Source organism: Conger conger, chromosome 1, assembly GCF_963514075.1.
Source record: "Conger conger chromosome 1, fConCon1.1, whole genome shotgun sequence".
NCBI lineage: Eukaryota > Metazoa > Chordata > Actinopteri > Anguilliformes > Congridae > Conger > Conger conger.
In genome coordinates this window covers 59,652,876-59,724,964 of record NC_083760.1, presented here as the reverse complement: position 1 = coordinate 59,724,964, position 72,089 = coordinate 59,652,876, and the positions used below count along the sequence as shown (strand labels likewise).

At 42.4% G+C, this 72,089-nt stretch overlaps 3 protein-coding genes across 10 annotated transcripts; 2 read left to right on the top strand and 1 right to left on the bottom strand.

The window, feature by feature from the left end:
• The first annotated feature begins 32,941 nt into the window (after positions 1–32,941).
• rspo3 (R-spondin 3) lies at positions 32,942–49,747 on the top strand. Its single transcript, XM_061261891.1, has 6 exons — positions 32,942–33,728; positions 40,666–40,857; positions 41,120–41,263; positions 42,813–42,959; positions 43,105–43,290; positions 48,878–49,747. The coding sequence occupies exons 1-6, from the start codon at positions 33,635–33,637 to the stop codon at positions 49,060–49,062; spliced, it is 948 nt and encodes a 315-aa protein (XP_061117875.1). The 5' UTR covers positions 32,942–33,634; the 3' UTR covers positions 49,063–49,747.
• A 2,883-nt stretch (positions 49,748–52,630) lies between these two features.
• Positions 52,631–55,561, top strand: rnf146 (ring finger protein 146). Of its 5 annotated transcripts, none has more exons than XM_061244848.1 (3): positions 52,631–52,750; positions 53,762–53,821; positions 54,323–55,561. In XM_061244848.1, the coding sequence occupies exon 3, from the start codon at positions 54,324–54,326 to the stop codon at positions 55,527–55,529; it is 1,206 nt and encodes a 401-aa protein (XP_061100832.1). In that variant the 5' UTR covers positions 52,631–52,750; positions 53,762–53,821; position 54,323; the 3' UTR covers positions 55,530–55,561. The 5 variants fall into 5 exon arrangements, with proteins under 5 accessions (XP_061100832.1, XP_061100822.1, XP_061100841.1 ...); XM_061244857.1 differs by lacking the exon at positions 52,631–52,750 and adding an exon at positions 52,761–52,999; XM_061244864.1 differs by lacking the exon at positions 52,631–52,750 and adding an exon at positions 53,024–53,234.
• A 5,641-nt stretch (positions 55,562–61,202) lies between these two features.
• On the bottom strand, positions 61,203–69,099 carry echdc1 (enoyl CoA hydratase domain containing 1). 4 transcript variants are annotated; one of them, XM_061259609.1, is made up of 7 exons: positions 69,027–69,099; positions 68,845–68,887; positions 67,643–67,872; positions 67,360–67,502; positions 66,199–66,251; positions 65,635–65,715; positions 61,203–62,460 (listed from the first exon to the last, which is right to left on the bottom strand). In XM_061259609.1, exons 3-7 carry the CDS (start codon positions 67,869–67,871, stop codon positions 62,040–62,042), a joined length of 927 nt encoding a protein of 308 aa, XP_061115593.1. In that variant the 5' UTR covers position 67,872; positions 68,845–68,887; positions 69,027–69,099; the 3' UTR covers positions 61,203–62,039. The 4 variants fall into 4 exon arrangements, with proteins under 4 accessions (XP_061115593.1, XP_061115601.1, XP_061115585.1 ...); XM_061259617.1 differs by lacking the exon at positions 68,845–68,887 and having other exon boundaries at positions 69,027–69,086; XM_061259601.1 differs by having other exon boundaries at positions 68,845–69,077.
• Between the last annotated feature and the right edge of the window lie 2,990 nt (positions 69,100–72,089).

Below are 72,089 nucleotides of genomic sequence, written 5' to 3'. Positions count from 1 at the left end.
GATAGTCAGCTGATAAGATAGCTGCAGCCGAGGCTATGAAGTTCGACTGTACGGCCCTGCCTGCACTCCTGGTCAATGTCTATGCCAACTGAGCCCTTCTGGAATCCTAAAAGCCCTTTACATAAGATGAACCAGTGTAAAAAGTCTGAATTCCAGCAACCATCTTCTGAATGCCTTCAGAGCAGAAGCTCAGACTCCTGTATTTCATGCAGGCTCATCATTTCACCTTACCTCAGCACGTCTACTGTTCTAGCTTACTTAGGCCACTCAAAAAAAGCCCTGTGAAAATACAGACTGCCAAGTTCAATTTATTTAATATAGTGCAATACATTAATACTTAAGAAAACAAACTGGAAAAATTTTGACCGCGTCCAAAAACCAGTCAGTGTGCGGGTTATGGAAAACAGGGGGTGCGGCAGAAATTCCTGGTTTAGCCAGTGAAGGGGGGAGAAGCGGTTTCCATAATTGTTTCTTCTGCTGCCATTGCTGATGTATAAAATGCTCCGGTTTGACAATCACCAGTTAAGCGTTACTGAGCTGTTTCTCACCTCTTCACCTCTATCTCTCTGGAATGTGAAAACACTTTTTTTTTCCATTCTTGCACGGTTCCGTTTGAGAACCTTTTTTGGGTATGTGTCACCATAAGTGTAATGTGCATCACAAAGGGTTCGTAACATATTCCTTCACGTGGTGTTACGACTTCATAAAGCAGTTATGGGCAAACATTATGTTCTATGACGGCTGGTAAAGAGTGATGTGCCGCATGTTTTTGCATGAATCGTTTGATTTCTTTTTATTATTAAGCATTTCATTGGTCTCTGTTCGCCACCTGTACTAGAGTTGTTCATGACTGCTCTATAAAATAGTAATACTACACTCATGAAGCTGTCATATATGCTTTATTAGGGTTAAGAAACACATATCTACTGTTGTAAACAATGAAAAACTCAAGGTGAGAAGTTTGCTGTTTCCACTTTCAGGTGCTATCTTTATTTGATACTAAATAAGCCCTGTGTTATACCTGGGCTACTAAAAACATTTTAGCTGCAGGCCTCAACTCAGCCGAGAATTTGACTTTGTCTGCATTCCAGTAACTGCCACTGTGAGGTTATAGAGCTCTCACTCTCACTCTCTCACCTTTTCTGAACTTGTCCTGCCCTGCAGGCACAGTGTGTTTGGGGAAGTGGTTTTGCCTCTGCACATTGAGGTTAATGTATTTACTGTAAAGCAGTACATGTGCCAATGATTGTGGCTCGACTGTAGGCGCTCTCCGTAAAAAGCGTGTGGACTAATAATATAATTTATAATCCATAACATTTTCATAGGTCATTCAGAAATATGGAATAACCTGAAAAGTATTTTTCAAGTATACATAATGTAAGGACATACATGAGTACTTACCTTATGTATTATATACCATGTATACAATTATCTATGATTACTATCTTCATTTCACTGAAATGAATGTGATCCTAAACCAAATTATGTGCTGTGAAAGCCTGTTGAAGATGTACAGTGAAGCAGACCTGGGTCAAATAAGTACGTAACTGTTTTGGATTCAAATACTTTTCTGTGCTCGATTGATCTTGCCTGGTGTAATCGAGACAACCAATTGGTCCAGAGGATGGATTTTGACCTTTTCCAACACACCAGAGAAGCCCTAAAGTGTAGAAAAGTATTTGAATCTAAAACAATTACATATTTGACCCAGGACTGCTCTGAAGGTGTACTGTGCAAGCCTGTAGGATATGTGGGCCTACTGTGAAAGCACACTGTAGATGTCTGTAGGACATGTACTGTGAATGTACACTGTGGACGTCTGTAGGACATGTACTGTGAATGTACTCTGTGGATGTCTGTAGGATATGTACTGTGAAAGCACACTGTGGATGTCTGTAGGATATGTGCTGTGAAAACACACTGTGGATGTTTGTAGGATATGTGCTGTGAAGTGCACTGTGGATGTCTGTAGGATATGTGCTGTGAAAACACACTGTGGATGTCTGTAGGATATGCGCTGTGAAGTGCACTGTGGATGTCTGTAGGATATGTGCTGTGAAAACACACTGTGGAAGTCTGTAGAGGGTATACTGTGAAAGTGTGCTGTGAAAGCCTACTGAAACGTCTCACGCTCTCCACTTATAAACACCTGTCAGCCCCGTGATCACACTCTGTCAGAGACCCTATACTCACATTCCTCTTGTGAGAGACAACAGAGCTCTCTTGGAACCTACTCAACACACACCTCTCTCACACTCTCTCTCTCTATCCATCACTCTCTTGTTCTCTCTTTCCCCGTGAGAGACACATGAAGCATATCACAGTAAAGTAATATGCAATGCAGTAATATACGACGCCATTGGGGAATCCAGAACTTCCAGAAGAGAGTGTAGCCCTCTACGTCGCAGAAGAGCGGAGAGCATGAAGCTCAATCATCAGCATGGTCTGAACACCAAATCGTGACAGAAAGAATCTGAGAGAGCGAGAGAGCCCAGAGGGAGCCCAATAGAAACAGCTAAACATGTGGTTACTAAAAAAATACAAATGTGGTTTATTCTGGAAGTATGAGAAGCAGACATCCCCGCTGGCAGTGGTTAGAGGGGATCTGTCCCAGCAAATTTCCTGTGCAGAGCTGAAAGGAGGTAGATATCATTATCAAATGTGCTGCTCAGGGCCCGAGTTTCAATTAGACTGTGTGTCACTGGTGAGGGAGTCTCCTTGCTGAGAAGCAGAAGGAATTGATATACATGCACATTCCTGTATGTGATTCTGCATGTTTTCTATGTGCGTATGTGTGTGTGTGTGTGTGTGTGTGTGTGTGCATGTACATATGTGTGCATGTAATCACGATAAAAGATAGGATAGAGCCTTCATTTCCATTTAGTGTTAAAGGCCGGCATCCTAAGAAATAAAAATATATAATTTAGTTTTTCTTGGAGGAATTAATGGAATACAGCAAGACACTGAGCACAGTGGTCAACATCAAGAACAAAACAAAACCACAGAGTGGGGAAATTATGAAAATGCAGAGCCTGCCATATGTAACTGCAAGAGCCATGACTAATCATTGAATCTGGGCAGAGACTCACCCACTGCATTACTCCCCCTAATGAGCTATATTCCTAAAGCAGTACTTCCATCTTATGTTTAAAATGTTTACTTTTGTTAAGTCCTGTTTAAAATTAAATTGACCAGGTCTGAAAAAAATTCAATGAACATCATAATTTTCATCATAAGAAACCTCAATAAAGTGTGCTTAAATGTGTCTTTTCTTTATGGATCCTCCCAGAAAACCAATGTATATAACCAGCAGGGGGTTGAAATTTGAGTAAGCACCACTGAGTAAAGTATTTATGATCCAAATTAATTACAAATAAAACAAATAATCAATCGCCTCAAATTAACTTTATTCATTTCCACACATAATTAAATGCAGGAATCAGATCTTGAATAGACGTCCATTAATGCTACTTTTGAGACTAACCTCTTAACCATGCTTCATCACAAAGAGCAGCAGTAAGCACTTAAGACCCTGTTTTGTTATCACCAATGAGGAATTAAGCATTTGTGATAAAAGTATTTAATAACCAGAGGTGACCAGGGAACTGCATGATTTATCTGCCAAACGGCTGGGGAAAGTTTCCAAATAAGGTTTGTTCAGGAATCGGCCAAATGTTAAGAAGTATTTTGAGATATCTCTAAACAACCCCAGTGATATTTTAAAGACATCTGAAGCTGTCCTTGATGGGGCCAAAGCTAAATCAGAAGCAGGGGTCTCTTGAGTCCTCCTCTGGGCAGAGAATTCTCACTCAGGGGCAGCAGGGAAGGACCGAGAGTCCTGAGAATCAGGGGGTTTTCACTGATCTCTGTTTCCACTCAGATCTGGGCAGAATGAGGAAGAAGAGATAAATCAAAGATTCTTTTGATTCAGGACTTTTTAAGTCTGCATGTGAAATTGATTTGTTATTTGGTGGTGCCTACTGCCAGTCCGAATTTGGCTGTGTTGACCCATTTGCACATGATATATTGATGTATTACTTTGATATAGAGGGATTGGGGTGGGGGCAGAAAACTAATGGAGACAAACTTTGCCAGATCAGTTTGGGGCAAAATGTTTTGTTCCAGCATGCTTTTAAATATCATGTTTGGTTGTTTTTCTTGTCCATTTCTTATAGCATCTTATACAAGTTTGGACAAGACAAAAGTATGCTCTGCCAAAAAAGCAAACTGAAATGGAAAAGAATGGGAGTGGGTCGAATAGGAAAAATAGGAAAAATAGCACTAGGATGAAATGTTATACACTGAGCTTTTATAATGCCATTTTAAATAAAGAAAAATTGTACATTTTGATCATTTTAAAATGAAAAATTTAAATAATTAATTAAATAATTAGAATGTTCTTAAATTATCATTCTAATGCCAATGTAATAATCACTACTGGTGATTTAAAGTAATGGAGTTCTTGATCAGAATAAAAAATAAAAGCTTGCTCATCAAAGGGTTAATTGGTCCTGCTCTCCAAGCTGCCCTCCCACCCAATTTACTCTCCCTCAAACCTCCCCCCACAGTTCTGCATGTATGTGCAATTGTTCATCTGTGCAAACACTGCAGTTTTTCTGAAAATTAATATTGAGAAATCGGCCATTTGTATAGAATCTCACCACCATCCTTCCCCCTCAGGGGGAAACCCTCAAGTGGGTGAAATGTGGGTTTCACTTGTACTGCTGATAACCATTTATTTTACCTGCACTTGTCCATATGTACTTCTCAGCCACCCTCCAAACAGCCTGCATCCCATACCACCATGCCACCACCCTGCCTCCCACCTCACCAGCCAAACCTCCCACCCTCCCACACACAGAGACGCTCCCTCTCTCTCTCTCCCTCTTCACATGATGTTATAGCCATCCTTATAGCCACTAGCCAAGACAGTAAAAACTGTGGAATGCACTGCTTGTACCCGCTCTGGGCATAAATCACTCCTGTCCCTGTCAGAACTATTAAATGCCACATTCCACCTCCACCTTTCTTTTTTTGTATTTCTCTTTTTCACTTTTAAAGGAACATTTTTGAAACATGAAATCTAGAGGGATTTCTTTCTTTTCTTTACTACCCCCAGTTAGAGTCCAGGTTTCGTTTTCATTTTTTAAGTGGTGTTTTGAGCATGGAGAGCTTATGTTCCACAATTATGGGAGAGTGCTGAGAAGTTGGGGTAGAATGAGAAGGAGGAACACCTGCTTGTAATTTTGGAAACAAACCTCCCAAAGCCTGGCGTGACTGGCAAGCTCTCTCTCTCCCTCTCACTCTCTCTTTCTCCCTCCCTCTCTCTCCCCCTCTCTCTCTCTTTCTCCCTCCCTCCCTCTCTCTCTCCCCCCCCCTCTCTCTCTGTGATCAATCAATCTGTGTTTCTGTACATGGGTCTGTTCTGCTGATCCCCCTTGGCCTTGAAATCAGCACAGGGGTTCAAAGACCAGAACATTGATAGTTATTTAAAGTTCCAGAAATGGATCATAAGTCTGCTGGGTTGGCATTCTCTGCAGAAAATCTCTCCATTAGTCTTCCGTTCCTTGTTCATCATTTCTTTTTAAATTATCTTCCAGCATTTAAATGTAATGGACGTATTTAGCAACAGAGGCAAAGCATGGATTTGTGCAGGGGGACAGCAGAAACAGTGGAAGCGTTGGGTATTCTGCTAAATGCTAAATGCTAAATGCTAAAATGCTCCCATACTCAATGGGTTTGTTGGGACTTGCTGTATAGAGACATGTCATACAGAACTATATGTTGCTCATACCTAAACAATAGCAGTATAAAGGATGCATGAAATTCTTAAGTGTGGGTCTAGCTAGAAGGCAAATTAGTGAGAAGAAAAACAGAATTAGGCGGCACGGATGGTGCAGTGTGTGCCGCCTCACAGCAAGGAGGTCCTGGGTTCGAATCCCTGTCGGCCGGGGGCCTCTCTGTGTGGAGTTTGCATGTTCTCCCCGTGTCTGCGTGGGTTTCCTCCGGGTACTCCGGTTTCCTCCCACAGTCCAAAGACATGCAGGATAGGCTGATTGGAGAGCCTAAATTGCCCGTAGGTATGAGTGTATGAGTGTGTGAGTGAATGGTGTGTGTGCCCTGCGATGGACTGGCGACCTGTCCAGGGTGTATTCCTGCCTTTCGCCCAATGTATACTGGGATGGGCTCCAGCCTCCCTGCGACTCTGTTCAGGATAAGCGGGTTAGGATAAAGAATGAATGAATGAAAAACAGAATTACATTAAAACATGAACTTGATGCAAGATTGAAATGATCATTAGCACAAATGTTGGTGGTAGCAGATTGAACAATCTATGGCTTGGATGGTTGGAATCTAATGATTTTGCTAGTCATCCTGGCCCTATGTGGTATAGATGTTTTGGCGTGAAGCTCGCCTCCAATGTCACCTTAGGATTTCAACACTACTGTCAGCTCTCCAGTTATCAACACTGCTCTGCAGTTAAGGGCAGTGCAGTTACCAAACCGGGCTCTACAGTTAAGGGCAGTGCAGTTATCAAACCGGGTGATACAGTCCATCAGACTGCTCTCCATGGTGCAGCTGCAGTTCATCTTGAGGATCTGGAGGCTCATGCCAAACTTCTCAGTTGCCGGAGGTTGAGGAGGCGATGTTGCATATGAAAGGAGGGTGAAGCAGTACACCATGGGAACGATCCCCTTCCCCCCCACCCACCCACAACCGTTTCTAAATGAATGCTGCTTGATTTCTGGCAGAATAACATGCTGCTTTGTCTTCCAGAATATAGGAATCGCACGTATTGTTTTACACCTCCGGGCCAGAGTTTCCTTTCCTGTTTCTTAATTTGAATATTTTACATTTCAGAGTTTGTTTTTCATTTCCTGAATGCAGTCCTATCACCACACACATGGAACCATGGATTATTTGTTTGGTATGTATGAATGTTTCTAGATCTCCGCTCTCGGTACCTGCTTTGGATTTGATTTACTAAAACCTCAAGGAAATCCGTGCTTTCTGTCTTGAGCTCAGAGTTAATCTCTCATCCCATTCCAGCCAATATCAAAGGACAGCCATAAAAGCTGTGTTTTCCATAGCGATTTTGGTTAATAGAGAACTAACAACAGGGAAAAGTATTCATTTTATTTATTTTCTTTTGGAGAATACATATTTCATCCCTTTGTTTATAACCATCGCTTGAAACGAGCCCTTGGAAAGGTGTGTGCCTTCCTGCGGAACCTGGGCATGTGGGGTGGGTACGGTTTTGTGGTGCACCAGTTGGATGCCGCTGAAGCTTGCGTCCTGATAAGGTGCTGGAACAGTGAGAACGATTGTGTGCTTACACAGCGGGTGAAGTGAAGAGCCATTCAGGAATGCGTGCTGCTATCAGACTGCAAAAACAAACAGGTTCTGGACATGCTTTCAGCAGTTCCTCACACTCTTGAGTGTATCATAAACACTGGGGTATTACTTTAACCCCAGAGACCCCTGTGCTGTGGGCGACACACTGAGGGCGCTATGGTTTTGCCTCTCATTGTGCAAAGGTCCTTTCGGAGAGTGGTCCCCTGAATTTGCGGGAACTGATCTGGGATCAGCTTCTCCCTGTTCCCCTGTTGCAGAGGCTGTGATCACAGAGGAAGTCCAGCATTCTTCTGGAAAAGTCCTTTTGATTCCCTGATGGATAATGAATGATAATGAATTTGGGTCATTATCACTGCAAACGTTTTAGTGTTTTAGTGTTGCCCTACCTACCCGGCCTCACTGCAAGGCCCATTATTGCGCATTGTGTTTTAATGACTTCACGTCTGGTTTCTTGTTGTGGTTCCAGCCAGGTTGGGTTGGTTAATTGGATGTAATAGCCGCACTCGCCTCAAAGAATCGGTTATTTCTGAGTTTGTATGAGCCAGACCAGAGAACAAATCTTCCGGGCAGCATACCGGATGATGTCTCCATACTGAGACATTTACCAGAGGTCAGTTACTAGGAGACAGTTACAGGGTGGCAGATACTTAGAGGCAGTCACTTGGAGACAGTTACTGGGAGACAGTGAGCGGCGGGAAGTTTGTGCAGAGGAAATGACTGTGTCCAGGCTGAGCTTCAGGGGCAGAGGCCCTGTGTAGGCAGGCATCAGCAGATCAGCAGGAGGAAATGCTTCTGACACATCTCAGAGAAAGACAGTGATCTCTGTAGTCTTACCACTGTTTTATCAGAAGGACAGAGCTCCTAAATGTCTCTGTGTAAATGTATCACAGATTTCCCCAGATGTGAGGAGCAGCTTGCAGGGCCCATCTCAGCACCGCGTCACCATAAATTCGCTTTCAACGCAGGATGGAAAACAAACAAAGATCTCGATTTTCCAAACTCCGCTATCGTGCGTGCACTCTTGGGTTGTTGTGAATAGCTCCTCTGAAAGTTCAGTCAACCATACAGAGGGTAGATTGAGCGCTTGATAGACCTGGTATACTCTCAGACTCGCAGTCCGTTTGTGCGTGTATGCATGTTTGCGTGTGTGTGTGTGTCAGTGTGTTGTGTGTGCGTGTGTACATGCATGTGTGTGTGTGTATGAACGTGCATAAATGCGTGCATATGCATGTGTATGTGTGTGTGCTAGTGTGTGTGTGTGTGTGTGTGGGTGTGTGTGAGTGAGTGTGTGCATACGTGCATGTGTGTAGGTATATGTCTCACATGTACGTAAATTTACATACACACAGACAAGATCTAAAAAAAATATTCCAGAGCAATATAAAATAAAATTCAAAAAGAATACAATTACAATTTAGGACCAAAACATACAGGTAGAATAAGAGACCATAAGGCTAAGCATAAAAAAAGCAAAAAAAAAACACTTACATCACTTATACATACATCACATTAAAACATGCATCACTTAATTTGATAGAAGCTTTTGTTTAAAGTAACCAATGAGATATAATGCAGAGTGAAAATGATAAGTGTACCTGTAACTACAGCACTAGAACAGAGTAGCAGCACACAGTGTGATGCTAATCACTTGTATAGCTCTAGAGCTCTAACCCCCAAACCAATGCATGTCCTAGACTGCAGCTCCACAACTTCACAGCCCAGAGTGGTACAGCCCAGAATCAATAGAGCTCAATACAGTCTCTCAAACTCACTGCACAACAGTCCTAAAGCGGCAGCATTTTACAATAAGGTTCCTTTCCAATAAGGCATGTACTAATGTAGTTGCGAACAAAGTACTACTGAAAAGTTAATCTGTGCAGCTCTGTTGATGTATTTGTTAACTAATTCATGTTAACAACTATATTAGTTATTACCAAATAATTTTGGAATGAAAAAGTTAATTAATTGCTAATTTCTTGCTTAATTAATGTATTTGTCCATCATTAATTCATGTAAACAACTACATTAGTTAATGCCAATTCATGAACCTTGTAAAGTGTGACTCGTAATGCTTTACCCCGCAACCGCACTACATCAGTTCAGGTCCACAACCCATAGTATTTTGGCTATTGATTGCACTTTCACTAATGACTGCTTTGGTCATTAGCGCTAGCAGCTCTCAACAGCACCCACACCTCACGCTGCAGATAGCAGATAAAGCCAGGAGTTGAGCGGAAGCGTGGCCTCAGATTATCAGGCCAGACATCGAGGGCCTGTGTCTTTCCGGGAGGACAATGAGGGCAGATCTGGGAGCTTTGGCTGGGATTAGAGCACCTCCAGCCAATACATCCATTCTGTAAACTTCACACTGCACTTCATGCTTTGCTGAATATACAACTCATCCTGATCTCCCGTAAGAGTGATATGCCCATCCACATGTCTGTCTTTTGTATCTCACATATCACAACAGTGATATCAGACTTAAAATATATTGATGGAGTGTAAGTATCACACCCAGTCATGGTACCTATGTGTCTTATAATAATAATAATAATATTTTTTTAAAATAACAATAATGATAATATTAATAAACATGATATTATTTAAATACATAGTGCCATTCAAAGTGCTTTACAGTAAAAAAAATCTTTCATGACCTCATGCTGTGCTGCTTCCCTAGAGGAATCATAAATGCACCTTTCCCCCAGTGGTTCCTCTTGTTATCAGGTGGTGCTTGACTAAGATATGGGCTGGGGAAAAAACACGAACCCACTGCTGATTACGCCGATATGGGGGCTCTGAGTTTCAACGGGTTTGGATAGCGTGAAATAACCACTTGGGTTCAAGGCAACCCATAGCGGATCCACAGAAAGAAAGGCTGTGATCAAAGTGACCCATCATTTATCAAATATTTTTTACTTTCTTGCAAAAGTTGATGGCTGAGGTTTCACCTGCTGTGACACGACAGTCAGAGGAGTCCAAGGTAAACCAGGGTTCGAGGCATGCGCAGAATGAATTTGGATCAGTTGCAAAGTCCAATGTTTAGAAGAGGGAGCGCAACAGAGCATGTCAGAGAAAAGCTAGTGTGTACATTGGTTTGGAGGTAGGGGACCGGGTGGGGCTTTAATCTGCTTTATCCCCATACGGGTAGAGGGAAGGAGCGTACCCATTTCTTTCTCCCTACCCGTCTGATGGCACAATGGCACCTTGTTACCTGCACAGGTAACAACCTGACCCCAAAGCGCCCTACAGAGGAGTCCTATAAACCTGGGATGTTGAATTTAGACTTCTGAATTTGTATTTGTCTCATTACAGTAGTTCCTTGAGTTTTAGTTGTCTTGGTATGATATTTACAGACTTGGCCGCTCTACCTTGGGTACTGGACATATGTTCATGGCCTTACAATCAATCATACATGAATTGTACCTTATCTGACGTGTTCGATTGTTTGTTGTGTGACCTTGATATGTTTTGTACATCACTTTGGATAAAAGCGTCCGCTAAATGAAATGTAATGTTATGTAATGAGCAGTGCTGATAATTGGGTGCCGTTCCTTTTCAGCCGCTGCACCTCTCACATGTCCTGGATCTGCAGTCGGGGGAGAGAGGAGAGATGGACCGGGCCTCATCAGTCCTTTTCCCACCTCCGTGGGGTCATGCCACGAGTCATCCTCCCTCCTGGTCCTCCTCTGGTCAGCTCAAACTGAAAGGATTGTTTTCACGACCCCCCATCCACCCCAAGCATAGGTCTGTGGACTTGATAGTTCTGTGGACTTGATAGTCTTGGTTGGCATTCCGTTCCTGGAATCTGCAGATAGTTTCCGCAGCGACTCACCTCAAAGGCATTTTGTCTGTTTGTGCGGGGGGGTGGGGGGGGGTGGGTTTGCTTGGGGTCCATGAGTTACCGTCAGACCTTGCGGTGGAGAACACACAAGAAGGAACCACAGGATGGAAGGGCAGAGCTGAGTGCCTCCGGCGAAGATCGAGTTACACCAACGCCAATCATCACCAGATACTGTTTGTCTCTCTGCTTCAACTCCACACTCACAGTCTCACCAGAATTCCATTGATGGGCCCTTACTGACCTCTGCAAAAAACATGGCCGTTTCAGTACTCTATGAAGCTCAGTTTCTCCTATGAAGCTGCAAGTTTTCAAACAGCTCTGCTACCCTTTCAAATTTTATTTAAGTATTTATTACATTTATTGTTTAGACTTATTAAGTCTTCTGCTGCTGTAACCTAACCACTTCAAGTTATGATGCATTGTGTGTTCAGAGATGCTCTTCTGCATACCACTGTTGTAATGTGTGGTTATTGGCGTTAGTGTCACCTTCCACAGTGGTATGCAGAAGAGCATCTCTGAACACATAATGCATCATAACTCTAAGTGGATAGGCTACAGCAGGAGAAGTAAAAAAAATAAGTATAATAAATACCTCAAAAAGTGCTCACTGTGTGTATGTAGATCCTATATGTGTTTATATCCGCTCTCTCTCCTGCAAATTATGATGACAGACATTTCCACTTCTATTTGGGTATCTGCAGATCTCTTGATTGATGCTTTTCCATTGGCCGAGAGAAGACAACGTTTCACCAAAGTACAATCCCTGTGCATCTGAGGTAAAACTTGGAACCGATTCCGGAAATCAATTATCAAGATGCTGGTGGCTTCTCGTACATTTGCTGGTTCGTGTGACAGCCTGCTGCCATCCCATTAATGGCCATATTTATGGGGTTAAGACTTTAACTGCTCCCTCTTTAACCAAAAGAGTCTCAGCCCCCTGAACTGATCAGGAGGGCCTGACCACGCCCCAGCTTTAGCCGTGTCAGTGAGAGCTCTCGAGTAGACCTGTGAGGTCACCCCTGGCATGTCTCAGTAAAACAAAATGCCCTTTTCACAAGCCCTGAAACAGTGCCGCTAATTTTTATGTTTTGTTTTTTCCCCTCCCGACCCCCCTTTAAAACATGCCCTAATGGCTGACGTTGATGAATGCATGTAAGGGATACGCTGCAGGTAGGATACAGTTTCGGGGGAAGAGTGGAGAGAGGGGCAGATTAAACGCCTCAGAGACAGGGCAGGATGTTTGTGTTCCAATGAGGTGTGACCCACAAGGGCGGGACACAGTATCCCCCCCCCCCCCCCCAAAAAAAAAAAGCTGGAGATCCCAGAGCAGCACATAGTCTTTCATCCAGGGAGAGAATCTTGTCCTCTCTACCCTGGAGATTTGGTAGAGCAGGGCCTAGGAAATGGACTGTACCAATAGAATGTGCAGAACATTAGTATCAGTCCCTCTGGGGAAAGTGACTTCAGTTTTTTCCAAATAATTTTGTCTTCTTTTTCATTGTTACCACAGTGTGCTGTTCATTTTGTTCCTTTTAATGACCAAATAAAACATTTTGTCAATTTGCTAACCCAAAACTCCCCCCTCTTTCTGTTTGTCATTAATTCTGTTCTTTCCATCATTCCTGCTCCCCTTGTCTGCCTTGATGCAGCAAGGTCCAGGACGATGATGGACAATTTCATGTCCTGTACGATGTCTGGGATGTCCATTGTTTGTATACTTCAAATTAGACTAGTTGGCCCTGGGTGTGTGAATACATAGTAGCTTTAAAAAAAAGAAAAAGAATGGTAGGCACTCCCTGGACTGGTGGTGCTTGTTTATTTGTTTTTGCGTAGTCTCTTAAACTGTGTGTGAAAGCCCAGTGGCCAGGGGGCACAGGGGGAGGGTGGCGACGGCAGCGGTGGGGAACAAGGGTTCTCATGTCTCCGCTGTTTTGTAAACAGGGCCTCTCACCCCATACTCCTCTCACATGTTGAAATGTTTACTGGGCCCATGTAAACTGCTGCTGCTGCCCAACCAACCCCCAACACTACCGCCTCCACAGGCGGAATCTCTTCCCAGCATTCTGATCTCAGTGACCCCCAGGACTGCAGGCCTCCTCTTGTGATAGACTGCACCACCCACAGAAACAGGTTTCATTCCTCTAAATCTACGGTCCACACGCACGAGCTGCTGCCGCCACCCCTGTGTGAACGATGTTACTTTGGCTGAGATGAGGAGACACAGGACCAAGCTCTGAATTTCTGTGTAAACTAGCAGGAAATTTGCATCTCCATTACCGCTTTATTCTGCCAGTGAAATTACTCTCAAGAAAACAAAAGACACAACGGCATATTTGTAAGCATCTTCAATGTCAGAGGACAGGACAGGAATGTTGTTCTGTAAGAATGTGAGAATGATTATATAGCAGGTTAGAAGATCAGCTTAACCAACATGGTAATGCTGTGAACTAATGTAAGTTATCTAATGGTGTGAAGGTAAGTTCTGTGAATGAGAACCTGGATAATTACATGAATAAACCTAAGGTTAATACCTACAGTAGCTACATATGTGCTGTAAATATACTCCATGTCTTTGGGGCCTTGGCAGGACAAAAACATTGTATTTGAAGATAAATGATGATATCCCATTTATTTACGTCATATTATATTTGCTAAGATAAATAGATGTGTCCTCTCATGATGGAATGATCACTCAAAATATTAGCAATTGTAGTTTCCATTTTTTCTTGTTTGCGTAAGTGGGTATAAATGAATATGTGGGACAGTCTGTGTTTCTATAGGGTTCGCCTGAAAAAGGGGGTACCAGAGGGGTTAATTATTTTCTTTTCGTGACTGTCTATACTGTTGCAGGGTGCAGGGAAGGACCTCGATGCCAAATACAGGGAGAAATATAACACATGGTTTAGCTGAAGCTATGTTTTCTGTTCTCACACAACACCTAACTTAATGTTATAAATCTATCCCGCTTAACAACCCACATTAAACCATTTTGGGATTTAAATAGTTTCAGGATGACTCCATTATTGATGTTAAAAGTGAAAATAATTCTTTATGGCGAGGCAGGCTTTTATTCCAGAGTGTCTGTGTGATCTCTGAAGCACTCTCAGCAAGATATAAAGGTGGTCTTTGTCCAATAAGGAATGCCTTTGATTATGTACACCCATGTTCAATATTACTCACAAATGGTAGGGAAAATAATATTCGATTTAATATTGTAATAAAATTCCCTTAAAATGCACAGAGAACATTTAGTCTAAAGGAAGAATTAATATAACCGTACTGTAGCTGTATTACCTGCATATTAAAGATGGAAAATCAAAAGATCCTACAATAAAGCCAATGGCAAGTTCTTCATAATTATTAGGACAAGTCTGTGGGAGAGTGAGTCTTCCAGAAATGCAAAATGAGATTTGCCATGATATGTTCTTTGACTGAACTGGTCATTGTACGTTGTTGCTGAAAGCAAATTATCTTGATTGGTTCAAGTAAGTCAGTAATTGAAAGCTCATTGTAGCCTCACTCCCATCATAGATTAATGTTTTTTCATTTTCATTACAGCTACTGTGGTTTGAGGTTGTGATTGCATCTGTCCTCAAGTTTGATTACACTACAGCGATGTGGATCACGGTTCAGAAAATATGCTGGATGCAAAAATATCTGGGTGCAGAGTATACTTTTTGTTCAGTTTATTTTGTTTAAAACTGGTTTCTTGGAAAGATTGTGGCTGTTGTTTATGTTTGAGTTTATGTCTGATTTTGATTCTTTAACAGGACTCATGCCAGCATTGTGCTTCTGTGTGCGGTTTTGTTTCCTAGAATAAAAATGTATCCTGGCTGGATGACTACTTATATTCCCAATGTGGGGATCTCCTCTTCTGATTTGTGTAATCTTACCATAATCTTCAGAAAAATGCAATGTCAAGTATTGAATAAGCCTCCAATACCACCCCCAGGTCCCTCCTCTGTTCTACATTACTTAACCTAGAAACTCCAGGACCATATATCTCTTCCTTGTCCATATGGTTGAGGGTATTGTCAATAGCTGTCTATGATTTATGGATAAAGGGTGCTTCAGGACAGTCTGGTTCCAGCTTTTGCTGAACAAACCATGCCAACTCTCTGTAATTCCTAATGTAAGACATTCCCGCAATGTTATAACAATCCTTTGACAATATAGGAACATTGTGAGATCATTCACTACATGGTGAATTTCATCCTTCCGCCATAGCTAATATTAGCTTTTTTTTATAAAAAAAGAAGAGGGAACTTAAGCCATTTCTGGCCTGATTAGTCTGTTTCATGTATTTAATGACCATGGTCTTAAAATATACAGTAAATGTTCTCAAAGCAGAGATGGGGACTCCTGACTTGACTCGGACTCGTCCAAAAATGACTTCAGACTCGACTCGGACTCATCAATAAGGACTCGTGAACAATAAGAGCCTGCCAAATGTTTTCCTGAAAATGACGAAGTGAATAATGTCACAGCCAATTATTATTTTTCAATTATTTATATTAAATATATTCCTTAGTTAAAACACACCCAACGTCGTTCTACACGCCACACCGTGCGCCTTTTAGTTGCAACTATAGCAACACCCTATGCTGTGTTTCTTGCATAGCTCGCTAAGATTACAGTTCCGGATGTTGTTCCGACTTTGAGTTTAAATAATTCAGGCTCGTCGAGGCAAACACAATGATTGCAACGTCAGCAAAATGTGGAGAATTAAAATATAAGATGCGGGAGCAACCACGTCAAATTTCACAGACCTGAAAACTCATACGGAAAGTTAAGTCAGTTTACCAGCACCGGAGCTGATCCCACCGCTGTTTACTGCTGCGTTAACGTAACTTGGTTAAACAGTTGAGTTGGCCAAATGACGCGTTTCACACTGAGTATACGTTCGTGTCACTGTTTAATCAGCATAACAGAAGCGCATATTTTATTATTTTGTTGACGTTCACACAAGCAGCTGTCCATGTAATGGGATTTTGATCTGGAGCCTGATCAAGGGTTGCACTATTTGAAAAAACTTTCAGTATGTCTTTAGGATCGATATGCAAGCAGGACAGCGAGTGATTTTGAATGTCTTGTTTGGTGACTTTATGTACTAGTTGCGTGGACATTGTTTGGTATTCCAGTGTCATACAAATATGAACTGTATTTCCGAGAGAGGTTGTTTTTAATTGATGTTAAGATTAAAAGCTACCATAGAACCCGAGTTTGGCATGTACTGTAGTTGCATGCGGTTTTCAAATGATTTATAATTTTCCTATAGTGCAATTGCATTGCTTAGGATTAGAGGTTTTCCTATAGCATAATGTAGATGTAGTCCCAAAGATCATAGCTTCCGATTTATTGTATAAACAATATCTAGCTTCATTAGATTTTTTGGAATGATTAAAGTAAATGCTTAACAGGTACCTTTCATTTTAAAATGAAAAAGTAAGAGTATATTAATAAATCAGTATCATTGGCTCAGGCGTGGTAGTTCGTTGATATATGAGTAAATAAATGAAATAACCCCTATCTTTTTGTGTGCCCCTGATACCACTGCTTCTTCACTTGTCACACACTTGATGTCATATACAAAATATGTTATTGGCCAAGAACGTGACAGTCCTTGTGCTATGGCACCGCAAGCTGACAGCCAAGAGAGGATGTTGTGAAATTAGCTTGGGAGGCGATAACTGCAGCGAACAAATGTAGCTTGCCTGTTGCTATCCTTTTAACTACAGTCACATAATTAAAATCTAAAGATAGTTCAAATTTATTGACATTCTTCTTATTGCAGAATGGATTACCACACACTATGTACCAGCCAGAAAATAGAGCCCACTTTCGCAATTCACTATTTGGAATCAATTATTTTTTACTGAAGTAAAGTGGCAATTTCAGTTGTCTAAATATTTGCATCCATACACTGATATAGCCTTAAATTATAGCAGAAAGCAAATTACAGATTGAGACAAGTCTATGTTATCTTTGTCATCAAGCAATTCTCGTATTACTAAAATACAATAATACCTGTCTCTGTTGTATGGAGAATCTGCAGGTCTCAGTTCAATTTTCACGGAATCCTAAAATACATTTACATTTTACATTTACATTTTAGTCATTTGGCAGACGCTTTTAATCCAAAGCGATTTACAAGTGCATAGGTTCTACCATAAGTCAATGCATCACATCCAGAAACTAGCAAAATACACATGAAATGCTGTTCTAAACATAGTTGTCATCAGAAGTGTTATTTTTTTATTTTTTTATTTTTTTTTATTTTTTTTATAGGACGGCGTCACGGATGGTGCAGTGGGTAGCACTGCTGCCACACAGCAAGGAGGTCCTGGGTTTGAATGCCCGTCGGCCGGGGCCTCTCTGTGCGGAGTTTGCATGTTCTCCCCGTGTCTGCGTGGGTTTCCTCCGGGTACTCCGGTTTCCTCCCACAGTCCAAAGACATGCAGGTTAGGCTGATTGGAGAGTCTAAATTGCCCGTAGGTATGAGTGTATCAGTGTGTGAGTGAATGGTGTGTGTGCTCTGCGATAGACTGGCGACCTGTCCAGGGTGTATTCCTGCCTTTCGCCCAATGTATGCTGGGATAGGCTCCAGCCCCCTGCGACCCTGATCAGGATAAGCGGGTTCAGATAATGGATGGATGGATGGATGGTCAGACAAGGATAGGGATATCAGAAAGGAGGGGCAGGGTAAATCAGGAGGGAGGACTAAGGTAGAGTTTGAAAAGGTGGGTTTTGAGTCTGCGTCGAAATAGGGGGAGGGATTCTGCTGTTCTGACAGTGGTAGGCAAGTCATTCCACCACTGAGGAACCAGAACGGAAAACAGGCGTGAACGTGCAGCTCGACCGCCAGATGCACGTAGAGAGGGAACCGTAAGGTGACCAGAGCTGGCAGACCGGAGTGGTCTAGCTGGGGAGTAGGGAGTGATCAGGGATTGTATGTAAGGTGGGGCAGTCCCCTTAGCAGCCTGAAATGCCAACACTAGGACCTTGAAACGGATACGTGCGGCAATAGGAAGCCAGTGGAGGCCAATGAGAAGCGGAAATACACATAAATACACATTCTTATAACGGACGGTGATGTGTGATCGTTGTTGTGAATCAGATATTTTATCATTTTAGTGCCACAATTTATATAGACAACACAGTTTCATTATGCATGACCCAAACAGTGCTCTGTGCCACTAATTCACGGGAAGTGTGGAAGCATTTTCCATTCACTGAGGCTTCTCAGTGACTTGTGCATACTTTTACTGGTTCTTGCAACAGTTTAATGGGTGCAAAACCATTGCAGTCTGGATTCCGGCTTTGGGTTGCCTAGAACTTGCTGCTGCCCATGAAAAAAGACATTATGGAAATGCTATGCCAATAAACCCATTTGGCCCCTACATAACATGACTAGAACAAGCAGTTTGTGTTGATTACAATTTTAATTGTAATTATTGGCTTTTTCTTTGAATCCACCACTGCTTGGAGAAAGAAAAATGTAAGCCTTGTTTGATTGAATTGCATATGGGCACCTTTTCCTTCCTCATGATTGCTTCTGTCACCCTGAAGGAGTGGAAGGAAGGGTTTCAGTTTGGGGCAAGTGCTAATTCAGGGCAAAAATGCACATTTGATGTGCTGTTGCTGAGATCTTTATGAGCTCAAGCTAGTTTCAGTGTTTATCGCTCCATCCTGCATTGAGCTGCTAATTCATCCCATACAGAGTTCCTCCATCATATTCGTCCAGGGCCCTGGCAGTATGAGCACGAGTAACCAGCCAGCTTTTACTATAAAAGGATTATAGTGTCATAAAAGGCGCTAATAACAAACACGTGAATAGCACTGAATTTTTTTTTCTTCTTAAGCGATAAACAGTTACTTCCAAAATAACACTCAATCAACTTGGAACAGCCAACAAGCCTAGCCTTTCATTACTTGAATTACTTATTGATTGAACACACCCTTTTAACTTCAGTAACTGTAGCAGTGTGGTAGAGACATAGCTCTGGAATAGAGACAGCAATCATGGGTGGGAGATCCCAGTGGAGAAATCATACCCCTCAAACTAAACTTCAACATATACTATTTGCAGCTTATACTATAACAGAACAAATATATTAATTTTACACTTCAACTTCTGAAGTGTATTAAATGACAATCAGACACACATTCCAAAAAAATGGAAATACAAATAAAATGTACATAAAGATGCACATCTTAGCCCAATTGATACATTCAAATCGAGAAAAGTCAACAGCGCTTGACATATTGTCAGGAAGGATCAGAACAAAATTGAACAGCAAAACAAGCCAATATGGTTTAAACTAAAGTAAAGTAAATTAGGTATAATTTAATTAATTCAGTCATTATCCTAACCCGCTTATCCTGAACAGGGTCGCAGGGGGGCTGGAGCCTATCCCAGCATACATTGGGCGAAAGGCAGGAATACACCCTGGACAGGTCACCAGTCCATCGCAGGGCACACACACCATTCACTCACACACACACACACACTCATACCTTTGGGCAATTTAGACTCTCCAATCAGCCTAACCTGCATGTCTTTGGACTGTGGGAGGAAACCAGAGTACCCGGAGGAAACCCACGCAGACACGGGGAGAACATGCAAACTCCACACAGAGAGGCCCCAGCCGACGGGGATTCAAACCCAGGACCTCCTTGCTGTGAGGCGGCAGTGCTACCCACTGCACCATCCGTGCTGCCCAGGTATAATTTCAAATGCCAAAATATAATACATTTTCATGACTTTTCTGATGACTCTCATAAGACTTATTATGATTTAATCATTTTCTTAAATGATGGTCTACTAAATTTAAGCATGCTATAAGTAATTAATTTCATTCAATGAAGGAATCAAATCGTTAAAATATGTTTTGTTTTCATTGACATTCACAAAACAAAAATGTTAAGTCACAGTAAATGTTACAGTAATTTGATTTGAGAACATCTACTATTTCTCCTCGATCCCCTGACAGGGATCACACCTGTCAGGTTGGGCGACATTGTTTGGAAAAGTCTTGCAGCAGGACATTCCTTTTTTTTTGTCCTGTGGGTAATACGGTAATGTCTCTGTGATGGAAAGCCAGCATATGTTTCCCAATGCTGGAAATTCTGGAAATGTAGTCTTTCTACCGCCCGGAACACCCCCCACTCACCACATTATATAATATTGCATGCTTCGGGGAATTACAACTGCTCTTTTAAAAGCAATGGGTGCCGACGCTAATAGAATTATAATAAATGAATGTTCTGTGCATTATGATAGATGTGAAGGTCAAAAGTCAGGCAGAATTTCAGTCTGTGGTGAGAAGTCAGGGACATCTGCAAGAAACTTTCAGCTGAAGAGCAAGAGATGAGGTCCCCCCGGGACCTAAACAGGCGATTTGGGAATTTTTAAGAACGTTGCCACATTTTATGTTCCTTTTCTTTTTTTCTTTCAAGTCTGTAATATTTGGGTTCACAGGAAAATATGTCTGCTTGCCACCTGTTTATGATTAAATCAGAATTCCAGTAAGTCCAAAAATAATTCCACATCTATTATTGAGACAGTGGACTTCTGTCATCATCTTTTGAGGGTGACAGTGATGGCTAATGTGCTTGGACCTCCTTTCCAGTTGAGGGTGTTTCACTCAGCTGGTGACAGGCTGGCTTGATTATGGATACAGAACATACCATCTCATGTAGTCGGAAAAAACATTCTCTTCCTTTCCATATTACTTGCTGTCCCTCATCTGACTGGTTGGTATGTTGGGAAGGTGAAAACCAAACTCTGCACAGAACAAACCAATCATTGAGGCTCACAGCAGATGGGCAGAAAGGGGGATGCCATAGTCTCCTGCTGCATGTTTGAATCTGTGTCACATTATCAGTGCCATTACAGCATACATTACAGGTCCAAAATAAACTTGGCCATTAATGCGTTCTTGTATTAGAATGCAGGGTGGCCTGCAGCATAGTGGTTAAGGGACTGGGACCTTCAAGGTCGCTGGTTCAATTCCCGGTGTAGCCGCAATAAGATCAGCACAGCCGTTGGGCCCTTGAGCGAGGCCCTTAACCCTGCATTGCTCCAGGGGAAGATTATCTCCTGCTTAGTCTAATCAACTGTACATTGGTTTGGATAAGAGCATCTGCCAAATGCCATTAATGTAATGTAATATTGTATTAGGGGGTTATAAGACTGCATTATTTTACCGGCCACAGAGATGTATGTATAGCTTGCAGCTGGTCAAGTACCCCTCTTAATGAAATCAATGAAGGGAGAGCTGCTGTCTCCATCCTAATGCAGGAATATGTCAGAAATGCTGAGGGACAGTGGCAAAAGTGGCTGGGACACAAAGAAGCACTTCAATAAAACATCCTGGGCTCCTTTGTCACTGTTTGAATTGTGATGAAGTCATGGTTATGTCCAGTATAGGAGTTGGCTACAGTCCAGGCCTGGCAGAGGATCACTCCAGAAGATACTAAGCACCTGGTGATATCATAAGGATCACAGGCTTCAAGCAGTCATTGCATAGAAAGGATATGCCACAAAGTACTGCATGACTACAATAATTTACATAGCATTAATATGTCCAAAACTTTGTGGTGCCCGGAAATCGGGGGATTGTCTAAATGGTGACACCAAAATGTATAAAAATACCATTATTAAAATTGATTATGAATTTCTGATTTCTGAAGAGTACATTAAAATCAATTCTTAAAATGTAAACTCTAGAGAGTGTTGCAAATGAAAATCCCAGGAGATCCCAGTTTCTAAGACTCAAACCAGGCAGCAACAATCATTCCAAGGTCAATGAAGATCACATTTCTTCCTCAGGTCTAAATGCTTTTATACATTGGACTGCTGCCACATGATAGGCTGATTAGATTTTTCCGTTAACGAGTAAGTACAGCAGTGTGCAAATATTGGGGCATAACTGGTCAAAAAATCGACAATTAATATCTACACCCATTTAGCACTTTATTAGGAACACCTGTGCACCTACTTATTAATGCGATTATGTAATCAGTCAATCATCTGGCAGCAGTGCAATGCATAAAATCATGTAGATACGGGTCAGGAGCTTCAGTTAATGTTCACATCAAACATCTGAATGGGGAAAAAATGTGATCTAAATGACTTTGATTGTGGAATGATTGTTGGGGGCAGATGAGCTGGTTTGAGTATCTCAGAAACTGCTGATCTCCTGGAATTTTCACGTACAACAGTCTCTGGAGTTTACTGGTGCAAAATGGTGAAACAAAACAAAAACATTGATTGAGCATCAGTTCTGTGGGCAGAAACGGTTTGTTAATGAGAGAAGTGAGGAGAATGGCCAGACTGGTCGAAGTTGACAGAAAGGTGACAGTAACGCAATTAAGCATGCATTACAACAGTGGTATGAAGAGGCGCATCTCTGAGCACACAATGTGTCAATCCTGTAAGTGAATAGGCTACAGCAGCAGAAGACTTAATAAGTCTAAGAAATAAGTCTAATAAATACCTAATAAAGTGCTCACTGAGTGTAAGTGAACAGAACCGAATCTCACCTCTAAATGTTACAATGTTAAACATGACACATTTCTTCAAATTTCAAAGCAGATTACTTTTTATTTACATTTTTTACAGTTTCAAAATAATAAGAAAAGGAAAAACCTTTGAGAGCCTTTGTACTTTGTAACTCCTCCTCAGGTTTACAGCTTGTAAACACTTCCTGTAGCCAACTAAGAGTCTTTCAATTCTCGCTTTTGGAATTGTTCCCCATTAATCCTGGCAGAGCACCTCTAGCTCAGAAATATTCTTCAGCTCTCACAATATTTCCTGTGCCCCCAGCTGCCAAACCCCAAAGCTTAATGGATCCACCTACATGCTTCACAGTTGGCAAGGTGTTCTTCTCTACAAAGGCTTCACCCTTTTTTATCCAAACATAACTTCTTTGGTGGTGGTCAAAACAGTTTTGGTTTTGTCAGTCCATAGCACATTTTTCCAAAAGGCTTCAGGCTTCTCAATGTTTTCTTTTGCATACTTCAGATGCTAAATTTTGTGTTGAGGTCGTTCTTTCTGGTAACTCTGCTATGTAGGCTTTTGTTGTTTAAAGTATGTTGTATTGTTGTCCTGTGGAGAGCTAGACCTGTGTTTGCAACTCTTTTTTGCAGCTCTTTTGCAGTGATGTGTGGGTTCTTCTAAACATTTCACACCGGGCCATTCTAGCTGAAATCTTTCTTGGTCTTCCAGACCTTGCCTTGACTTCAACTGTTCCATTTATCTTCCATTTTCTAATCATGTTTCTGACTGTGGAAATAGGTAGTTTGAAACATTGAGAGAGTTTTTGTAGCCTTTTCATTCTTGGTGGAAATGGTGGAACCATCTTAATTCTGAAGTCCTTGGACAACTGTTTAGAGGAACCCATGGCTGTTAACACCAGACAGAACAGCCACTGCTGTTGGATACTTTAGAAGACATGGAGTTACTTGAGAATAAAAATTTCAGCCCTAGAATTATACTCACTTGACAAAGAATAATCCTAAAGGTTTCCTAAACCGGACCCTTCTCCTTTTTGGAATTTGCAAACAGGTCTCATGTTTAACTCTGTATCATTTAGAGTTCAGGTTTGCTTTCGATCACATACAGACATTCAAACCAGGGGTGCCCAATTTTTTGCACCCCACTGTACTTGCCTGCATTTGTCCATTTGGCACCTGTGAGACACTCTGCCATTGTCAAATTTCTCCCTCCAGGTCCCCTCAGAGTGAGTTCAGTTTAGGCATGGTGGCAGAGGCTACATGGGGACTATGTCTGTAACCATGCAACCTGTAATTAGAATAAAGTATGGTTTATAGAGAGACCATGTTCCTTCTCAGTAAACAACTGAGTCCCCACTCTGCTCCACCGCAGAAACACACACATTTTACGGGTTGCATATGTCAAACACGTGGTAGACACGTGTTATAGATGTGACAACAGTCATGTTTTTTTTTCAGAGAGGTGCTCTCTGTGGCGAGGGTGATGAGGAGGTGCCCTGCTCATGGTCATTAATGTAAAAGTTTAAATCATTTGGGGGGAAGGAGGGTCACCATTTTGTGAGTCCTAGTATATTTTATGTGACACTTTTTTTATCACGTTGAGTCTAAATAACATCAGGTAATGTTAATGCAGCTCAGTGGCTTGGTCCATGAGTGAATATAAGAGACAACTGTCTGAGTGAAATCATAAGAGAGTGCATCGGAGTAAGATGTGCTGATATTGTTTGTCCATGTAGTGATGCCCGTACAGTAGAATCACTCAGAGAGGCCTTTACCCCATTTTTTGGGGGATAATAGTATGAGAGACTATTGTCAGATTACCAGACATGCTAGATTTGATAATGTTTAATTTGTGTTATCATCATCTCCCTCTGTGTTTCATCACTATTTATGTGTTTTCCCAAAGTGACTCATAGTGTTTTCACTAACAGCTGCATTCATTCTGGAGTGATTGAGCTGAATCAGCTTGTTGGTTGTGCAATTGTAGGGTTTCATTTCAGGCTCAAATCTAGTATCCTTGTCATCAATACTGCACAGTGCTGCCAAAGGTTGGCCCAGATGTATTGTACAATGATAATGATCACATCATTACACACAAGATAATAACAGCTTCATGTAGTTCTTACATTATTTGTTATCCCTGTGTATTTCAGATGCCACTAAAGAAAGGCTAGTGCGTTATTCAATGCATATTTCATGTAATTTTTTTGTTGGCATCATAATCATTTTCAGGTCTTGATAAAACACAGAATGAAGCTCATTGCCTTGATGAGAGCACCATACTCTGAATCAATATCAATGATTTCTTGCGTTCACAAGTTTTAATAATAGATCTAATATACTAGATCTCGTCATTTCCACCACGTCCTGTTGTTACCGTCACAGACAAATCTCTGTTGGAAATGACTGTTGCGGCAATGAGAAAGGTACAGTTTTTAGCTAATAATGGCAGGGGACATTGTACGGTACGGCATTTTGTTGCTAACATTTGGTGAAGACTAAATTAACAAAATTTAAGTAACTTTTGAAAATCATTCGACAATTTATAACTGTATGTTTCCATGGTAGCCAAGTAACTTTTAAATTGAAAATACTTTATTTACAAGCATTATTGCTGTTGTGATGGGGATGATGGCACTGGCATCTCTTTTTCACCCCATAAGATCAATATAGTGAAACACATGTATTTGACTCTTGCATTCTTCCATTTTGATAAAAGAAGCCCTTATAGGACATGTGTAATTTTTGTTTGGTCCTCTGAAGTCGTGGTCAAATGACCAATCCAAGTTCTGCAGTGAACCCTTCTAAGTGAGTGTACCTGCAGTTGTTCAGAGCCAGTGAGGAAAGATCACTACCTCTACAGAAGCACAGAGTTCTGAACCCGCATTTACCATAATGCTAATTCATAGTCTCGGATTTCATCAATATTTGCCCTAAGCTTTGGCCTATCTATAGAACCGTTTTCAGTTTTTTCTTTGCTCGTTAATTATGGTGCTTACTTGGTAAACTGTGTTTGTAAAGAAATAAAAAGGGACGTTAAGATCAAATGTTGATTGAATCCAGGTCACAATGACTGAGGCTAGACATAGAACCAACAACCATGTGGTGTTGCTATGGAGACCAGACCTAAGACCCAGCTCCTTGGGTCTGTTCAGTTAGGGCCCATTCACCTAATAATAATGAAAAAATAAAATAATTACCCTGAAACAGCAAATCTTCCTTTTCTTTGTGTGCTCAACAGTCAATAATTGAACATTATGACAGATACAGTGACCACTTTATTAGATAGCACTGTGCACCAGCTTGTTAATATATACATTTAATCAGCCATTCATCTGGCAGCAACTAAATGCATATGTGATGTGTCCTGTTACAACACTGTTCAAGTGACTGAATGGGCCCCATGGTCCAGGATTGAATCACACTCATGCCAGTGTCAACTATGCCCAGTAGCTTACTAATGCTGCACATCAAGTGTCTTCCTCTGACTCACGTCAGTGCAAGCTTGGCTTGCGGGAAACGGTGTGAAAGGAATTAGATGCAAGCATCACATGCATGAATATTCTTAAATTGTGTATTTGTTACTTGCCATTGTGGTTATTACTTAGTAGGACATCTCAGTGGAAAAGAAGTGTCAGAATGACTTTACTCTGTGTTTTTGCAGCAAGCTTTGTCCTTTCCCCAGGTGATTGCAGGATTTTCCGAACCTAAACTTACTTCTTCACAGTTATTCCTGAGGGAATTCTCGATAATAAAAAGACAGTGTGTTTACAAGGCCAGTGGGAGTACTTACACAGTTTGAGTTTCAGAGCAGAATGCAAAGCAGAAGAGGCATCCACCTCATGAAAAACCCCACTTCTCCACTGCGCCCACCTACCTACCTACCACAGAATAAATCAACCAGAGGCTAATGCAGTAAAAATCATATTATGATGGTGGTACTTAGACTGACTAAGTTATAGCGATACTGGTGAACAAGCTTGAACTGTGAAAATATTTAATCCTGCATTACAAAAGAAAGATGCTTGCCATTAAAAACAAAAAGGCATCTTAAAATCTGTAGCATTGTAATGTAATGTTTTACATATGTTTTCATTTTATTAAAGTGCCTATATTTTAGGCATATCGTTATATTTTTTCACGTCACTTTGAGATGCAATCTTGTGAAAAAATCTGCTATCCAAATATAATAAATGAAGCTTTTTTTATGAGTGATGTGGCCTTGGTGCTAGCGGAGGACAGAGAGGTGGAGTCGGCGGCAGAAGGAATGAGGTGCCCGGGTGGCTGTCTGGCCTCCCGTGTGGGGCTGGCTCTACGTGGGACCAGCCCTGCAGAATGCAGACTAATCTACGTGGGACAAAGGCCTGGTCTGGAGCAGACAGACCACCTGTGGAGAGAGAAAAAGAGGGAAAAAAATCCTTAATCAAAGCTAAAGGAGCCCCAGCTAGGTTTGGCCCCGAAGCCATGTAGATTAATATAAACTGGTGGCCTGTCCTAGACTCACCGCCCAGGAACACCCATAGCTGGCACACAGGTTGCCCGGCAACAACTGCAGAGAGAGAGAGGGAGAGAGAGAGTGCGCGGGACAGATATATAGAGAGATAGGGAGAGAGAGAGTGAGGGAGTATGAGAGAGAGAGTATGAGAGAGAATGAGATGCAGGCAGAGAATTGTGTGGAAGTCCCTTGATTAAATCTTTCACCACAAGAGCACCCAGCTGTTCCACATCATTCAAAAGCAGAACTGAGTATTCAGTTCAGTTATAAAATATTAATATTTATTCCATCTTCATTGTTGCATTATTGGAGTGGATTTATAAATACTTTGACTTGGTTTGTTTTTGGTGAGTTACTCACAGGAAGTGTTTAGTACAGTCAGACTGTATGTTAAACTAACATAAAAATGGAGGAAGTACACAGCTACGTGTCCTTGTTTCCTGACATTTCTGTTCTTTACATCTGCTGTTGTGTTTGTTTTAAAATCTCAGGCTGCTGAGGAGGTCTGCCTCAGAGGAATGCGTAGTTAATGCCGTGATCACACCCAAATTAGTCTGGGCTGCTGAGAGATCTAGTGCGTTGTTTCAAACGTGAAATGGTTGGAGAACTATTCCTGTAAAAATAAAAATAAATAAAGTTTACGTAACACATCCAGAAAATGTGTATGGAGCTCTTTCTGCTGCTGAGGTTATTAGCAGGTGCAGGGGGATTCATCCGCTTCGATCTGTAGGATGCCTCCAGTTACGATGCCCCATCGCCCATGTTTCTGCATCCCTCACGCGGCTGACAACTCTGAACTGTTATCCGCCATTAACAAATTTCACCCCTCTGCCGATGTGTTCATAATCCTGGAAAAGGACATGTCTCTTTCTCTCCCTCTCTCTTTCTCCCACACACACAAACACACATACTGTACACACACACAAACACACACACACAGGGCTTGATTTAAGCATGTGTGACTCATTCATTGAGAGTTTGGCTCACAGTCTCTGGCCTGAGCCCACCTCCCTCTCCACACATTCTCATCTCCCTGGTCCATGCCTCAGGTCTGGTGAATGCGCAGTGACCGAGGTGGCTGAGTGCTAAGTAGACTTCAGGCATGGTGCTAATATGCTAACACTGCGTAGAAAAACTCTTGAAACATACATTGCAGTTCCCAGATTCCACCTGTCATTAAACACTCTGCTGGTTCCGCTCTCAGCATGTGGTCAATTCAGAGGGATCTTTGCCTTCTTACTCTAAGTCCTGCAGTTTAAAAACAATTCTTTATGAGCATACTCAGAAGGTAAATTACCCGCTCACTGACATGTCTACAGCGGGATTCTGGTTTTAGGGTTTTTAGGTCTGACAGTCCTCTGCTGACAGGTGAAAGCTGTGACCGCAGGCAGGCTCTTCTGGGCTGAACAGCAGAATCAGTCTGATCCTTATTTGCCATGCTCAGAGAACAGTAATAGGTAAGAGGTCAGTCAATGTGAGTGGGAAGCTCTCTGTTTGGCTGTTTCTCCTTCACTGCAAAAACCAAAAAATAAGGCAGTCTTAACAAGTACTTCATCTTATATTTAGACTTATATTTAGAAAAATAATTATATTACATTTTTACTAAATGAGACCAAATGATGCCAATGAGATCAGACAGGGTGTTACCACTGGGGTACGACATTACATAACATTAATTACATTAATGGCATTTGGCAGACGCTCTCATCCAGAGCGACGTACAGTTGATGAAACTAAGCAGGAGACAATGCAGGGTTAAGGGTCTTGCTCAAGGGCCGAACAGCTGTACGGATCTTATACCACCAACCTTGCGGGTCCCAGTCATGTACCTTAACCACTACCGGCTGCCCTGTAGACAATATCACAAGCAAAAAGTAACTTAAAACAAGCTAAAATGGTGACCTTGTGGCAACGGTGCTTGACTGGGACCTGAAAGATTGGTGGCCCCAGTGTGGCCACAATAAGATCTGTGCAGTTGTTGGACCCTTGAGCAAGGCCCCTGACCCCACATTGCTCCAAGGGATTGGCAACTGTAAGTCGCTCTGGATAAAAGCATCAGCTATATAACTGTAATGTAATGTCATATTTTTGTACTTGGGAGAGAGAAAATAAATATTTTAGACTAAAACATGAGTTAAGACAGACTTTTTGCAGTGTCCCCTTGCTTCAGTTCCACACTGGGTTCATTTCACACACCCGCTCAGCTTCAGCTCCCAGCTCTGTGTTTGATTTGTTGACCTGCAACCTGCAATGCTTCATGCCCCAGCTCAGTGCTTGATTTGCTGGCCTGGCCAGCTTCAGTTCCTGACTCTGTGTTTGATTTGTGCACCTGCACGGCTTCATTTCAGGGCGATGACGGGACCTCTCAGCGGCGGTAGCGAAGAGTGACCGCGCAGCCCTCCCTGGGACACACAGACAAGGGTGGGGGGACACAAAGAGGGGCTTTATTCTCAAAACACCAAAACCAAAGCCGACCCCCCTCCAAACTTATACTCATGACCAGCTGGGAATCCGTTGTCTATAAATGACCTTTAATGCAACCTTTGTGGGAAACACCCAATGACGGCCGTTGAAATGTTTTATTTTGGGAACTGTCCCACTTCACAGAAAACAATTGGCTGTCTGATTCAACAGAAAAAAAGAAATAACAGGTGGGATATTTCCATACAATATGTTGCTTCATTGCTATGTTTGCTTCATATTCTGGCAGCAGCAGACATCAATAACCCAGTGAAGATAATCAGGCTGTCGCCTTGCTGTCAATTCTGTAAATCACCCTTGTTTGAGAAGACGTTAGAACCACTATCCAGAGCTGTGTATTCATTTTGACCACTCCTTCAACGTACAAGACAAGGACAAAAAAGACATAATTAAAATATAATGCATCTGAAGCAAACTGAGAATGGCATTTTGATTAACTAACAGTTGACAGTGGGAGCTTTTGTAGCATTGACTCCCTCTAGGGGCTATGAGCTGAATGTGTTACCCAATGGCTAAAATCAAAAGGCACTAACTGCGTGCAGCTGTGTTTTACCATGAGCAACAAATGCTTTACCTTGTTAATGAGTCTCTGTCACTGACACTGTTTGTCATTTTTCTGTGTACCTACATAATTCATTTTTCAACTGGATGAGAGCCAAGAATTAGACATTATAGTGTTATTTCACAGGAACATAATTGGATGAGCCCACCTAGTCACCACACCTAACTTCCAGCCCCACCCCATTCAAAGTTGAGTACAGCCTTTTCAAGGTCTTGCCCGCCAGAAGTACATATTACATAAGCTCAACTTTAAAAATGATGGAAACCCTCTTTCTCTCCACCCTGCCAGAGCCTAGTACACAGCTGTTATTCTTTTCTGACCTATTCTGCATTACTTTAAAATGTGTTATTTAGAATTGGTTGGTATGTAGCAGTGAGAAAGCCACAGTCTCACAATCCTGTCCCTGTGTGTCCCAGGTTCATATATTACGGAGGAATGCCCCATGTGTGACCTTGGTGGGTGTGTGCATTAGCCCAGCTAATAAAAGAGGGCTACATAGGTTCTTCACAGGCAGGACAGTCCAAGGTACATGCAGAAGGGTCCTTACTCAGGTTACTTAACATGGTCTAATCCAAAATAAGGTGAGCTGGAGCACTCATAGCTCAAGAGCACATCACCTTTAATAAAACTACTTGGCTAATGTTTGACCACTGTTGATTCTGAAGATGTCTTGACATTGAAACATCAGTCACCCTGTTTCATTAAAGGTGGAGCCAAGTAAGAATCATTCCGTATGAATCTTTGTCGATGTGTATGACAGTGTATATGTGCTTATTGTCCATGCAATAAACAACCATAGATGGACAATGGGAGGAGACAAAGATTTCACTATGAACTGCATTTGGTAGATTGTTTCATGTTTGTGTTCAATAACCTGCCTGGATCCTCTCCTGTTCCATGCAGTTTCTCTTTGGAATGGGAGACATATAAGTACTGTGTCAGGATTATGACTTTAATGTTCCAACTGCAAGCAATATTGTATTCCTCTTTTGGAGAATGGTCTTTGCTATCTTTTCATCATTATTTTCTGATTGTTATCCTCGGGTTCATAATAATAATTATTACAGTGGCTTTTCCCCATCCATCATCTCCATCATCATGGGAGGTTGGAGATAATTATTGTAGGCAACCACATGAGGATTGGTTAATGTTTGGCTGACAGATTGAGAATTAATGAATTCATGGTGTTGCTGGTGTTATAGCAACTGGTGTTGCTTTAATCCAAGCCAATGTAGACTAGTCAACTCAGTACACAATATTTGCTTGTTATAACGTATCTTAGTAGGACCATGATAAGAATTACTCCTTACAATAGCTGATTTGTGCATTAGATCAAGACTTGCACTTTCTGCCGGGGGTTAAAACCTGGAGCCTCTGGAACGGAAACCAGAATGTTTTCCAACTTGCTTTAAATTGCTTACTGGGGGTCTCTGTATTACTGGTTTAGTTGTACTCAATCAATCAAATCAATCAATAGTTTAGTTGTACTCAATCAAATTGATATAAGTACTCTGAGGTTAAACCTTCTGGACAATGTCCTTAAAACACCAGCCCATATAGACCAGCCTTTTAATTTAACCACTGTCTTCATCTGCGTGATAAGCCTTTTATTTGAGCATGTGCTTTGAAGCCACTGCTCCCAACTCAACCTAATTGAAGAATCGCGTTAAAAGAGGTATTTCTGGTCATTCTAATGACCAAACTTTTTCCTTGCTCTGTACCCCCATTAGCGTCGTAATAAACAGTAGGTCTTACGCTGAGTGGCCCAGTGTTTATTTGTTGCTCAGAGTTAATGACAGGGATATGCATTGCCTCGCGAGGGATTCCCCTGCACTGTGAAAGGCCATTGTAGGCTGGAGCTGGTTGACAGTCTGCCCCAGTTTTATCTCCAAATTGCAGCAATTTGTAAACAAAGTCGATAGCTGTAATTGCCCCAAGAGAGTAAAGCCAGAAAAGAAACAGAATAACTTTCGCCTTCAATAGCCGCGTGCCAACCGCCTGATGTTGGATATTGTCTTTTTTGATATTCTCTCTCATGTTCTTTTTCCCTTTTGCTGGTTTTTGAGGAACTCCACGAGGTCTGCAACCACACATATACGAAGGCCTCCGTCGCACGAATGGACCGTGCTCGTCGCCGACCGCTGGGATATGCACAGCCTAATGAGAGAGCAACCATAAAAGTCACACGTCTAAAAGTATTCACGCATCAACGAGCACAGAATAAACACGACATGTCTTATTTATGCTTTCACTCTATAACAATGTGATTTTATTCAATTGTCTTGCTAATTACTGCATCTCACAAACAACTTTTAAACCGCCACAAGACAAACATTTTACACCGGAAATTCTAAGAATGGTTGCTATAAATAAAAATGACTTTAAAAAATGCATGAATATGCTATATAATGAATTATAACAGTCGCCTAATTACGAACTGTGTTTTAAGCACCTGAGACGGAATAACAAAAATAAATGTTTGCAGAGAAAATCATTGCTTCCTTTTTTTAATATGCTTTGCCAAGAGGCCGGCGTTTGAAAGCAAAAAAAAAAAAAAATCGAAAAGCAGTCAGAAGCGTCTGACGTGGGGGGCTCGGCCTCTAAATAAACTTTCTAGAACCGAGAACGGGAGAGAGAGACCACAGTGCGCTCGTGCCACCAGAGAGTTGAGTGAGTGAGAGCAAGGACTGAGACTCAACGCAGGCGGACCCAAAGATCGCGCCACACAGTTAACCACACAGCTGGAGAGGACATCCAAGTGAAAGCACTGCAGTCAAAAAGTGGACAATAAAAACAACTATAATTGCGAGAAACAGATTTACAACTCTCATCACAAAAGGCATTTTAATATATTACTTCTAGCCAGAAGTATCGGTTAGTTCTGAGTGATGCTGCGATGAGGCGAAGATCTCCAAGAAGCTGAACGCAGTAATACAGCCTTCATACCTGGACAAACGTGTTATTCGGGGAGAAGTACGGGAAAGGGGTTCTACGGACTTTGTGACCACGCCAGTCCTTCTTTGGTTTGCTTTTTTATTTCTTGATCACGTTTTTTTCCCCTAGACGTGGATGGTAATTTATAACAACTTGAGTGTTTTCTATGGAATGAGGGTTTCCTCCAAGGATTGTCTCCTGTTTCCGTCTCTTCCAGTGGTATATGTGTGGATTTTCATCAGGATGTTACTGCATAATCGGCCCTGGCGTTATCGGGCCATTTTTCACCCCACTGTTCTCACGCCTGCTCAAGGTTGTGGGTTCATCTTCTTTTAGGAATATTTTTTGAATCACTCAAAGATCCGCGCCAACAGCAAAAACCCAGCCACAGCTTGCTCGTGGACATTGATATCGGTTAGACACGCACATTATCCAGGTTACTATGCAATTGCAAGTGCTCTCCTTTGTTTTGTTCTTGCACTGTATGGAATACACTGACAGTCAGCAGCACGCCTCCAGGCACCGGCAACATACGCGTAAGTACTTGAGAGTGCTCGCGCCGCAGAGATGATGCTCGTGCCTTCCCACCTGCTCCGCGTCTCGCCCCACACGCAGAAGCCGCTGTGATATAATGTGTGTTGTCTTATTGCAGCTTTGTATTTTAGGCTAGATGATGTGAAGTCTCTCGAAAGGATTGCTGTGTGTGTGTGTGTGTGTGTGTGTGTGTGTGTGTGTGTGTGTGTGTGTGTGTAAGAGGGAGTGAGAGAGAGAGAGAGAGAGAGAGAGAGAGAGAGAGAGAGAGAGAGAATAAAGTTGAGCATCAAAATAAATTGAAATACAAGAAAAACAAAAACATCAATAATTATAGGCTTATCATAACAATAAAATTATTATTATTATTATTATTATTATTATTATTATAGTTGGAATTGTAATGTTTTGATATTCTACGTTATTAAACGTTTATATAGGCGTACCTCTGATGCCTACTGGCCGTATTCTCTTAGTTATGATCTTACTATTCAAGTTAAACCCTGTACTGATATGACTTTTAACAATTATATACTTAATCATTTCATTTTCGATTTCCAATTGCAAATACTTATTTTTGCGCAATGAGGGTAAAGATATGATTAATGATAGGATGAGAGAATAAGTCATAAATGAAAACCTTTGAATTGAATGCGTACATTTGTCTATGACTGGAGAGAATCGTGCAGATCACAGAGGTGAACTGAAGTTACGGAGGTCCAGTGGGACGTATTTAGTCGCAGGACAGTAGGTTCTGTTTTAAACGTTTCTCGCGCTGCTTCTCAAAACTTAGCTATGACTCGATTGTGTCACATCGTGATTGATGGAGCGCAACCAATAACTAACTGTACAAGTTCATTATTAAACACTTTATCAAACTCGCCCTCCTCCTACATTTCTCCCGAGTCCATTAATACACCGACTTCGTATTTACAGCGTCCTCTATTGTTGGAAGTCCTTATAAACTCGCCTTGTCCTTCCCCACAAATAGAACCCGGAATCGCCATCCACTCCTCGGTTAAAGTTGAATTAACAATTAATATTACTACGCTTGGACAAATTATTTTTTCAGATTATATAATAGATTATATCATAGATAAAACATTTTTTACCATACCATAATTCATATTTTATTCGTGTTGTTCATTTTCGTGGCAAACAAGAGCAATAATAACCAGTTATGTCACGGTGTGCTTAGTTAAAGAAGCGCATTCTCTGACTGAACATGTTTTAGCCTGAAGTCTGTCAGGAGCACAGAGCTACCAGTCACCCCAGCGGGATATAAGAGGGAGAGAGTTCTGTGGTTTGTTTTTTAAAAAATGTGTTGTTTATAAGCATCCTGCCTGTGCGCCAGTATTTTAAGATGTCCCCAATGGAAAAAAAGTCAAGCGTCCAGAAGCGAACATTCTCCGCTTGAAGGCTCGATCGCGTGAATGTTCATTCCGCCTGAATTTCCTGCGTTTTTTGCAAGCCTTTTGGAGTGCATCCGTGCCAAACACCATGAGAATGTACACACCAAGATGCTAGATTTTCTTTTATTTGTTTACAGTATATGCTCTTAACCCGCGACTGTGATCTTGTGGCCTGAGCTTGAGAGAACAAAGACAGCCGTTTCTTGCGGTGGTAGAGCGCAGAATGAGGTGTTTCGCGAGAGCAGCGGGGTGCGTCCTATGCTCCGTGCTTTGCATGCATTTCACCAACTTGTTCACAGAAGGTCTTATTTCTAAAACCTTATTTCTGAACTAGCCGAATCTCTCTTTGGCAATTAAAGGAATTGCGTGTTCATCCGCAATCCGCCAGTGCAGCCTATTGCAACGCTCACATGTAAAGGTGTTGTTGCACACAGCTGATATATGCTTCGAGACAGAGCATGCTGTAGGGGTTAGGACACTGGACTGAAATTAAAATTAATGTTTATAGGTCCAGGTGGGGGGTCACTGCTGGCATAGCTATGAAAAGCAAGCTTTACCTCATTTGCTCCACTCAAATTACAGCTGTACAAGTGGATTACAGATCTGACCGCATTGAAACTAACCAGTTAGTGACCACATGGATGGCTGACTGCAAAACTCTGTTTGCTTATTGTCTTTACATGTGCACAAGTATTGCTGGAGATGATTATTTCAGTATATATTATTGACTGAAGCTATTTGAAGAATACTAAATATAGGGTGATTGTATTGTGTCACCATGCACAATCTCAGATCAAAGCAGCTTTTAATGTGGTTACCAGTATTCGCCAAAAGATAGACTGTCAAACAGTTCTTTCAGTCTCACTTTATCAATTGGCTCACCAGCCATTTATCAGATCATATTCATTCACAAAGACTGGTGTACACTTGGAATTATTTGTATTTTTTTAAATTGGATGGCATTTGAGCATATTATCTCATTATAGGAAGCTGAGCGACATTGTCTGCGATGCTAAAAGGTCCCCAAAGCTCTTGTTCGCTGACACCAGAGGGCAGCATCACCACCTGACAGGCTGGTTGATCTGCACTGGAACCAAAAGGTTGTTGATTGAACCATTCTCAAAATTCCCAGAGGGAGTTTTTCCCATAGAGATATATAAGAACTGCAGACCATGAGAAGCCAGTTCATGGAGGCTACCATGTTTGACTATGGGGCTTTTTGGCACCAGAGCCATGTGCACTGGGTACCTAGGAAGTCATGAATAGGAGAATGAGCTCAAGAAGCTCCAATACCTCCATTAACCACTGGTGTTTGCAAGCTTCTGGGGAATGTCAATCCATGGTTCCCTGGGTTTTCCCAAATTTGGGTAATCACACTAACCTGTAAGCCATTTTTTTTCTTCCAAGGTCATTTGAACCTAAGGTTCATCCAACATGGTTATGGATTGAGCCATAGTGATAGGGGTGCTATTGCTGATGTTTTGCAGTTTAAATGGCAGATATGATTTTCTGACTTTCATACCACATCAGAGTGAACAAACATGGCAGACTGTGCAGCAATCAGGGAAAGTTTGGCAGGAACACATGGGGGCAAGTGAACCGCAGTTGTAAAGACTTCTTGGATATGTCAAACAGACCCCTGGTGATCCATTGCAAACATACAGCCAGTAGTGGAAATTAAATGTAAAAATCTCCACTCTAACTCAGTGTGTCAAAACTATACATAGTTTGTATTAATGATCAACGGACATTGGGTAATTGGCTGTGGTATTCTTTATATGTTTATATGTATGCAGATGAGTAGAATTGTAAATAAGTCTGTTCATAGTTCAAAATCAAAATGTGAAAAACGATATGCAACATTTTTATTTGCATTTGTTCGTATAACTGCCATCAATATGAATGTCTGACATTCATAGCTTGCTCGATATTTGATAGATATTGAACTTCAATCATCACTGGGACTATTTCAATTTGTATATATATATATATATATATATAATATATATATATATATATATATATATATATATATATATATATATATATATATATATATAGTGACTATTGCTGGTTGGACTGAGTATTGTCATGGGGAAGACTTTATTTAGTAGCCTAGCTTATTTAGTAACCACATTTACACATATTCTTGGGTCTAAATGGGAAGGGACAGAGAGCAATGTTATGCTATGTCACAATATGTTAGCAGCAAAACTGTGGCTTACATTATGCAAGCTGTACATTGATAAGGAATTCTGGAGTCTCTTTGCTTGACAGGCATACTTACCTGATATATTACCATCCATCCAGGGATGATAACTGAAATAAGAGAAGATAAACTTTACTGTTCCTCAAGTGCCTGAATTTGGGAAATTTGTTTCACTCAACACCACTTTTCGAGTAGGCTACATACATTGCACAGGTATACAAATACTCAGTGTTAATCACGAAGACATTTTGAATGACAGTAGTGTTACTAATCTGTACATGTAGTATAATACACTGTAAAAACAATATTCAGTGGCTTTGCAAATTTACTGTAATAAAAAAAGATACACAATCTCAATAAAAAAATGCAACAAAATTAGGATTTGAATGTTTGTTTGTTGCTAAAATATTGTTAAACACTTTAAATGAATCATTCCAAATCAGGATTATTTGTCCCAAAGAACAACTAATAAAAAACAATTAGATCGTTCCACAGTTGCGCCGCCCACTTTCGAACAGTTCTATATGGTGCAGCAAAATTCAGAATAATATTGCAAAAGTAATGCTGTTTAGTGTGCTTAGCAGTAGCGTCAGTGTAGATAGTTATTGAGTTATGGGTGAATTCACACCATGAGAAAGTTTGCTGTGTGAGGGAAGGCCCCCATTAATAAAAACACTACACTTGTTGCAAAAAGCATACTTCATAAGTGCGAAAAGAGCAGTGTAGTTCATCCAAACTGTTAATGTCATCATAAGCATGTGGACTTACAATGTAGAGGCGATATTGCAATGAATTGGGCTTATTCAGATGAAAACAACATACTAATGTGAATGTGCTCCGGTTTATTATAGTATCTAATCAGACTTTCAGTGATATGTACTCTATTTTTTTTTTCATAGTACTAACTTTCAATAATCAGAACCAACAAATTATTAGCTTAATTTATTCATCTTCTAATGCATATGTAACATCATATTTAGAGTGCATGTGTGGGCATACTCAAAGAACCGGCCTTAAAGACAAGCTGAAACAGAAGTTAGAGCAGCACTAGCTTTCCAAATATACATTCAATGATCACTTTATTAGGTAGACCTGCACACCACCTTGTTAATGCAAATATTTCATCAGCCAATCATGTGGCAGCAACTAAATGCACAAAAGCCCGCAGACGTGGTCAAAAGGTTCAGCTGCTTTTCAGATCAAATGTGAGAATGTGGAAGAAATGTGATCTAAGTGACTTTGACCGGAATGATAGGGTGTTTTGCATATCTCAGAAACTGCTGATCTCCTGGGATTTACACACACAGCAGTATCTAGATTTTGCGGAGAATGGTGAAAAAAAAATAACATCCAGTGAGCAGCAGTTCTTCAGAAATGTGTTGATGAGAGAGGTCAGAGGAGAAGGGCCAGACTGGTCAAACCTGACAGGAAGGTGACAGTAACGCAAATAACCACGCATTATAACGGTGGTATGCATAAAAGCATCTTTGAACATTCAGCACATCAAACCTCTAAGTGGATAAGCTACAGCAGTAGACAACATAAAAACAACACAAAATACCCAATAAAGTGCTCACTGTGAATACATGAGTGAAACAGATTTATGGGGGAAATGAGGATGTGTGACGTTAAATGAGAATATGTGAAAAGGATGGGTTGGCAGAATATTGACAGACATTTTATCGAAAAACATGCCCACAGCGTACACAATGATGTAAAATCTCATAAAAACCTTCTTTCCCAAGAAGTGGATAGAAAAAATACAAAAGTATAACAATTCTATTTGAAGAATATATACTTTAAGACGTGTTCACTGTGAAGATTTCAGCTTGTCTTTAAGCTGTGGGATAGTTTTATGTACCTTTTGTTTATAATAACTAAGGCTGGGTCTCTATCATAGAAGTCACGGGTGTCACGTTGTTTTGCCATTTTCTCGGATGCTAACTCAACCTTAAGGTAGCCTACAGTGCTATTTGGATAAGCATACGCATTTGAGCAATATTAGCAAAGGCTTGGAAAACAAAACAAATGGGTACAGGTATTTGGAAATGCGCTGTGATCAAGATTTCTGTCATTGTCATTTGCTGCAATCAGATGTATGATGGCCTCTGTCAACAATGTTGGTAACATTCACAGACAAGAAGCGCTAATCCAAAGACCAAACCTAGCAATATAGCCTACACAACATAGTATACCAAAATTAACTTTAAAGAAGTGAAAACGGACTTACTTTACAGTAACCATGTTTTTAATTAATGCAATTAATGCAATTTGAGCATGCTCGATTTTTAACGTTCTGTTAAATTAACGGCAACAACATGCTCTTTCTTTCAGTGATGGACTGAATTAAGCCATTAAATGCACCAGCATACTTCTGACAGTTCCTATTGATGCATGCATCTCAACTGTTTGCTACTGCTGCACAGGAGATCTAATAACTAATATTAATAAATGCATGTTTTTCTCTTCCATTTTTCCCGGGTTTCCCAGATTTTCACTTTGCCGTGACTGCTCTGTGACTTCCCTGGTGTAAAATCCTACTATGACCAGCTTGAAATATGACCAGCTGCCAGCTGTTTCATAGCATAGCTTGAACTGGTCAAACCATGTTGAGCAAGGAGCTGGTCTATCTTCCATGACAAATACCCAGCCTTATTAATAACTCTTCTTAGTGGCACTGAGCACCTGACTCTCAGGCAGGGTAGTTGACGGATGTCTAAGAAAGACACTGCTGTTGGGCAGATGGCAGTTTTTTGGTCCATTTCTTTTGGTCACATTAAAAACCACCCTGGCAGCTAGATTCATCTGTGGTATTGTAAAGGTATCTGCATCTGTTTTGAAAATTTGAGTCATCTATATGCTTATGTTTTATTTAAAAAATGTGTTATGATCTTTTTTTATGAATGTGCAAGAGCCTGCCCTGGCTCTTACAGGAGTCACCATTCGGAGATTTCTATTCTTTCACAGAACCTACTTTTCTTACTAGAACACTTGTATTTTATTCATTTATTTTGGTGAAGCATCAGCAGCATTTAAGGCAAATTTCAAAGCTCCCCAACTTTGTCCTTGAGTCCAGTGCCCTGACACTCTTCCCTCCGCCTTTCCCCAGTGCATACAAACACGCACACAATACACAGTCACGCGCACATGCTGCCAAGCACACCATACACAAACCAGAATCACACTCACACACATTCACGCATAGACACACGCACATGTACACATAGACACAGACACACACACACACTCAGTTATGTTCACAAATGTGACCAAACACACGGAATGAGAGAGAGAATTTCAGTGCAGGCATTCTCTTTGCAGAGACTCCAGGGTTGAATCAAGGCTGTGAGGGAGGGTGTCTGACCTGCTCCGATTTCAATGGCTGCCTGTCCTGCAAGCCCAGACTCTTCATCTACCTGGAGAGGAATGGGATGAGTCAGATTGGGGTCTGCATGTCCTCCTGCCCCAATGGTTACTATGGAACCCGGTCCCCTGAGATAAACAAGTGCACAAGTAAGTTCTGGTCTTACTGAACCCACTTATTACACATACTGAATATACCCACCAAACAAATTTCATACTGTATACAACTGTACGCACCTACCAAATGCTCTTTACATAGACTGAACACACTTACTGCCTACACACTTGCCAAACACGCCTATACTCCTTCTCACTCAGCACCTATACCACCAATTACCTTTATATACCCCTGTCACATGTGTGATGTCATCTGTGTAGGGGTGTAACTGTCAGTATGTCCTCTGTCTTTCAGAGTGCAAGTCGGATTGTGACTCCTGTTTCAACAGGAACTTCTGCACACGCTGCAAAGCGGGGCATTACCTGCACCGAGGGAAGTGCCAGGAGAGCTGCCCCGAGGGCCTGGTGCCCAGCGCCACGCAGAGGGAGTGTGTACTCGGTGAGTGGGGCAAGAGCGTGTGTGTGCGTGAGCGTGTGCGCATGCGTGTGTGCGGTTACATGCGTGGCAGCATCCATGTCATTTCAAACAGGAGATATGGCACCGTTCAGAAATGGTTAAGAGTATGAAATTGTTTGAAATACAGTGACAGTACAGTTTTTAATGCACTGCATAATAATTATAAAATAACATGTGTTATCTATATTGTATAATGTATATATTATTACACAGCTTTGTTGAATGGTCACTTCAGACATTCAGTGGTCTGATATTAATGTCTATGGATAACAGACAGCTTCTGCTTATTTTCATATCACTCCACAAAAAGAAGTGCCTTTGTCACTTTAAGAAGATCAATAAATCTGCTGTCATGAAATCCATCTGGCTCCACCTCTGTGACTTTTCCTAAACATATGTATTACTGATATACTTTTAATATTAATATGACATAAGGGAATAAAGATATGTGTACTTAGACAAAATGGCCTGAAACGGCTGGGATATGCCACTGGGATATGCTTGATCATTCTGATCGCTGTGTGTAATGTTGTTGCAAAATGACAAGGTTGCCAATGCCATAGCCTTTGTGCTTTTGTTCGTAAGTCCAATAATAATTGTTGTTATTACTGTATGATTTATGCATATAGCGTATGTATAGTTAGTTAGCCAGCTACATTGAACAAGTCATACAAAGCTATATTTACAAAGACAATGTGTTTAGCGATGCCATGAGAGGTGAATGAGGCTGAATCAGAGCATTTTAACTGACGCCAGGGAGGAAATGAATGTATGGGTCGTGGAAGTTAGCATAGCTACGAAGAGTGACAGTGAACCAGAAGTACTGCCAGAAATAGCTACAGTTAAACTGCTACTGTTGGCTATTGACTTTGCATCCGGGGGTTCTTTGCCGCCGTGTCGGTCACGATAGCAGACCGCCTCGTCATGGATTATCCTTATATAATCAATGTTATGCTATTAAGATTTTGTACTGTAGAAATACAATGAGGGTAACTTCCTCAAGGAAGATAACCTCAGTAACAGTGTCCCAAATGGGAAGTGTCTGGCTGCAATCCCCCGCTCTACAATCATACTGCAGTGTTGCCTACATCAGCTCCTTCCTATCAGTATGAGTCTCTGTCCCTGAATGTCTGTTCCGTGTGGAGAGGCTCTGTGAGTGACAGGCCCTTGTGTGTGTGTGCTGCAGGCTGTGTGAATGTCTGTTCCGTGTGGAGAGGCTCTGTGAGTGACAGGCCCTTGTGTGTGTGTGCTGCAGGCTGTGTGAATGTCTGTTCCGTGTGGAGAGGCTCTGTGAGTGACAGGCCCTTGCCTGTGTGTGCTGCAGGCTGTGTGAATGTCTGTTCCGTGTGGAGAGGCTCTGTGAGTGACAGGCCCTTGCCTGTGTGTGCTGCAGGCTGTGTGAATGTCTGTTCCGTGTGGAGAGGCTCTGTGAGTGACAGGCCCTTGCCTGTGTGTGCTGCAGGCTGTGTGAATGTCTGTTCCGTGTGGAGAGGCTCTGTGAGTGACAGGCCCTTGTGTGTGTGTGCTGCAGGCTGTGCTGGGGATTGTGACAGCTGTGTGAACAGTGACACCTGCACCAGGTGCAGAGAAGGCCTGTACCTCCTGTATGGGAAGTGCCACCGCGCCTGTCCGGAGGACTATGAGCCCAGCGAGCAGCTCATGGCGTGCACACCTCAAGGTGAGGACCTTCACCCCCTGCCACTCTTGTGGTGTTCAGCTAGTTGTGCTCCGTTTGTGAGATGCCATATGGATGAAAGAAAGAGCTGTGTTTGAGTTTGAGCTTGGGTTAAGAGATCTGCACTCTTCCCTTCCCCCTGTCTCAGTGCACTGCGAGGTGAGCGAATGGGGCGAGTGGAGTCCCTGCTCACGCAGAGGGAAGACGTGCGGCTTCAAACGAGGCGAAGAGACGAGGGTCCGCAAAATCCTGCAGGCCCCCTCCGCCCTCGGCAATCCCTGCGGCCCGACGTCAGAAACAAGGAAGTGCGTGGTCAAGAGAAAGAAATGTCCAGGTAACTACACAACTGTTCTCTCTTTCTGTGTGTGTGTGTGTGTGTGTGTGTCTGTGTTTGTACAGTATGTATACACAATGAGTTCCATAATGTTTGGGACAAAGACATTTTTCTTGATTTGGCCATGTGCTTCACAATCTTACATTTGCACACACAACAGTTCATGCTCAAACCATAACAGATTAGCTGATTCACAGATGAGGTTGGGTATTTTTGATCTTGGGCAGTTCCTTTTGGCCTCCACAAATCTTTTCCAGAGCTCCTTTTCCAGGCTTTTTCAGGTGTTTCTTAGCAAACTAACCTCGCCATCCTCTTTTGGTTGCTAATTAGTGGTTTGCATCTTGCTATGTAGCCTCTTTATTTCTGTTTGTGAAGTCTTCTGCAGAGAGTAGGAACTGACACATCTGTGCCTGTCTGATCTGTCGGACAGGTGTGTGGGGTTTTTTCTTCATTATGTTGAGAATTCTCCAGTCATCAACTGTGGCCTTGGCCTTCCTTGTGATTACTGAGCTCACCAGTGCTCTATTTCTTCCAGTCGGTTGATTTTTGGTAAGCCTAAGGCAATATATCTGACTGTTTTTTTCTGATTTCACAGCATCCTAATAGTTTCTTTGAATTTGACTTCCTTGAGCTCTGTTCCTTGTGTTGACAAACGCCAAGAAGAGACTCCAAAGGCTGTTTGTTTCCTAGCCTGTTTCCTGTGGAGAGTTCTTTTTGTCGGGGGGTCTGATTTATACGGCCTTGAATGCTTCTTTTTCCTTGTTCTGGAAAAGTTTACCATTCAGTATCTCACACAAAAGAAGACAGGTAAAGTGAAGCCAGCTTCCATAGCAGTGTTGTGCCTGTCTCACTGAAGAGGGGGTGTGGATACAACAAGTTGGCAAATCCTGCGACTAAGCTCCAGATCGCCCACCCGCTTATTCCCATGCAGTGATTTGTACAGCGGCTGTTCGATGTGTGTAAATTTGACTGTGAAATGCAGCCTCCCTCCCCAGTGTCGCCTCTCTAACACCAAAGAATAACACTCCCCCCCGCCCACGCCCCAGGGGGGCACCGTCGGCTAGCTGGGCTTAGCGTGGAGTCGGCGCGGTGCTGGACTGCCCCAGTCGCAGCTGTGGGTGCGTGTTAAGAGACAGCCGGCCTCGGTTATCGACCTCACCCTCCATGCGATTACCCAGAAGACCCGGCTTCTGAAACATCCACCCCAGCGCTAATTATCTGCTCCAGCGCGTCCCGTCGTGTTTATGTTCCGCATGCACCCGGGGGGCGGGCGGGTCATCGGTCTGACCTCCGCCAACTCACAGTAATCCCAACCAGCTCCCTGTCACTGATACATTCCCCCCTTCCAGCCCCCTCAGACCCCCCTCTGACCCCCCCGCCTCTGCACACACCAGCGCTTATTTGTTGTTTCTGCTGCAGGAGCCAAGAGTTCCCCTTCACCCCCCCTATCTTGGGTTGTTGTTATTAGGGGCTTTTATACTCTGAAATGTGTGACTCCCTCAACCAAGCCTCAGCTGCGTCAAAGGAGATAATATAACACGACCTCCCCCCACCATAAAACCCCATCTTGTTTTTCAGCTATCTCAACATCACTTTCTGTGAATCTGATGAACCTGCCTCGATGATACCCGGTCTACACACGCACGTGTCCCCCCCCCCCCCCCCCCCCCAACTCCCGTGTGACCCCACTTCCTCTGTGCAAGCACGCGGGGTGCGGGGTGTAAATATTTACGCTTGTGTTCCGTGCTGCTGCCCTCTGTACTGTGTTTACGCCAACCCAACTTTCCTAATTTGCTCTCCCAATGCTCCGCTCCCCTATCTGCTCCCCGGATGGCCTCCCCACTCTAAAAGAAAGCAGGCGTCCCGTGCCTTCAAAGCCTCCCAGCATTCCTCTGGCGGGACAGAGCCTGGGCCTCTAATCCCGGCCTAGTCCCCCCCCCAAAAAAAAAAGAAATTGCCCCCCTGGAGGACAGGACACCAACCTATCAGGGAGGACGGTGCCCGGTGTCATACGCCATCGCGTGCCCCTGCACTCCGTAAACAAGATACAGCCCATATTAGGGCATCCCACAAAAACAAAAACAGCCCTCCCCAAACACGCTTTTCAGCCCACCTGTGAACAGCACCGTGATGTTCAGGAGAAAAACACATTTAGGTCATCCATGTTCAGGTTGTCTACAAAGTCATTCCAGTTCCCAACATTCTAGCACCTCTCCTTTTCTCTCCCCTTCCCCTCTTTTTTAAAACATCTCTCACTCTCTCACTCTTCCTCTCGCACATTACCATTCTCTTTCTTTCTCCCGTGTTCCCCCTCCCTCTCACTCTCACTCTCTCTCCCTCTCTCTGCCTCTTGCTACCCCTTTCATAATAGAGAATAATCAGTTGCAGATGAATTTTGCGCATTGCTGGGAGTTAGGAACAGAGGCAGCTCCGCAGACCCAGCGTAAACCTCTGAAGTCTGTTTGAAAGAGTGGATATGTGTGCTTGTGGTTCTGTAGAAGAGGGATGGTTCTGATACCAAAAAAAAACAAAAGCCACATGCATATTCTTATACCAACCCCCCCCCTGGGGTCATTCGGTAACCCTCCCCAGACAGGACGTACCTCCTATCTGTCCCTGTCACCGTGACCTAACATCCTGCTGCGGACGGCATCTCATTTGGAATGACCCTGCGGTGAGGGACATGGCAGGCCACAGACAGTGAGACCGCTCCAAAGAACGTGGGCATTTATCTGCACAGGGTCCCCAACAGAGCGTCCCCGCTTTCAGGACATGCCGAGGCAGAGCCCATGACTAACCCGCTGACTTTGTGAAACAGTGTGAACTGCGATCAGGCTCCGCTACCAGTGAGTCATTGTGCTGTCTGCGGCCGACGCAATCACACACTCATACACACAGTCTCACACACATTCATTTGAGATGACGCTTCCCTACAGGGCCCAAACTTTTTTTGTGATATGGACACAAGTATACAGGGATACAGATGGCAGTGTCTTCTGAAGCCCATGATGGCTGTACCCAAACAGGGCTCACAGTAGGCAATCATTTAATTCTCTTTTTGGAGTGGTCTATGGTTTTCAATCCTCGATTTACATACCCGATACTCGAAAATAGAAATAAATTATTTGTACTTGCAGCTTAGATGGCCTTCTTGGTGAGACATAACCTGATATTTCAAGAGTGATGAAATTGCCTGTCCAGAATTCATTTAAATACACAGCCCCCCACCATTACAAACTCATATTACCCCATAGTTTTCAGCTACAGCAACAGTATCAGGTGACTCAACAGCATCTGTCACATTAATGTTTGTTAATTACCACTGACATATCAATGGTATATACTCCTCACAATGTGTCTGTACACACAAGTGTACAGACACATACACCCCACCGCCTCCTACAGACACAGGCACACATACACACACACACACACACACACACACACACAGCCAGGCATCTTCCACCAACACACTTACATAAGCAGACGAGTGAGTAGCCCTTCATACACCCCACAATAACCTGGTGATGAAACTACCCTCCCTTGGTCCTGAGCCTCACGGGTGGAGGCAGGGGGTGTTAAATAAACAGCCCCAGGTCTCCAACCCTGCACCCCCACGGCCACCATAAGAACCAGCGGCAGTTGTGTCTCCTCACTGCCAACATTTCTCCTTGTTATTGCTGGAGGGCAGACTAAACACGCAGGGCAGAAGGGCTTTGGTATCGCGCAGGACGGACCTGTGGAATGCGTGGGTCAGTGTGGCCTAGCGCAGGCCCTGTGTGATTAGAGCGGTGAGCCACCCTGATTAATGAGCCCAGTCCACCACTACACTACACAAAATCCCACACTAATTTCAAAAGCAAACTCAGTTATTTTCTCATCTGTTTTTTTTGGGAAGGTCTCTGTGTATGGGGGGGGGGGGGGGGGGTGAGGATCATATTTATGGACCACACTCAAACTGGCACATGATGTGGACTTTTGAGTTTTAGGCTCTGGCTAGATATCACAAACATCAAAAAGAGAAGTTATTTTAAGCCATTCTATTTTTGACATATCTTATACGTGACTGATTTATGTCAGTGCTGCAGGACGAGAGGGGAGCAGGAGTCACGGGAGGGAAGGGAAGGGATATTTCACACAGCTCAAGAGTGTCCCCTGGTGGATAAACAGGTTTATAACCAGAATCTGTGTTATTTTCCCCTCCAGCAGGTAGCCAAATACAGGTCAGATAATAGCTTCTTGGTGGAGAGATATCCCACGGCAGATTTATTTTCTGAAAATCTTTCCTTTTCATAATATGAAGCCGTTATATGTCTGATCTTGTCTTGAGATCCATTCCATACACATTAGGTACTTATCCCCTGAACTTCATGTCGGCCTGGCTGACTTACAAGCATGGCAGATGTGGGCTTGGGAAACAGTCTCACTGAAAAGACAGTGTGGAGTCTCAGCGAGAGGTGTTCTGTGTGAGGATCTCACAAACACACCCACTCTTTCCACGGTTACAGGCTTTAGCCTCGCCCTGGGTTGTTTCAGAAAGCAAAACAGTCTGCTGTGGTAATCAGGCATTCCACATGACGGATGCACCGGGTCTGAGGGGTCAGGGTTAGGTTAGGTTAGGGGTTGTATGCTTCAGTCCAGTACGAGATAATACTAGAGACAGGGGTTCAAAATCTCTCACCCCACCTAAAATGTCCATTCTGTGAAATGCTGCACCTGAATGAAATGCTTAATCCTTCGTATCTTTATCCATACCTGCAATTATTATTATTATTAACCTTTATTTATACAGTGTAGGTTGACTGAGCATACATGTTTTTTTGCAGCAACACTGTTAATGTCCCTCCAAGTAGCCTAATCTGCATGCCTTTGTTCAGCACACACTACATTGAAGTATCTCTAAGTTATGATGTTGTTATATCATGGTATTATATATGACATGTAGCAAAAAAACATATATTTAACCATTATGGTGATCAACATATTCCCAATGTGTAGATCCCAGAAGGTTTATTTGCCATGATAGTTAAAATCGGAAACTAAGGTACACCAGTCTGCCTAAAACTTGGCTTATTGGTCTTCTGCTGCTGTAGCCTATCTATTTAAGAGGTTTGACACGTTCTGTGTTCAGAGATGCTCTTCTGCATACCACTGTTGTAATGTGTAGTTTTTTGCGTTAGTCACCTTCCTGTCAGCTTTGACCGGTCTGGCCCTTCTCTGCCCTCTCTCATTAACAGGGCATTTCTGCCCACAGAACTGCTGCTCACTGGTTATGTTTTGCACCATTCTCTGCAAACTCTAGAGACTGTTATGCATGAAAATCCCAGGAGATCAGCAGATATAGACACTCAAACCACCCTGTCTGGCACCAACAATCATTCCACGGTCAAAGTCACTTAGACCACATTTCTTCCCCATTCTGACGGTTGATGTGAACATTAACTGAAGCTCCTGACCTGTATCTGCATGATTGTATGCACTGCACTGCTGCCGCACAATTGGCTGATTAGATAATCGCACGGATAAGAAGGTGTACATCCTAATAAAGTGCTCAGTGAGTGTACATCTGCTTGTTTCTATTTCACAGGGAGGCGGAGAGGAGAGAGGAGACTCCGCAATGGCAGGAAACAGGAGGCCCAACGCAACTGGCGAGAGAGAGAGAGAGAATCAACTGACCACGAGGACGCAGAGAACAGGAACAAAACGGAGCACCGGCGTTCCAGAGGCCAGGACAGAGACCTGACCTCGCAAGCAGGGGGCAACACGCACTAACAGCTTCCTGGCCACCTCCGTCTCCCTCATGCCCTCACCCCGGGGGTGCTGCTGCTACCTGTATGTTTTTGAATATAGACTGTATATGCACAAGAGAAGAGGGGTGCACAGCTTTCAGGGGGGCTAACACCAACGACCCCCCCCCTCCCTCCTTCCCAGACCTTTCCCTGCCCGTCCTTCAGCTCAAGACAGCAAGTCAGAGAGAGGCAAACCTGCTGCGGCGATTGACTGGGACTGTACAGCGTGGAGCAGGAACTTTGGGGACTGGAACAGAGAATGAGGGCGTGCTTCTGAAATCCGTTATTTAAAGGGTCCAGCTACAGCATTTTGTTGAGGTTTGAATGTGGGTTTCGTGAAATTACGTAGCTGTTGTTTAGATGTCTGATGATTGCAGAGTACATTTTCAATAGAGCATGTTCATTGGCATCATCTACAGAGAACAGATTCTAGGACTGCATGTGGATTGGTGTATATGTGTATGAGGTGATAGAAAAGTGTTTTTTTTTTATGAGCCAAGTTGAGGGCACACAATGTTTCTCCCGGTGTCTTTGTTATTTCATCTCTGTTTGTTTTGCTATGGAGCAAAGAGCTCATTCGCCTTTTATTATCATTAAGTTCTGTGCTTTCAGTGAAATCATTTAAACCGGAAAAGCCACTGAAATTTTCAGAGCACCTCTATGTCAAATAAACTATATTGGATTTGTTTTCTTTTTTTTTTATTATCTTGTTTTTCCCCAACTTTTGCAGAGAACACATTGGGCTTATGTGTTTGGTTATATATGCCACACACACACACACATGCACACACACAATCACATAGATGTTGAATCAATCCAACAAGTTCTATTAGTTATATGCTGCTAACCTGCAATGTCTTATTAAAGGAGAAACATTAGAATTGTATATATTTTTGTTTATATTATATACTTACATGCATACTTGAGCATCCTGTATACCTGTAACCTAAATCATTTTTTTAAATTAAAATGAACAGACAAATATTTGGCATGGCTAGCTTCCCAATCATTCAGCCGCCTATCCAGACATGAGATACATGCAAGCAAAGTCAGCTTAACTTCAGCTCCTCAGCACTATAAGACATGAGCATGGAACAGGAGTTTGGGGGTACATCTCACTGAAGACCGAGACGCACATTCAGAATCTGAGTTAGGCATGTTTTTTCCATGCACATTTTACTCACAAAAAAGATGCAATATCTACACAGTGAAATATTCAATGTTAAATCAACTCTTACAGAGACCATACAGTCCCTATTAGACTCACATGCACTCTGTTAAGAGTTGAATTAACACTGGACATTTTACTGTGTAGTGCACTACCACCAAGATATGTTGCCTAACTACAACTGCGTTCAATACAATTATTTTAGTTTGATTTAGAGTGGTTAGTGAGTGATATATTTATTTCACATTATGAATTAAAATGTACCCTATATCATCGGTGTTCAGTTCCAAAATTATTTCCATCAGCTATAAATGAGTTTGAAACAATCGCCTAACCTCTAAACGTGATCTTGTTGCATTACATTACATTATTGGCATTTGGCAGACGCTCTTATCCAGAGCGACGTACAAAAAAGTGCATACCCATAACCAGGGACCTTGAGTGTGACCCGTAACTATAGGGACAACGGAAATGTTTTTCAATCAATCATTATTATTGAATTACCACATAATTATTGAATTTGAATTTGAATATTGAATTGAATTATTGCATATTAACTCAAAATTAGATACCAGGAGGTTTTGAGAGGTGCATATTTTTTAATATAATATTTGAACGTAGACCTACATATTGTGGTTGGCTTTATATTTGGACATGCAACATGCAGGTCCCTCCTTTTATGTTTTAAGTCATCCACACAGCTTGTGTTTATTGACTCACCTCCACAATCTTGACACAGGTCGTATGTCTGGCATGTAAAGCTTCCATATGGACGGTGCATCCATGTGCACACTCCTTTGTGAACAAATTATGAAAGCGCTTTCATGACAAGATATCAGAATACTCCAACACTGTATTAAAAGAAACCATATAGGCAAACAGACAGGAACCACATTGGCAGAAATGCATAAGTAATGCTAATCTAACAATCTGCTTCCATTGAACCCATTTAGAAAAATAATAATAATAATTATGAGATGGCTTGTAGCTTCATTATTTAAATGATAAATGTTTGCTAGTTAAATAGAAACAAAGTATGCCTCACAAAGAAATACAAAAACATGGTATTTTAAGACAAAATGGCTGTTTCTTGTTTAATAGACTATTGATTCAAATGAGCCTTGAACACAACCCAAAATAACTACTTGTTTTTGTAGTTTGATTTAAAGGGGTTTTACCTGTTCCAAATGTTGAATTGAGGCTATTTTAAGTAGGCTACTATGAAAAGCCACAAGCCAATGTGATTGAAGAATCCTATTTCTCAAGGGACCAGGAAGTACTGTTTATAGATCTGGTAATTGAGGGATCAGAAATCACCAGATATAGTCACGGTGTAGTCATATTATTTATTATAATCAGATACAAACAGTGCAGACTACCAAATAATACATTCTCAACTTCCGAGAAAACACAGACTGACTTCAACAGTGCCCTCCAAAAGTAATGGTCAAGTGAAATTTGATTTGTGCTATATACACTTTTAGGCCTTTCGATTTTAAACCTAAAGATGAATATGAGACACACATACGTACAGACAATTAGCTTTCATTTCATGGTATTTACATGCGCACAGAGCCATAGGACAGGTATCACGATGATTATGGCGGGCGGCCTGTAGTGTAGTGGTTAAGGTAAAGACGCAAGGTCGGTGGTTCTAATCCCGGTGTAGCCACAATAAGATCCGCACAGCCGTTGGGCCCTTGAGCAAGGCCCTTAACCCTGCATTGCTCCAGGGGAGGATTGTCTCCTGCTTAGTCTAATCAACTGTGCGTCGCTCTGGATAAGAGCGTCTGCCAAATGCTACTAATGTAATATAATGTAATGTAAATTATGAGAACAGCTACATTACCTGGAGTTGTGAGTAGAAAATGAGAGTAATGTCCTTAAGAGACCATAGCAATATATATTCCACATTGTGTAATATACACTCTAATGCAGGATCGATCAATTAATCACAATAGTTAAAAATCGTATGTCACATACTGTATTGACAGTTCGTGGACAAGCTCTGCTGACAGAATGGTAAAAGATAGTTGGTCCCAACATGGGCATGTTGAAAATTAAGTAAATCGCCTCTCACTTTAATATCCAAAATGGATCTGAGTATGAATTAGGCTCTTTGAGAGGATTTTTTAATCTTTCTTAAGCAATTTCCCCAGTGGTTAGTACATGTTGTTTCATTTCCATTAGACATATTGCACATAGCTGATTTGTGCCAATACACATTAATGGAGAGCAGGTAGGACTGATCATTTTAATTTCCTGTCTTTTGAGGCTTTCGGCAAATGCAAACAATTCACTTCACTTCAATTCCCTTCTTGGATGGAATATTACGCTAGATGGGTATCCTATCAAGTAAGTGCGTAGCACCCCTGCTATGCAACAGAATTTCGACGGGCGCGACGTCGCACTGGGGAGGCGCGCTCGTTACGTCATGACGCTACGGATACGTAAGACTCCGTCTTTGGTGTTTTGTGAAGGAGATTAAAAAAATTGAGCAGTGGTGAGTAATTTTACGATTTTTTAAACATAACTACAACGATTAGCTATCGAATACATCGGTAGAGCTACACTTCACAAAGCGATGTATTGATAACGACGGTGGATTTCGTGTTCGAGTAGTAGGAAAACGCCCAAGTGGAAGCAATTTTATGAACTGCGATGGCAGCTCAGTGTTCACACAACAGGTCTTATTGTTATGGTTATGCCTGAAAGCGAGTTCTCCTACCCCTTGCTTGTAAGATTCGCTGCGGTACGTTAACATCGTTGTCGCACTCCTATCGTCTTTACCGGGGTTTAGAGCCAAGATTAATGCATTTTGTGGCTTGGATATTGTCCGTGTGGATTTAACGTTAAGCTGTTCGGCCCTCTGTTTACTGCCAAACAAGCTAGCCAGCTAGCATGCTAACGTTACCGCTCGTCAAGATGACATATGCTGTTGTATAGCAACAAAGACACGGGAGGCATACATGCCAGCACACACCGAGGTCAGCCTGCCCATCGAGCAAACCTCTATTTACATTCGCGATTCTGTTTTGGGGAAATTTTAATAACGTTGACCATCTGCATCTTGTAAGTTAGCGAGGTTTGCATCGTGCGTTTAACCTGCTGGCAATGTAATACTTGCTGGGCGTAATCTTATTTTCCAGTGATGTTAGTGTTGCTGGGCATTTCCTTTGTTGGTCATTGTCAGTGTATCGCGGTGAACAAAGAATACCGACTCTTGTTGCTTCATCCCGTTGTCTTGTGTTTGAAAACAGAAATGCAATGTCAACTGCGGGGATAATCGCTCACAGTTTTATGTTCTATAAATAATGAGCTAAAACACCGACAGTGAGTGTTTACAATCTAGCTTGCAAATCAATTTCATTTCATACATTGAAGCGCTTTTTTATTTTTGGCCTGTCTCGTTGTTAGGGATACTATTTCAGCGCAGAATTGAAGGTAGAATAAAGCGGCCATTCATCGGCACTATGCCCTCTTTGAACATTAAACCCGTTTTTTCTTTTGTCAGAGAGAAATCTGAGAAAGCAACACAACTCCCGATGATACAACCGTATTAGCTGACAACGCAGTAAGTATCTGGAAGCGAGGCGACATAGACTTAGTTCAGCGATAGGGGTGGTTATTTATAACTGAAATAGGTTTGTTCTCGGTGTCCGTCTTTCCCATTTCGTTCAATTGAAACCGAAAGTAGATAATCCACGGGTCTGTGTACGAACTTCTTCGGCCGTATTTTGCCTACATAAAGTCCTGTGTTACCGGTCTTACTTTTATTACTAATGCGACTATTATAATTTAGTGTGTGGCTAGCTCTTCCTGTAGTTCTCATTTATTGTAAGACTCTAGGACTGTGATTATTACACTACCATTTTCTGTTGCGTAGCAGTAATTAAAATAACGCTCCTAATGGATAGCAGTTAGAGTCCGGTTATTACCATGAGTAGCATAATTATTTAGGTGGCTTCCATTCAGTGCCGTAACATAACACCCGGCATGGCCCACACCGTAGCATTAGTTTTTGCTAACATCCCTACTGTGTGCATAACCCTTGCTAATCCCTTTGCACCCTCAGGATGGCAAGCTGTGGTGAGGTCGACCACTCTGTAGGCATGCTCCCCTCCGGGAGGAAGGTGGGTGGCGAGGCGTGTCAAGGTTCAGGCAGCTCCTCCCCTGCCCTGCCGGTGCCAGAGTGCGCCATCTGCCTGCAGAGCTGCGTCCACCCCGTGCGCCTGCCCTGCAGCCACATCTTCTGCTTCCTGTGCGTGAAGGGCGCATCCTGGCAGAGCAAGCGCTGCGCCCTCTGCAGGCAGGAGATCCCCGAGGACTTCCTGGAGCGGCCCACCCTGCTCTCCCCCGAGGAGCTGAAGGCAGCAGGCGCCGGACGGGGCCCCGGGGAGTACGCCTGGTACTACGAGGGCCGCAACGGCTGGTGGCAGTACGACGAGCGCACCAGCCGCGAGCTGGAGGACGCCTTCGCCAAGGGCAAGCGCAGCACCGAGATGCTGATCGCCGGCTTCCTGTACGTGGCCGACCTGGAGAACATGGTGCAGTACCGGCGCAACGAGCATGGCCGGAGGCGCCGGATGAAGCGTGACGTCGCCGACATCCCCAAGAAGGGCGTGGCCGGGCTGCGGCTGGACCCCGAGGCTGCCGCCGTCGCCGCCATCGGGGCCCAGGGCGGGGCGGGGCGTGAGAGCTCCGCCGACGGGGCGGACACCACCCCGCAGGCTGCCGGCCCCACCCAGGCCGCCGCACCCCCCGTCCGGCCCCCCACCTCCCTCGGGGGGCAGCCCACCAGCCCCCCCACCTCCCTCGGAGGGCAGCCCACCAGCCCCTCCACCCCCTCGCCCGACGCCGGCACCTCCCTGGAGAGCTCTCTGGCCCGGCTGCAGATCAGCCACCCGGCCGGGCGGGGCCGGGGCAGAAGCGGAGAGGACGAGGAGGAGGGAGAGGCCACGCGCTCGCGAGGCTCCTCCGCCCCGAACACCTCCGTGGACGAGTCGGAGTCCGGGAGCAGCAGCCTAGAGGAGGAAGAGGAGGAGGTGGAGGAAGAGGAGGACGAGCAAGTGGAGATTGACGAGGAAGATGAGATTGACGAGGAGGCGGAGATCCAGGCTGAGGGAGCGCAGGTCAGGCAGAGACTGCTGCGGAGAGAGCGGATGCGGTTCAGGGAGGGCAGCTTGGACAGGTCGCCCCCTGGTGGCAAGACCTCCAGTGGCAGCAGCAGCAGTGTGAGGTCAAGACGGCCGGACGGGCAGTGTACAGTGACTGAAGTGTGACCTCTGACCCAGGGTCAAACTCCGCTCTCTTCCCCCCCCCCCCCCCCCCCCCCCCTCCCCCACTTGATCTCAGCCAACATTGCACTCAAAAAAACTAAACGGCTCCAGCGGCTGTCTTCATGTGGCTTTCGGAAGGACCCTTCAGTAACGTAAAACAACAAAAACACCCACAGGGCATTGCACCTCAAGACCAGTAATGGAAGAAAGTAGTATGAAAATAATATTTGACTCCAGTAGGTACAAAAGTGACCAAATCCCACATTTTGCCATTTCAAATTTGGATAATTCATGGAGTGGGACTGGGGATTGGATTGTATAAGTACTGGCAAACATATTTGCTATCTTTTTTTGTTTAAAAGTATATGCTACCCTCAATGAAAAAAATTAAGGAAAAACGAATAGAAAACCGGAGGGCTTTTAAGGACAAATGCTGTATTGAAGGAACACGATTTTCTGGTCCTGGGACAAAATCTCAGTCGACAGGGCCAATCTCATCACATGTTTTGGCTATAAAAGGCTTATTGTCAGAAGTGAATATTTCAGGCCATTCCCCAAGTTAGTCCCCAAGGTAAATATCCTCAATTGGTGTTTTCATAGGCAAAGCATGGTCTTTGGGTGTTGAATTCATATTTCATCTTAATATGCTAGTCTGTATCATAACTTGTGCATGTGTTATTGTAAGAGAAGGGTACTAAACACTACTGGGGGAGAGACCTGCCGTTCTGGTTTTAGAATTTAGTTTGAATAACTTTTTTCTTCTTTGGTTTTAACATTTCTCGTGTGATGGCAGTGGGGAAACTGTCGGGGGAGCAGATGAGTGATAAACACTGCTGATGGAATTAAGATTGTGTGTGAATTTTGAAGTTTATTCATTTTTAAGTTTCTTACCAAGTGTCATCCTCATATGTCCCCTCCACTAGTCTTTCTGTCTGTAAAAATCTTTTTTTTTCTGTATTTTTTTGCTTTCTTGTAATATTTTGTTACAAGGTTTGTTACAAGTTTAAAATAAAGTATGTGTCAATTGATCAACCCCAAATAAAGACCTCTGGTATCTTTTAGCATAAAATCACAAAACAGTGGCAGCAAAAGAAAGGACCAGTCTAGCTGACTAAAAGCATGTTGTTTAAAAATAGTGATTAGAACCCTCCCACTTCCCTTGAGGGCTTCTTTTTTGGGAGAGGGGCTTTCAGTTTGTGTAAATTGCAGTTTCTTGTTTCCTCTGTGAATAGGAGTGAGAATTGCTCTGCAGAAAACCTGTGTTTCTTCTCATAGATATAGACTTTCTTTCTAAAGATGTCACACATTGGTCACATTGCTTAGAGTATTTCCTTGTGTCTAAAATGCAGAAGCATTTTTCTCCAAACTCATGAAAATGCAGTGGTAAGTGTTTGACATCACCTATCCCTTGTAACAAATATTAGAAACCCCTGGTTTTCAACAAAGATTAACTTGAATTTCAGTGCACTTGTATTTTGCAAATTGATTCATATTAAAACTGAATTCAGTCTTATCTGTCATCTGAGATTTAAAGTAGTTAAATTCTAAATATATGGTTTATCGTTTTGCAGTAGGTAGAAAGTTAGCATACCTCGCAGTCAAGTAGCACAAACCCAGTGGTGTACTGTGGTATGTGGAACCAGGCCTTCAGTAAACTTAGTAAATTTAACCACATTATTACTCTCAGCAGTTTCCATTTACATTTGATTGTTAATGAAGCTATTAACTGAATAAAAATATCAATATAGCTTTTTTTGCGTGCTAGCATTTTGTGTCATACAATTGTGCAGAATTTATAATTACCTATATTAGAACCAAAGGAGTTCATAAGCATTAAAAGTTTGTGCAAGCTGATACAAAGACTGACACCTAGATAAATGACTATTTGTTAGTCTAATTCACCAACTATACACAATTCACATTTAGATATCTAATAATGAATGCTATTGAAAACAAGAAGCTAGTTGATGTTTATTATGATGATTGCCATTGGAGTCTGTTATTGGCATTTGTCAACATGAGGACCAGAGTTGTGCCAATGTAAGTCAAGGAAGCCATTATGAGGCTGAGAAATTACAAACAAAACAGCGAAAGACAAACAATAGGCTTACTGAAACAAACTGGAATATCATTAAGAAAGAGCACATGTTCATAAGATCAATGCCTTGCTGTGGGATTAAGCATTGTCCAATGAGTTTGGAGGCATTTGAATGAACTTGAGCAGATATTATGCTTCTGTACTCCTCAGAATACATAATTTGTTCTGTTGCTGCTATCAGCAGTTACATTATCAATGACGGCAAGTGAGCCAGTACCTGTGGCAGCCATACATGCCCAAACTATAACACCCCCACCACCATGTTTCACAGATGAAGGAGGGTGCTTTGGATCTCGGGCAGTTCCTTTTGACATACTTTCCTCTTGCCATCACTCTGTTACAAGTCAATCTTGGTCTCATCTGTCCACAATACCTCTTTCCAGAACTCTGCAGGCTTGTTTACGTACTTTGGGAGAGCCTGGTAATCATGTTTTTGCAGCTTACTAGTGGTCTGCATCTTGCAGTGTAGCCTTTGTATTTCTATTTGTGAAGTCTTCTGAGGACAATAGTCACAGACACATCCATGCCTGCCTGCTGAAGAGTGTTTCTGATCTGTTGGACAGGTCTTTGGAGGTTTTTCTTCATTATGATAAGAATTCTTTGGTCATTAACTGTAGAGGTCTTACTTGGCCTGCCAGTCCCTTTGTAATTACTGAGCTCACCAGTGCACTCTTTTCTTCTTAATGATGTTCCAAAAAGTTTATTTTGTTAAGCCTATTGTTTGACCTACGTCTCAGTTTTTCTCAGCCTCATAATGGTTCCTGTGTCATTTGCACAATTTTGGTCTTCATGTTGACAAACTCCCAACTCCAAAAGCAATCAAATGCCTAGAATCAATACTTGATACTGAAATTATACTTTCTCAAAGGATTCGATTGAATACATCTGTCTAATCAGAAACGGCTGAACTGAAGCCAACTGTCCAATTACTTTTGGTCCCTTAAAATGGGGGGATTGTATAAAAACGGATGTAATTCCTACATGGATCACCTGATATAGATGTACATACACTCAAATTAAAGGTGACAGTTGACATTTTAACATTATATTTTGCTTGGAGAAAAGATTAGTTTTTTGTGGTGGTTTGTATTCTGAGGACTCTGTGCACAGGTAGTTTAATTCCCTCCTTCCTTACATGTAGCTAACTGTAGAATTCTTCAGGTGACCCAGTACATGAATAAAGATCATCAGCCCTGAACGGAGCACACAGTGTATCACTGCACCAAGTGAGTCAACAGAGTGCTAAGATTGGCAGCATGGGGACAAAACAAGGGCACCCTTTCTTCTTCAGTCCCAAATTCAGTGACGTCACACAGAAAACTGGCCTGGCCAATTCCTGACTAGTCTTCAAGGTAACTGATGGAAGAGTTTTTCAGTTTCAGTCGTCCAGATGCACATGAATTTACAGTGCCGTGAAAAAGTATTTGTCCCTTTCATGATTTCCTCTTTTGCATATTTGTAAAATGAAACCACTGAATGGTTTCATTGTGACAAATATGTCTTTAATAATGAAAAAATGGGATGTGTGTCATCCAAATTCCTCTTGACTCATTAGTCCATAGAACATCCCAAAAGGCGTTTGCAATTGTGAGACGAACATTAATGTTTCTCTTGGTTAGCAGTAGTTTCTGCCTTGCTACTCTCCCATGAATCAAATTTTCGCACAGTCTCTTTCTTATTGTGGTGATGAACCCTAGCCTTAGCCGAGGCAAGAGAAGCCTGCAGTTCTTTGGGTGTTCTTCTAGGATCTTTTGTGACTTCCTGAATGAGTTGTTGCTGAGCCCTTGGTGAAATATTGGCACGCTAACCACTCCTGGGAAGATTCACCACTGTTCCAAGTGTTCTCCATTTGAAGATAATGACTCTCTCACTGTGGTTGGGTGGAGTCCCAGAGCCTTTGAAATGGCTTTGTAAGTTCTACATTTCAACAACTACTGGAATTTCCTTTGATCATGGCATAGTGTGCTGGTACACAATGATACAATGGTACAATGGTACACATATTAAACCTTACTCTGATGGTAAGGTTCAATATGAGTGAGGTTTAGATTCAACTGGTCTGGCTGCAGTCAAGCCTGGTTGTCTAAAGATCTGAAACCACTCAGTGTGACAGATATGCAATAATAGAGCAAATCGGGAAGGGGGCAAATACTTTCACGGCACTGTAGATGGTTAAGCCAAATATTCTTCAGCTTCTCATTGGGCCTAATCTGACTGCAGCTGATTTGGCCTTTCTGTAGACCTGGGATAGAATCCTAGGTTTTCAGCCAACTGGTAGATTTATGGAATGTTTGTTTTTGCAAGCTGAGAAGAATGGACAATACAATGGACCTACTCCCATTTCATTCTGCCACATTCCTTTTGGGAAACATGGAAAACATGTTGCTCTGTTGCTCTATTACACTTTATCTGTAACATTCATTTATGGATTGGCTTGTATGGGCACTCGTAGGGTCTCAGCATCCATGCGCTGCTGCCAGATTTATATTCCAGGCACACTGGGCCTTGGTGTAAGCTGTGCCCGGGGCATTGTCTGGCTGGCTGTGGAGCTAATGGCCGCTGCTCCCACAGAGAATAGCTGACCTTTGCAGCAGTAGAGCAGGGAAAAGAAGCCCAGGCGTGCCCAGCTTCCTGAACCCCATCCCCTTGCCACTGCTCTGCCTCAACAATACTGTATGACACTTTCCTAATAACACCCAAACTATTAAACCACAAAGGAGAAGGAGGAGGGGGTTGTTCCCAAAACAATATCATCTTCAACCATGAGCTGAAAATGTCAGTTATGCTATTTTATATTTTGTTTTGTGGCTGTGGGCTGAAAAGGGGCTTCAAGAATGAGGGATAAAGTGCCTTGCTACACCTGGCAACAGTACAGTATTAGGAATTTAAAGGACATAAAAATCCTTCATTGCTGTCCGTTCAGTCAAACATACAGACACTGTGAGTCAGACTGTGGAGCCGGGTAAATGGATGAGTACACAGCTTGACCCTATGAGGAGAGGGTAGATGAGAGAGACAGATGGAGTGGGACAGGAATGGAGGTAGTGGAGGAGTATGGGGGCGATGGTGGCATTATGTCATGTTCATTTTCATGATCACTCTACTTGCTGTGAATCTCACCCTTCAGAAACTCCTCTAGGCTTTTCTACAAGCACAAAAAAGCATGGCTTCGAAAAACACATGATTTGAATTCTGGCAGAGCAACAGAGAGCATTTTGTTTCATTACGAAAGGTCTGTTCAAAGGCACTGGCTAGTCTGGCTCCCAGCGCTCGTCTGCTCGGTGGCATAATCTTGACTCACGAGACAGAATCAGGAACGTGGCAGCTTTACCAAGTGGGAGATTATGAAAAATGAATATTCTCTAATCCCACCCCTACCCACAGCTCTTTAACAGCTCTTCAATCATATTGAAAAATAACAGCCATTAGGGGAGGCTGCAGAGGTTGAGCGCAAATCTTGTTCAACAGAAGGAACTGACATAAAACAAAAAGTTAATAAATAGGTGTTTGCTATAAGAAATCCTAAACAAAAGCATAATGGTTAAACAATATTGGAATGACAGTTTTCATGAAAAATGTTTCAATACATAATTTCACTTATTTTATTGGATGCCCTTACCTGACAAGAGAGTTTTTTTTTAAATTATTTAACCAAGAAGGCCAACTGAATTCTCTTTTGGGGAATCAAACTGGGTGGGAATACAAGGGGTAGTGTAGGCCCATCACTATGCTAGCAAGAATTTCCCCTATTGGCCCACAAATACCTCTCCCAGGAGCAACACAGTTTTCCTCAAAGCCCGCAACTGCTTTGCTTTAGCACTATGAGAAGAGTGAAGGCTGGTATGGCTTTTGGCAATTTTGACAATTTTAACCTAGTGTGCAACCTGTAGTCACTCTTTGAGTAGTTTGGATAGTGTACCTTGTTTATAGTATAGTGTCAGAGCCTCACTTCACTACAGGGGAAAATCAATTCTGGCAAGCACCTCGGGCACAGCAACCGTTGTATATATGCTCCAGTCAACAGTTTGAGTATACATAAAGGCACTTTGCGGAATCTTGAAATACAGGTTTCAGCCTTGTTCATCAAATGAGCAGACAAAATGGTGATACAAACCTGATTCTGACATCACCAGGGTTCATTTACTGTAAATATATAGAACGTAAAGTGAAACTGCAGCTAAAATAACAATAAAAGGGATGAAAGGGACTGGAAATGAGGACATGCCACACCAGGTTCAACTGTAGTTCATTGTCAACCCATCTATGTGATGGTAGACATTTGTCCGCAACAGAACCAATTTGTTAACATGCAATTACCTCAATATGCTGAAACTAGCCTGTAATGCATGTATTGGCTATCAGTTAAAATGCATTGGGACAGGGGTGGGGCAGGGATGGGACAGAGGGGCTCAGGGTCACTTGTGTTTGGGCTTGTGAGCCAAGGCCTCAAGGTTTGCAGGCCCACCCCAGACGGTCCCAAACACGTCTCTCTCAGTCCTCAGGGCGTCCTCCAGGGGAAGCTCTCTTCCAGAGAGCACCACCTTCTTCGCTGCCTGTATCACAGACGCAGAGCCTCTGGTGAAGGTGTTCAGCCACTGCTCAGCCTCCCCCAGAGCCCCCCCCGCCCCCGCATGCTCCCCATCCCGGGGGCCCACCGTCCCGTCTGACAGCCCGATCCGTTGGCCGTAGGCCGGGTCTACCTTCTGGGCACCGGCCAGCAGCTTCAGGGCGTTCTGGCTGCCCACGATCCGCACCAACCTGGCGGCCCCGCCCCAGCCAGGCACCAGGCCCATGTGCTTGTGTACAAACCGGATCTCACTGCCAACTGTCATCAACCTGGGCATAGGTAGAGGACACATCGAGTCAAATATTAAACTAATATTGATTCATCTTTAGTCTTGACAGACTCCAAAAACAGACCACAAAATAAATAAGTACTGAGCTACTTCAGTTCGCAAACGTGGGAAACACGCTACTTTAATGATTCAATGGAAGCAGCCAAATAACACTTTTCTCAAATTATAAAATTACTTTGAGAAAAGTCACATTCACACCCCTGCTTTCAGCAGCATTCCTTCACACAGATAACACTACTGCTTCACATTCTGAAGTGTTAGATGAGATTAGAGATTGTGGGAGGATCTTTGACCATTCCTTCAAACAGAATCTTTCAATGTGCTTCAGATTCTTAAGTCTCTGCTTGTGCCCAGTCTTCAATTCAAACCACACATTTCAGATCATGTTTGAAATGGTTGTCTTGCTGAAAGATCCATATTAGTGAGTTTCCTGTCTGGTTTTGGCCAAAAGGTCTTGGTACAAAAGCTCAACACTCATTACCAATGCTGGTTATTCAAATCCAAATGCTTTTGGTAGATCTGGAGACTATGTTTCAAAAACGCAAACACATTATCAAGCTGGAATCAATGTGAGGTGTCCACAAATGATATGGCACTTGCATATGACTCCATGCTCAGGATGCCCACTAGTGGGGCTACTAGTAGTTGCATATTGCAATAGCCAGGTAGCTATGCCAGAATTAAAGCAATTAACTAAAAATTAATGTCTATTAATTTTCCTTCAGAAAATTGATGTTTGGAAATAATAAATGTGCTCTTTTCTACTGACACACTGATGCAGAAAACAAATAAACAAAGAGTAGGAGCAGGGGGGGAGGGATGATGAGGGAGGGGGGGGGGGTCTAGGTGTATGAAAACTATACCTTCGTAACTGTTTATTTTTGCTATTTGGAAATAAAAAAATATTCACAAAAAAAAAAAAATCTAGAAGCCAAAGACTTTTGCACAGTACTGTATATTTAGAACAAGCTGACACCATTTCCAAGAGCAACAAGAACACAGCGACATAAATGCACTATAATATGGTCTAGTCATAAAAGAAAAAGCAAATAAAAATTAAGTGGCTCCATTTTGTTGCCAACTAAAGCCTAATTTATACATCGCAAAAATGAAGGTGTCGCACGACGCTTGGCACTTATACTTCGGTGAACGGGCTGCAGTGAGGGTTCTGTCTCTATGGTAACAAGACACCAAACTCCTGACCATTTGATTACATTTGTAAACAGTCCTATCACAAATTATAGTGGTGTCCGGTACATGAAATTCTAGAGGTGTGTGACACTGAAAAAGTGACACTTTTTCAGTTGAAAATGCGTCATTCTTAAGATACACTTGTCAAAAGTATAAATTAATTAACTGTGATTTTATATTACTGCACTGTTTTGTACTTTGCTTGTTTTATGGTGGCTTTTTGTAAAGCACTTTGTGATGATCACTGTATGATTAAAAGCGCAATAAAAATAAAATGGATTACGATTATTGTTTCTCAGAATCAGAGCCTTCCCTCCACCACAATGCAGAGAGAGAGGCACAAAGGGGGAGGGCTAGAGCCACCCTAGTATTCAAACCATGAGAGCCCTAATAAAATGAAAATACCTTCCTCATTTACCAATGTCTTCCATAATGTCTGGGGTGCATTGTCTTTAAATATTTGGTCTACATCATGTTCCATCTGATGAGCAATGGGAATATAATGAGCAGTGGATATAAAGGCAAATTTCTTTGATGCCACTGAAGTATGCAAATGACATATGGCCTCCTAGCAGCAGATCTGAAGTTCAGCAGCTCCTTTTCACTGGTTTCACTTCTCCACTATACCAATGTTACCCCTCCAATAGCTTTATGGTGCTGCTACAGTATATTCACAAATCGGGGTGAGGTAAACCCTGACCCTGACCTAATCACTTCCCAAAAGCACCCTGGTCCTCTGTTGGTCTTTTAGTACACGTACAAATATAAGATGAGGTTTTGAACTTCAATGTAACTGAACTTTTGTAATTTTGTTCCTTGGACCTCATGGCTTAGTTTTTGTCCTGACATGAAGTATGAATTCTGGGGCTTTATATAGACAGGTGTGGGCCTTTCTAAACTATGGCTATCAAGTTCTAGACACATCTAAAGGATAATTAAAGAAAACAGGATGCACCTGACCACAATTTGGAGTGCCACAGCAAAGGGTCTGAATACTTATATAAATTAGACATTTCAGTTTTTGATTTTTAATCAATTCTAAAAACATTTTAACTTTGTCATTACAGGTTATTGAGCGTAGATTGATGGGCAAAAATGGCAATTTTAAAATGAGCTCTACAACACAATAAAGTGTGCAAAAAGAGAAGGTATCTGAATACTTTCTGAAGCCACTGTATCTAGCTCACTAACAAGACATGGTTGAAATCTGAGAGCCACTTACATTTCATTGTAGACATCTCTATTTCTCTTGCTGTGACCTTGTTGTGATCTCCAGCACAAAAATATGGTGCCATCAATATTTATAACACACTCACATTGGTGCATTGTCATTCCAGAATGAGACAGTAGTTTGAAATAAGTCATTAATATACTGTAAATTGCTTCAGAATATAGAATTGAAATTGTGTTTGCATCTTAGACTATTTGATATTTAGATTTATTCACTTAGAGAATGATTGATGTAAATAAAGAAACCTGTCTTTTAAATGGATGTGTGTTGTAATCATCTTGAAGATGAATGTCTGCCAATTTTAATTAACAGCAAAACATTTTTGCCAGTATCACCTGAAAGAACTTTCCAGTTTGAATGAGGACCTCCATTAATGCTTGAATTAAGCTTAAATTGTGCATGATCCTAAATCCTATGCTAAACCATATTAAAAAGTGAATGAGGCATTGCAATAATACCAGAGTGACTGAACTCATACATTACAGTACATTAATGGCATTGGGTAGACACCCTTATCCAGAGCGACGTACAACAAAGTTGTAAAACTCATCTGATACTAATGTGTGTCACTCAATGGTTCATTAAACAACATCCACATGATATGTCTTTCTGAACGGTGCTGTACAGTCATGTGACTCATTCCCTGCACTGAGCATGGGCGTCTGAACAAGGTCCAGCAGAGCTGATAACAGCTTGTGAAACACAGGGTGTGGTTTGAGGCAGCTCTCTTACCTGAAGTCACAGGAGGTAGTGAGCTCAGCTCCGCCCCCTAAAGCCATTCCCTCCACTAGTGCAACAGAGATAAGGGGCAGTCTGTGCTGAGAGAAGAGGCCTGTTAATCTAGGTCGGTCAGGGTGTGAGAGCCAGTAACAGGTTTATCAGTGTGTGTGTGTGTGTGTGTGTGTGTGCGCGCGCAATGATGTAGGCTAGTGGTCTTCAATCCTGGTTCTAAAGATCCACAGTGCCTGAACTCACATCATTCATGAACTACAGCTTGCTTTTTAATTAATTTGATTTTAAGTAGAAAATCCAGCAGACCAGGGTTGGGGACCAGAAATTAAAGCCAAAAGACAGTAAAGGCTGACAAATCTGACTTTAGCACAATCAATCTTGTGGGGGTCTGCACTACAGGGATGGAAATAGCACTCCAAATGCATAGAAGCATGAGTTGAAAGCCCAGTGGATGTTATGCTACCTGTAATGGCTCCCTCTGCACTGAACTACAGGGTTATTTTTATATGTGGGTCTGGGTGTATTTCAGGTATGTCTCAGGCTTAGCCTGGGCTGGTTACCTACCTGAGCAGCCTGGTCAACACATTCTGCATGAACATGCACATCTTCATCCCCTCCTGAGAGTGGCACAGGTGTGTGAGGGAAAAAGAGAAAAACAAATGCACCGGATTCATTTCAAATGTGGGAGGCTAACATGGAGCATACAGCATACTGCAATGTAATGCCAAAGCATAATAACATACTGGAGAAGATTAATATTTAAAATCCCATTAACATCTTTAGTTCTAGCTTGCACCACAGATTTGCAATATAATACCAAACACTAGAGTAGCATGTAATGTTTGAACTACTTGCTAAGATGAAAATCTAGCTATCAGGTTACATCCATTCATCATATCATTAGATAATGCTCATGGTTGCAGGGGTTGCTGGAGCCTATCTCAGCAACATTGGGCAGGAATGCACAGGCCCCCTGATGCACAGGCCACCAATCCATCGCAGGACACACACCCCATTTACTTGCCTTTTACTAGGCTGTACAGAAATTGTTCTTATATCACTGTCTTCACCAGCTCTATCCTTTACATATATACAGTTCACCCCAATATGAAAGGAGTTATGAGTGATTATAATCTTGAAATCTAAAAAAATGGATTACATTTTCACCAAAGTTAGGTCAATGTCAACACCATTTCCAGGTAATTCGATCTTTGATATTTGAGTCATTGGCAAGATATAATTACAGTATAACACGGATTTGGATCACCAATTCCTGATTTTCCATCCTCAGACTGATGAAGAAATATTTAAAATTATTTCAAACAGTGACTAATTTATCATCTTGGGGATAGTGCTTTACAGGTAAACCAGTTTTTCCTGTAGACATGTGTATTTACTCATCTCATATTCACTGCCACCTTCTGTGCAAAGGTGGCGGTGAATGTGGCAGTATGTGATTGTGTAACTTCACCTGAGCTATGCATTGGTGAACATGTCTGAGAGACCAATGATGTAACTTCACCTGAGCTATGCACTGGTGAATGCTTCTGAGACCTGTGATTTAACTTCAGCTGAGCTATGCACTGGTGAATGCTTCTGAGACCTGTGATTTAACTTCACCTGAGCTATGCACTGGTGAATGCTTCTGAGACCTGTGATTTAACTTCACCTGAGCTATGCTGCGGTGGTGAAGCCTCCTTATCTGTTGCCACAGCTCAGGCTTACCTGGGGGTCAGATATAGCCTGGACAGCTTTCAGATCCGAACCGGAGCAGAAGGTTCCAGCGTCCCCACGGACAATGAGGCCCTTCCCCTCCGTCCACTCCTCCAGCTCGGACACCCGATCCTGCAGCTCCAGCATCATGGTTCCTGGAGAGCAGAGCTGGATCAGGAGAAGGACAGGACTTTCTAAAACAGGTATTTCATACCCTAATGAGCACAGTGTGGAGCAGCAGTGTGGGTTGGTGATCCGTACTCTGGGATGGATGCACGTCGCAGTACGCTAGTACCTGAGAAAGCATTCATACGAGCTGGGTTGCTAATAGTCATAACGCCGATCCCAGACTCTTGCTTCACCAAGTTGATCGACCCCCCGGGGAATCCCTGCAGCTTTTGCCGAATCTCCTCCTGCTGGACAGCGTAGGCACTGCCATACACAGCCCCTCCTCTTCGGCTGGGCATTCCCAGTGCATTGTGGGCATTGGTGAGGAGGTGTCTACCCACATAGCGCAAGACCATTCTGCAGTGACACAGACACAGAAGAGGTCATAAGTCACATAGCAAAAAACTGCTGATCATGTTTTTTTTTTGTTTTTTTTGGAGGATACCCAGTTCTGATTCTGACCACTGGCCACTGTCCAGTCAGCACCAAAGTGAATGTTCAGAGAAAATTCCCTCAGTCAGTGGTCACAGATGGTGATGGTTATACATCATGTATCACTATGACAAGAGCTCATAATCTAACCAACAATGTTAAGGATGAACACGAGACAGGCAATGCAAAATATATCTATGGGGGCCTGAATATCCTGTGATGAGAAATGCTGAAATCACAAGCAGTGATTGCATGGGAGTTATGGGAAGGTGATATTATGGGATTTACTATTTACTATTAAAAGGAAAGGACGTGTGTGTGATACATTGTGCTAGCCTTGCACTCGCACTCCACTTCTAATTAGGCTATATTAATTTACTTTTTTATTGGGGTAAACACAGTCAATGGCAGACTAGAAAATATCGGGATATTGTTTAAAAGAATATCAAGACGTTGTCCAAATCTTGTTTGGATCTGGTTCAACAATTAGTCTTAAAGTTTCTCATTAGAGCATTCCTGAAACGTCAAGGTAACTGTCATTCTCACGGGGAGGTTCCGTTAGGCTACATGTTGCTGTATTCTGACCATGGATAGCCAAATGAAGGTCGGCGGGATAACATGTATCGAGTAACACGACTGAGAATAGTTCGACAACAATAGGTACTGGAACAATGTAACAATAGATAAACAAGAAATCAATGATTCGGCTAAGAAAGCTAACAAGCACCAACATGCTCATGCTCATGCTCATGCTCTGTCAGACATCTGGCTCGAAAGGACAGCTATCAATAACCTTCATTAAAGTGCATTGCTATTGGACAGCAAACCTAGTTTGTTACTGGCTGGTGTCTGCCCTTGAAATATTAGCTGTAATTAGCTAGCTAGCTACTACTCTACCTTAGTCCTTTTCGTCTTTTCCGAGTTGACGTCCCCAAGCACCCTGCCCAGTAAGTCAAGGCAGATCAATACATTAAATGGTTAATTTTATAATGATGTATCACACAAATGAGCGACGCTAGGTGGTAGTCTACTAAAGAATTTGGTATCGTTGACTGTTAGCCTAATAATCTCCCACAAACCTGAGCTATCTCTGCACAGCTCTGCACAATTCTGCACACACAGTACGGACAGCTACATTGTCACAAAGAAAACCTTCCCCCTGGAAACAAGAGTTTAATTAAAAAGTCCCACTAGTAGTGAGCTGGACATAGACGGAGCTGGATGTGAAACAGCTAATTGGAGTTACAGCTATAAACGTTATCTAGTATACACTTGAGCACTTTAAACGGGAATAAAAGGAAATGTGATAGAAATGTGTTAGCCTATGAACACGACGATAGGTGGGGACGACGAAGGAAACCTCTTCGATTTCAAGAACAAAGCACCGTGTTCTGTAGCCACCAGGGGACAGATGTGTGATTTTTGCTGTGATTTTGCTGTGGCAGAAAACTGAGCCTGTGAGATCCACAGTAGATAAATGTGAGATGTTGTCTGACTTCGGCAACTCATGTGATGTATAAGAGGCATATTACTCAGACTGCACATATAAATCAGAAGACAATTGAGTGGCAGACTAACTTCTTGTGCTTTCATTCGAAAAATAACCACATACAGTACGTTAAGTAGCCTATACGGTTGGCTATTTATCAAAGTCTAATATTTATCAAATTTGTCAAAGTCAGGTTGCGACACGTACAGTATCCCAGTGTTAGATAAGTAGAAAGCATGTGCCAGCTGGGTAGTTGCCAAGAAATTATACTTATGTTAAGTTCTGATCAATGTTCCTGGTTTTTGTTTAATTAATTAAAAAATGATATCAAACCTGCAATTTTTTGATTACTCATACAGTATATACTTATATAGTGGCTGGGATGAATACCTCCAAATGTGGTTCCTTTCATACCAGAGGCAAGGCTAAAGTTTGTCAGAATTTCTCAAAAGATTAAACTGAATTCCTTACTCAGTGTGGTCATCATATTCTGACAACCATACCAGGTACCATATACTGCCAAAATGTCTCAATCTGACATCTTCCCCATTTTAACAGGCTCAGTAACAAACAGAGCCATTTCTTTGTTCCTGAATGTTCTGTAATGAGAGTGAATATAAGTTTGTGATATTGAATGCAGACTCCTCTCGCAGCTCTCTCTCTCCCCCGCTCTGTAAACAAAAGCTTAGTACTCTTGCATGTCCTTTTTCAGTAAAGAATGAGTGCAGTGGTGAATGGCTGATCACCAATGAGACAGCTAAAACAAGACTGTTGGTTCCAGTCTTAAATAGCAGATTCCACCAATATACACTCAGTGATAAATTTATTAGGTAGACCTGTACACCAGCTTGTTAATTAAAGAGGTTTTACTTTGACTGTGGAATGATTGTTGGTGCCAGACAGAGTGGTTTGAGTATCTCAGAGACTCCTGGGATTGTCAAACACAACAGTCTCTAGAGTTTTGCAGAAAACATCCAGTGAGCAGCAGGCAAAAACATGTTGTTAATGAGAGAGGTCAGAGGAGAAGAGACAGACTGGTCAAAACTGACAGGAAGGGGACAGTAAGCAAATAGCCATGTATTACAACACAGTGATATGCTGAAGAGCCTCTCTGAACACACAGTACATCAAGCCTCTAAGTGGACAGCACTTCACTCTTCACTGAGTGTATATATGAGACACTGCTCTAGTTTAGAATTTTGTCTCAGCATTTGCATTTTTCACTTTTTCCGCAGTGTTTATTTCCAACCTGTTGTTTGTTCCAGTCTCTCTCTCTCTCTCTCTCTCTATCTCTCTCTCTCTCTCTCTCTCTCTCTCTCTCTCTCTCTCTCTCTCTCTATGGAGCCTTTTTTGGCAACTGAAAGGTACTTTTTGAGCCTGCTCTCTGTGTGTTGACTGTAAGAGGTACAGTAAGGGGTGTCGGCAGCAGGGAATTCAGTGGTGTTAATTATGATGTAGTATTGCAATTATTGATGGGATCACTGTAGGCTGTTGCCAGGCCAACTGAATCTTTACCTCCATAGTTGTCTTGGCATGGTTACGGAAGGAGAGGAGCTGACAGAGAACAGGTACATAGCAGTGCTGCTATGAAAACTCATGTCACGGGTGGAATCCCAGGATGAGTGGAGGGGTGGGGGAGGGGGGGTTGGGGTATGTCTTGGCATGCAGACAGCCGGCCTGCTGCCCCAGACAGAGAGAGGTTGAGGGGATGAGGGGCTGGAGTATAATGTATAGCTCACTGAGCTCATGACACATGACTGGACATAAATCTTATATGGGGAATAAAGTCTTTTCTTTCCCCTGTCTAGGAACACCTGTTCACCGATATCAGGTTTAGATTCCCTGAGGTGTTAGGACAGGAAGCAGAATAGTTTAACCCTGTCATTAGCTACGTGTCTAATGACAGGTATTATTCATATGGAATGTGTAGAGGGGGTGAGCAATGCAAGGTGTGTGATGTGAGTGTACAATACACCCATCATAGAGTCCAGTCAGACTGTGACTAAGATGAGTGCACATGACGTTAATGTGATTGCTTTAAAGTCACAATAGGTAATTTCAGACTTCTAATGGTCAATGCAGCAACAAACACGTGCAAACCACAACACTGTTTATCCCTCCCCCTTCTATGGGAAAGCGCTGACATTGAAGCGCCATTGGCTGTGGTGATAAGAGCCAATTTTCAACTGCTGAGCTTGAATTATTGTAAAGCTATACGATGTTTTGGATGAGTGACGGCCCCTCAATTGCAAATTTTGAAACCCAAATTTATAAACATAGGCAGAGGGTGAGTGAACATGTCAGTGAACCTTTTTCAATCATTGGAAGGGATTTACAATGGTCTTGTAACAATGTTTTAACAAAATTCTTACCTATTGTACCTGTAATTTAGCTAACACATGGATCATCAGATGGTGGCAGGTTCTGGGAGTGGCATCTATATAGTGATGGAAGTGCACACTGTCCATGCTGTAGGAGCAGTATTGGTTATGAAGAGTGGCACTCTGTTGCACACTGGTTGATTCCCCCTTGAGAAAACTCACATCCTTCAACAAATTCCAACATTTTGGGTAGAGGCAAGTGTGTGAGTTTAGTTGGCTATGTGTGGGTTTAGTTGAGTGTGTAGGATGCTTTTTAATATTTTGGCATTTTT

Coding starts and splice junctions, on each gene's coding strand:
- rspo3 (XM_061261891.1), top strand. CDS start 33,635: ATGCAATTGCAAGTGCTCTCCTTTGTTTTGTTCTTGCACTGTATGGAA. Junction 40,858..41,119: donor TGAGATAAACAAGTGCACAA/GTAAGTTCTGGT, acceptor TCTGTCTTTCAG/AGTGCAAGTCGGATTGTGAC. Junction 41,264..42,812: donor GCAGAGGGAGTGTGTACTCG/GTGAGTGGGGCA, acceptor TGTGTGCTGCAG/GCTGTGCTGGGGATTGTGAC.
- rnf146 (XM_061244848.1), top strand. CDS start 54,324: ATGGCAAGCTGTGGTGAGGTCGACCACTCTGTAGGCATGCTCCCCTCC.
- echdc1 (XM_061259609.1), bottom strand. CDS start 67,871: ATGGTCTTGCGCTATGTGGGTAGACACCTCCTCACCAATGCCCACAAT. Junction 66,252..67,359: donor AGGCTATATCTGACCCCCAG/GTAAGCCTGAGC, acceptor TGCCACTCTCAG/GAGGGGATGAAGATGTGCAT. Junction 62,461..65,634: donor ACTACCTCCTGTGACTTCAG/GTAAGAGAGCTG, acceptor ACCTATGCCCAG/GTTGATGACAGTTGGCAGTG.